We start from the raw sequence: 65,815 nt of genomic DNA, 5'->3' as shown, positions 1-65,815 counted from the left end.
CACTCAACACACCCTGTAACTCTTCTGAATTCAAATCTCATATACCCAAATACTTCTCAGCAGCTGCCACCACAACATCTATTTTCTGTGATTTACATTCCCTTTCTGCGGTACAGCTGATAACCATTGCTATGAACGCTGAGAAGGCAGCCTCACTGAAGCTCAAAACACTATGGCCTCTCCCTCTGTGCTGACACAGATCTACGACTCACTGGGCTCCTCTCAGGATTCCTCACCTTTGACCCATCCGCCTCTACTTTCTTCACTGCCTCGGAATACAACACCTTCTGCACTACTCTCTGGCCACTTCAACCTGCCACTCTCATCCTGGACACTTCCGATCCCCAGCAACATGGGCACCACTACAGTTGACACACACAACTTTACCAAAACTACACAATCCTCTGTCCAATGCCCTCCTGCACACTTCTCACAACTTGGAATCTCCCTCCTGCACACTGCTGCAACATGACCATAAACATTGTACCTGAAACAGAGCAGTGGATTCACCACAAACGCTCTAAGAGGATGATATATCCTAACATGACTTTGTCTGGTAAAGACTCTGACTCAAAACTCAAACTGTTTCACCACGCTCACCACCAGGTCTGTGTCGCGCCAAACGGCGGGCATCAAGAGCAAAGCATGAAGCAGATCTTGACCCAAGTTGCGTGACACGGAGCGCCTGCTTCCTTGGGTCAGAAGAAACATAAACAAAAAGAAAAAGTCCACTTCAGGTTACCTTCACGGATTCTACTGTAAACAACTCCTTTCCCACCCATCCTGAAAACACAAATGGATCTGCCAAAAGGCAAGGGTCCACTTTCTCCAAAAATGTCACTCCTATTGAACTAGATTATTTTGTATTTTGTTAAATGATGTCAAGCTCTTCACCACACCTTCCACCTCACATAACTCGCCCTCATACACTTCAATTTCTCCTCTAGAACTCAGTCTGGCTCATGGCTCACTCTGTTTGACATCAATAATTTTCAACAACCCATCTCCATTTTTATCTCCATCTTCCTCCAGATTCAAATCCAACCTCTGCTTTCCTCATTCTCTTCAACCACCTCTTCCTCTTTTTCCACCTCAGAAATCCACATTTCTGTGTCCCTGTCCCAATATTCCTGTTCTTGCTCCAGGATTCCTCTTCAGAACACCTTTCAAGTGAACCGTTCCAACCAGCCCGCTATGCTCCTTCTTCTTTGGGATTGGATTGGTGGATCGCATCCAACTTTTAAGGTGCATACACCACCACCTACTGTACTGGAGTGTAAGGCCAGTCACAGCCTACCAAAAAGTAATTATCTTCATTAGTCCTGTTCATCTAAGAAAGTGAAATACCACTTCCCTCCCATTTACTCCCCCCACTACACCACCCAAACCCCAACCCCGTCCAGCCTCTCGAACCGTTTCACACAATCTCTCTCTATGTACATTACCAGTCAAAAGTTTATACACACCTACTCAGTCAAGGGGTTTTCTTAATTTTTACTATTTTATACATTGTAGAATAATAGTGAAGACATCAAAACTACATGGAATCATGTATTAACCACAAAAGTAACCACAAATGTGTTAAACAACAAAACATATTTTAGATTGTAGATTCTTCAAAGTAGCCACCCTTTGCCTTGATGACAGCTTTGCACACTCTTGGCATTCTCTCAACCAGCTTCATGATGTAGTCAACTGGAATGCATTTCAATTAAAAGGTGTGCCTTGTTAAAAGTTAATTTGTAAAATGTCTTTCCTTCTTAATGCGTTTAAGCCAATCAGTTGTGTTTTGACAAGATACGGGTGGTATACAGAAGATGGCCCTATTTGGTAAAATCTTGCCATATTATGGCAAGAACAAGCTCCAATAAGCAAAGAGAAACAACATTCCATCATTAATTTAAGACATGAAGGTCAGCCAATCCGGAAAAGTTTCTTCAAGTGCAGTCGCAAAAAACGTCAAGCGCCATGATGAAACTGGCTCTCATGAGGACCGCCACAGGAAAGGAAGACCCAGAGTTACCTCTGTTGCAGAGGATAAGTTCATTAGAGTTACTAGCCTCAGAAATTGCAGCCAAAATAAATGCTTCACAGAGTTCAAGTAACAGACACATCTCCACATCAACTGTTCAGAGGAAACTGCATGAATCAGGACAGCAATAATAAGAAGAGACTTGCTTGGGCCAAGAAACACGAGCAATGGACATTAGACTTGTGGAAATCTGTCCTTTGGTCTGATGAGCCCAAATGTGAGATTTTTGGTTACAACGCAGAGTAGGTGAACGGATGATCTCTGCATGTGTGGTTTCCACTGTGAAGCATGGAGGAGGTGGTGTGATGGTGTGGGGGTGCTTTGCTTGTGACACTGTCTGTGATTTATTTAGAATTCAAGGCATATTTGACCAACATGGCTACCACAGTATTCTGCTATGATACGCCATCCCATCTGGTTTGCGCTTAGTGGGACTATCATTCGTTTTTCAACAGGACAATGACACAACACACCTACAGGCTGTGTAAGGACTATTAGACCAAGAAGGAGAGTGATGGAGTGCTGCATCAGATGACCTGGCCTCCACAATCCCCCGACCTCAACACAATTGAGATGATTTGGGAGGAGTTGGACCAAAAAGGAAAAACAGCCAACAAGTGCTCAGCATATGTGGGAACTCCTTCAAGACTGTTGGAATGGCATTTCAGGTGAAGCTGGTTGAGAGAATGCCAAGAGTGTGCAAAGCTGTCATCAAGGCAAAGGGCGGCTACTTTGAAGAATGTAAAATACACTGCTCAAAAAAATCTCCATGCTCTGGACACTACGCTGACAGACACAGCAAACCTTCTTGCCACAGCTTGCATTGATGTGCCATCCTGGATGAGCTGCACTACCTGAGCCACTTGTGTGGGTTGTAGACTCCGTCTCATGCTACCACTAGAGTGAAAGCACCGCCAGCATTCAAAAGTTACCAAAACATCAGCCAGGAAGCATAGGAACTGAGAAGTGGTCTGTGGTCACCACCTGCAGAACCACTCCTTTATTGGGAGTGTCTTGCTAATTGCCTATAATTTCCACCTGTTGTCTATTCCATTTGCACAACAGCATGTGAAATGTATTGTCAATCAGTGTTGCTTCCTAAGTTTGATTTCACAGAAGTGTGATTGACTTGGAGTTACATTGTGTTGTTTAAGTGTTCCCTTTATTTTTTTGAGCAGTGTATATATATATAATGTTTGTTTAACACTTATTTGGTTACTACATGATTCCATATGTGTTATTTCATATCTTTGATGTCTATTATTCTCTAATGTAAGAAAAACCCTGTAATGAGTAGGTGTGTCCAAACTTTTGACTGGTACTGTACGTCATACAGTTCACAAAATATGAAACATGCTCTGTTTCATCCACTTAACACTCATCACACAGACCTGTTTCATGTCTCCCTATCATCCACAACATGGCATTCAAACCTGTGTGCCCAAACCGTAGTCTACTCTACACACCTTCCTTTCTCCTACATCCCATTCTCCCCACCTCTTTATTTACTGACTGGTGGTCATCAATTCGGCCGCATACACTGACACATAATCAGTTAACCGCTTACGAAAACGAACATTGAAATCTGGGATATACACCCCTGCCCCCACCCTACCACTGACTGGATCCTTTGAACTAGCTTCATATATCATAAAAAAACTCTACACACCGTCTCACGTCACCCAATTCTCTCCTGCCCTCAATCATGTCCACATCTACACTTGGTTTAGGAAACAGCCATGGAGGAGCGTTCCCCAATGCAATTGCCAGCCCTTTCCCTCTCTCCCCCAGTCCATACTCTACCACGTTCTGCCCGATTGTCCACCAGTACGCCCTCTGCTTACCCAGTCCTCGCTCCCAGCATTCCCCAGGTGCTGTGACCGCAGGATGTCCTTCTGAACTCTCTTTCAACCTCGCCCAGTATGCTAATTACAAGTTTGTCCCTCATATCCACCTGCAATGCCTCAACAGGTGTCATTCTGAAGGCACCCACACACAATCTCAGGGCCCTTGACTGTATCCTATCCAGGCGCTGTAGTACCGTTTTGGCTTCCGATCCATATACAAAGCCCCCATAATCCACAGATGACCTGATCAGCGCCTGGTACAAATACAACAGTGTTTGTTTATTCAACCCCCAATCATATCCTGCCACTGCCCTCAATATACTGCCACTGCCCTCATGAGGTTCAGCACCTTCCTACACTTAATTTCAATATACTCAACATGTCTCTTCCACGTAAGCCTCTCATCAAACCACATACCTAAATACTTAAACTCAGACACCCTACACTCTTAGAAAAAAAGGTGCTATCTAGAACCTAAAGGGGTTCTTCGGCTGTCCCCATAGGATAACACTTTGAAGAACAATTCTTGGTTCCAGGTAGAACCCTTTTGGTTCAAGTCAGAACCCCCTTTGGGTTCCATACACAGTGCATTCGTAAAGTATTCAGACCCCTTGACCGTTCCACATTTTGTTACATTACAGCCTTATTCAAATATGCATTAAATTGTTCTTTTTTTCTCATCAATCCACACACAATACCCCATAATGACAAAGCAAAAACAGTTTTTTTCAATTTTTTTGCAAATGTATCAAAACTAAAAAACTGATATTACAACTACATAAGTATTCAGACCCTTTACTCACTACTTTGTTAAAGCATCTTTGGGATCTGGCTGTGCCACTCAAGGACATTCAGAGACTTGTCCCGAAGACACTCCTGCGTTGTCTTGGGTGTGTGCTTAGGGTCGTTATCATGTTGGAAGGTGAACCTTCGCCCCAGCCTGAGGTCCTGAGCACTCTGGAGCAGATTTTCATAAAGGATCTCTTTGTACTTTGCTCCATTCATCTTTCCCTTCGATCCTGACTAGTCTTCTCGTCCCTGCCGCTGAAAAACATCTCACAGCATGATGCTGCCACCACCATGCTTCACCGTAGGGAAGGTGCTAGGTTTGTCCAGACTTGATGCTTCGTATTCAGGACAAATAGCTCAATCTTGGTTTCATCAGACCAGAGAATCTTGTTTCTCATGGTCTGAGAGTCTTTTAGAGGCCTTTTCTCCTCCTTTTCCCGAGGAGTGGCTTCCGTCTGTCCACTACCATAAAGGCCTGATTGGTGGAGTGCTGCAGAGATGGTTGTCCTTCCGGAAGGTTCTCCCATCTCCACGGAGGAAATCTGGAGCTCTTTCAGAGTCACCATCAGGTTCTTAATCACCTCCCTGACCAACGCCCTTCTCCCCCAATTGCTCAGTTTGGCTGGGTGACAAGCTCTGGGAAGAGTATTGGTGATTCCAAACTTCTTCCATTTAAGAATGGTGCAGGCCACTGTGTTCTTGGGGATCTTCAATGCTGCAGACATTTTGGTACCCTTCCCCAGATCTGTGCCTCGACACAATCCTTTCTCAGAGGTCTACAGACAATTCCTTCGATCTCATGGATTGTTTTTTTCTCTGACATGCACTATCAACTGTGGGACCTTATATAGACAGGTGTGTGCCTTTCCATATCATGTCCAATCAATTGAATTTACCACAGGTGGACTCCAATCAAGTTGTAGAAACATCTCAAGGATGATCAATGGAAACAGGATGCACCTGAGCTCAATTTCAAGTCTCATAGCAAAGGGTCTGTCTACTTATGTAAATAAGTTATTTCTGTTTTTTAAACTTGCAAATACTTCTAAAAACATGTTTCCACTTTTTCATTATGGAGTATTGTGTGTAGATTGTTGAGAGGGAAAAACGTATTTAATATATTTAGAATAAGGCTGTAATGTAACAAAATCTGGAAAAAGTCAAGGGGTCTGAATACTTTCCAAATGCACTATAGAACCCATTCCACCGAGGGTTCTACATGGCACCCAAAAGGGTTCTACCTGGAACCAAAAAGGGTTATCCTATGGGAACAGCCGAATAACCCTTTTGGAACCCTTTTTTTAAAGAGTGTACCTATATCCTGACCATATATTTTCAGCCTTACGTTTTTAGCCTTCCTCCTAGAATATACCATAAACCCGGACTTGGCCACAGACATTCTAAACCCTCATGTTAGATACCAATCTTCCACTACTCCCACAACTTCCTGTAACTTCCTCATCACATATTTCACATTCCCACCTCTCTTCCACACAGCCCAATCATCGGCATACAAGGCCACACCCACTCCCTGTCTCAGCTCCTTAAATATGCCATCTATCATCAGGGTGAACAACACCAGACTAACCACACTTCCCTGAGGAGTACCATTGTCCACTTCAAACCCCATTGACAATTCTGACCCCACCCTCACCCGTATGACTCAATCGAACAGTGTTAGTCCATGATCCAGTTATACAGATGTCCCTCAATGCCCAATGCACGCAACTTGATCAACAACCCTTCCCTCCACATGGTATCATAAGCTTTCTCAATGTCAAAATACACAACACTCATCACCTCTTTAAGGTGATGAGTGTTCAGGGCATCCATGGCAGACCGCCCTCTCCTGAACCCACTCTGTGCTACGCTCATCAAACCCTTAACTTCCAAGAAATACATCATCCTACTCACTATGATCTTTTCCATTATTAACACATGTTGGATGACAGCGCAGTAGGCCTATAACTGCCCGCACAAGCGGGATCTTTACCTGGTTTTACAAAGGGCAACACCAGCTCACGTTTCCACCCAGCAGGTATCACCCCAGTCCGCCACACCTTATTATACAACCCTAACACTGCTTCCAACACACTGTCTGGTGCATGCTTAAACATCACATAACACACCCTATCTTCAGGAGCAGTCTGCCCACAGCCCTCCCAACAGCCTTGGCATCTCAAACATCCATAGCTGCTCCCGACTCCCCTTTTCTCTGTAAGACATGGCCATGCTCTTTAACTTTTCCCTACGTCTCCTCATACTCTCATCACACAGGTGCTCACATCTATGAACCGCTGCAAACACCTCCTAGACATTTACCTTTTCTTCACTTGATACAGCTGTGACGTTTCCTTCTACCAACACTGGAATTTCAGCAGTTTAACCCTTCCCAATTATTTTTTAATTTTTCTTCCAAACCTCACCAATTTTGGCCCCGATACCAATAGTGGAGCAAAATTCACACCATGCCTCCCCTTTCACTGTCTTAATCATTCTTCTGGCCATCGCTCTCTTTCTTTGATACTTCATGATACACACTGGAACAGTCACATCGGCAGCTGATATAATTACAGACATTACTGCCTCGGTGCACTCCTTCACAGACCCCTCCATTGATCACGTTTGTCCCACACGGTCACACAGGTACTAACATCTTCCAGTTAGCTTTCTCAAAGCACCACCTTATGTTATTTTTTTATTTTTACCCGGTAAGTTGACTGAGAATACATTCTCATTTACAGCAACAACCTGGGGAATAGTTACGAGAGAGGAGGGGGGATGAATGAGCCAATTGTAAGCTGGGGATGATTAGGTGACCATGATGGTATGAGAGCCAGATTGTGAATTTAGCCAAGACACCAGTGTTAACACATCTACTCTTACGATAAATGCCATGAGATCTTTTAGTGACCACAGAGAGTCAGGACAGCCATTTAACGTCCCATCCGAAAGACAGCACCATTCACAAGGCAATGGCCTTGAGGCATTGGGATATTTGTTGAGACCAGAGGAAAGGGTGCCTCCTACTGGCCCTCCAACACCACTTCCCGCACGCGCACACGCACGCATGCACACACACACACACGGAAAACGATAACTCCCTACCGTGGTTTCTCTCATCACTTCCCATTCATTCACACCTCCCTGCCACCGCTGCAGATACCAATGCCAAGTCCGAGCATTGACTCTCACCACATTGATTCTCGTCTCCCTCCCGTCGATAACACACACTAATCCCCTGTTATCCATACATTGTTCAAATGTACTCCCATTGTCGTCTTCATTATGGTTATTAAAATCACACCATATTAGCTTCTACCCCTACAGGTCCTATCAATCCCTTTAACTTTGCTAACCAGAGAGGTTTGCAGGGGTTATAGAAGTGAACTATTACAATATTACCCCTATTCCTGCATACAGTTGAAGTCGGAAGTTTACATGCATCTTAGCCAAATACATTTAAACTCAGTTTCACAATATCTGACATTTAATCCTAGTAAAAAGTTAGGATCATGATAAAATAATTCCACTCTGAACCCTTATAACTGTGTGAAATTGATTAGAATCATAAAATTATAATCTGATGATGTGTGTAGTTTTAGTCAGAATTAGGTTAAGCAATGTATCTGTATAGTGGAAAAACACAGACTGTCTGAGCAAGGCATAGTTTAGGATTTGAACTTGCGTGTGTGTGCCTAGTAAAATACCGAAGAACAATTAAAACGGTGTTTGAACTGACCTGGCTAGGCCTCTGAGAGACTTGGGAGAGGACAGGGAGTACTTCTCAAGGTCTCCCTAATCTCGGGGGAATGGAACTGTCGGTTAGGTAGTGATACACAGTGGTGAGAACTATGGAGAAGGATAAAACTCACCTACTGTTTGTGTGTATGTATGTGCATAGGATACCTACTGTTTGTGTGGAAGTACGTGCGCAGCTATAAAATGGATGTTTTTGTATTCTTGACTTTAGAACGTTCTCTGAATAAACGGTACTATCTTTTTGCATAAGCTGAGTCTTTGACTAATTATTATTAAACCCATAGTCTTACAGATCTCAGGATTGGTCAGAGCTATTGACTGATAGTTATTATCATTAGGATTGAAAACTCTCGTGACAGATCACCACTTTATTTTAAGAATGTGAAATGTCAGAATACTAGTCGAGAGAATGATTTATTTCAGCTTTTATTTCTTTCATCACATTCCCAGTGGGTCAGAAGTTTACATAAACGCAATTAGTATTTGGTAGCATTGCCTTTAAATTGTTTAACTTGGGTCAAACGTTTCAGGTAGCCTTCTACAAGCTTCCCATAATAAGTTGGGTGAATTTTGGCCCATTACTACTGACAGAGCTGGTGTAAATGAGTCAGGTTTCTAGGCCTCCTTGCTCGCATACGCTTTTTCAGTTCAGCCCACAAATTTTCTATGAGGTTAGGGCTTTGTGATGGCCACTCCAATACCTTGCATTTGTTGTCCTTGAGCCATTTTGCCACAACTTTGAAAGTATGCTTGGGGTCATTGTCCATTTGGAAGACGCATTTGCAACCAAGCTATAACTTCCTGACTGATGTCTTGAGATGTTGCTTCAATATATTCACATAATTTTCCTTCCACATGATGCCATCTGTTTTGTGAAGTGTACCAGTCCCTCCTGCAGCAAAGCACCCCCACAACATGATGCTGCCACCCCCGTGCTTCACGGTTGGGATGGTGTTCTTCGGCTTGCAAGCCTCCTCCTTTTTTCTACAAACATAACGATGGTCATTATGGCCAAACAGTTCTATTTTTGTTTCATCAGACTAGAGGACATTTCTCCAAAAGGTACAATCTTTGTCCCCATGTGCAGTTGAAAACCATAGTCTGGCTTTTTTTATGGCGGTTTTGGAGCAGTGGCTTCTTCCTTGCTGAGCAGCCTTTCAGGTTATGTCGATATAGGACTAATTTTACTGTGGATATAGATACTTTTGTACCTGTTTCCTCCAGCATCTTCACAAGGTCCTTTGCTGTTGTTCTGGGATTGATTTGCACTTTTCGCACCAAAGTACGTTCATCTCTAAGAGACAGAACTCGTCTCCTTCCTGAGTGGTATGACGGCTGTGTGGTCCCATGGTGTTTATACTTGCAAACTATTGTTTGTACAGATGAACATGGTACCTTCAGGCGTTTAGAAATTTCTCCCAAGGATGAACCAGACTTGTGGAGGTCTACAATGTTGTTTCTGAGGTCTTGGCTGATTTCTTTAGATTTTCCCATGATGTCAAGCAAAGAGGCACTAAGTTTGAAGGTAGGCCTTGAAATACATCCACAGGTACACCTCCAATTGACTCAAATGATGTCAATTAGCCTATCAGAAGCGTCTAAAGCCATGACATGATTTTTCTGGAATTTTCCAAGCTGTTAAAAGGCACAGTCAATTTAGTGTATGTAAACTGCTGACCCACTGGAATTGTGATACAGTGAATTAATTATAAATTCAATAATCTGTCTGTAAACAATTGTTGGAAAAATGAATTGTATCATGCATAAAGTCCTAACAGACTTGCCAAAACTAGAGTTTTAATGACAAAGTGTATGTAAACTTCCGACTTCAACTTTATTTCTATTCCTCCTACACATTCCAATTCCTGTATCTCCAATACTCTGTATGCCATCCTCTCTTTAACGAATGTAGCACAACCCCCACCCGCCCCACCACTCTGTCACACCTAAGAATCAAATCAATCAAATCAAATTTATTTATATAACCCTTCGTACATCAGCTGATATCTCAAAGTGCTGTACAGAAACCCAGCCTAAAACCCCAAACAGCAAGCAATGCAGGTGTAGAAGCACGGTGGCTAGGAAAAACTCCCTAGAAAGGCCAAAACCTAGGAAGAAACCTAGAGAGGAACCAGGCTATGTGGGGTGGCCAGTCCTCTTCTGGCTGTGCCGGGTGGAGATTATAACAAAACATGGTCAAGATGTTCAAATGTTCATAGATTTGAGAACCGAGTCCCGGAATCACCAGCCCAATCTCCTAAACCAACGATTTAAAACTTATGTAAATTGCCGACGAAGAACTACAACTCCCAGTAGAGCAGCCATAGTTTGCAAAATGACATGACCCAGTTAGGTCATCGGGCTAGCTCGGTCGTCGGTATGTGACTGTTCACTTTGCTTTAAACAGTGTTTACTTCCTAAACTTATCCCTATAGAATCTTACATTAAAACGAATGAATGGATTGTATTGGCAGGGCTACTCTTCAATGATGTCTACTCTGCTTCAAAGTTTGCTGTGGAGCGGTTCTGTGAGAGTCTAGCAGTACAAGCCATGAAGTTCAGTGTGAAGTGAGTCTACATTTAAGGAGATCCAGCCACATCACTTCAGATGAGTCATACATCAGTAACTAAACCAACATTCAGCAGTAAAAAGACTTTGCCCTAATCCCCCGACAGTGAACCCGCAGGTTATGTTTTCATGTAGATGATTAGCCTGAGATAGGGAATAGCTGATCGCACATGCATGTGCAAGCAGGAGGATTCCCTCAGTTAAACAGTGGTCTTTTATCTCTCCCTGCTCTGTCCTTCTCCCTGCTCTGTCCTTCTCCCCGCTCTGTCCATCTGTCCATCTCCATGCTCTGTCCATCTGTCCTTCTCCCTGCTCTGTCCATCTGTCCTTCTCCCGGCTCTGTCCATCTGTCCTTCTCCCTGCTCTGTCCATCTGTCCCTCTCCCTGCTCTGTCCATCTGTCCTTCTCCCTGCTCTGTCCATCTGTCCTTCTCCCGGCTCTGTCCATCTGTCCTTCTCCCTGCTCTGTCCATCTGTCCTTCTCCCTGCTCTGTCCATCTGTCCTTCTCCCTGCTCTGTCCATCTGTCCCTCTCCCTGCTCTGTCCATCTGTCCCTCTCCTTGCTCTGTCCATCTGTTTTTCTCCCTGCTCTGTCCATCTGTCCTTCCACTCTGAGGATGACTCTAGTGGAGCCTGGTCCGGTGGGGACAGAATTTGAGAGGAAGGTGTACGAGGACGCTGAGAAGATGGACCTCGCGGGGGCAGACGAGGAGACTGCTAGGATCTTCCGTGAGATCTACCTGCCCTACTCTAGGAAGGTGTTCAACTCTCTCACACAGACACCCGAGGAAATAGCAGAGGTAACACTCTGTTATGTCACTATCTTATATTTTGTGACTACTATCCTAGTATTATTTGGTATGCAGTCTCAACATCTCATCCTTTGGTGGCTAAATGGGACTAATCGCTCTACTCTACTCTCTTGCAGCAAACACTTCAACTGATGACAGCGAAGGAGCCTCCGTTTCGCCACCAGACCAACCGTGTGTACATGCCCATGACTGCCCTGAAGCACGCAGACCCTACCGGTCGTCTACCCCTGGACACCTTTTATAAGCTGCTATTCAAGCACGACAGTCTATTCACTGCCAGTCTGGGGCTGCTGCGCATGTTGCAGAAGAGGACGGGGAAGAGCTCCAATTGAGCAGAAGGTGGAGAGACAGAGTGATTAACCTAGTGAGGAGAGATAGGGGGATAGAGAGAGCAGAAGGTTGGAGAGACAGAGTGATTAACCTAGTGAGGAGAGATAGGGGGATAGAGAGAGCAGAAGGTTGGAGAGACAGAGTGATTAACCTAGTGAGGAGCGATAGGGGGATAGAGAGAGCAGAAGGTTGGAGAGACAGAGTGAATAACCTAGTGAGGAGAGATAGGGGGAAAGAGAGAGCTCAAGGTTGGTGAGACAGAGTGAATAACCTAGTGAGGAGCGATAGGGGGAAAGAGAGAGCTGAAGGTTGGAGAGACAGAGTGAATAACCTAGTGAGGAGCGATAGGGGGAAAGAGAGAGCTGAAGGTTGGTGAGACAGAGTGAATAACCTAGTGAGGAGAGATAGGGGGATAGAGAGAGCAGAAGGTTGGAGAGACAGAGTGAATAACCTAGTGAGGAGAGATAGGGGGAAAGAGAGAGCTGAAGGTTGGTGAGACAGAGTGAATAACCTAGTGAGGAGAGATAGGGGGATAGAGAGAGCAGAAGGTTGGAGAGACAGAGTGAATAACATAGTGAGGAGAGATAGGGGGAAAGAGAGAGCTGAAGGTTGGTGAGACAGAGTGAATAACCTAGTGAGGAGAGATAGGGGGAAAGAGAGAGCAGAAGGTTGGAGAGACAGAGTGAATAACCTAGTGAGGAGAGATAGGGGGATAGAGAGAGCAGAAGGTTGGAGAGACAGAGTGAATAACCTAGTGAGGAGAGATAGGGGGATAGAGAGAGCAGAAGGTTGGAGAGACAGAGTGAATAACCTAGTGAGGAGAGATAGGGGGATAGAGAGAGCAGAAGGCATGAGTCATTGAGTGACTCCAGTCTGCAGTGGACAAGCCCCCTTCTCTTCTCTGCTAGTCACCCCCCCCCCCCCCCCCCACACACCTTTATTTAACCAGGTAGGCTAGTTGAGAACAAGTTCTCATTTGCAACTGTGACCTGGCCAAGATAAAGCGTAGCAATTTGACACATACACCAACACAGAGTTACACATGGAATAAACAAAACATACAGTCAATAATACAGTAGAACAAAAGAAAACAAAAAGTCTATATACAGTGAGTGCAAATGAGGTAAGTTAAGGAAATAAATAGGCCATGGTGGCGAAGTAATTACAATATAGCAATTAAACACTGGAATGGTAGATCGGCAGAAGATGAATGTGCAGGTAGAGATACTGGGGTGCAAAGGAGCAAAATAAATAAATAAATACCAGTATGGGGATGAGGTAGGTAGATAGATGGGCTGTTTACAGATAGGCTAAGTACAGGTGCAGTGATCTGTAAACTGCTCTGACAGCTGGTGCTTAAAGCTAGTGAGGGAGATGTGAGTCTCCAGCTTCAGAGATTTTTGCAATTCGTTCCAGTCATGGGCAGCAGAGAACTGGAAGGAAAGACGACCAAAGGAGGAATTGGCTTTGGGGGTGACCAGTGAGATATACCTGCTGGAGCGCGTGCTACGAGTGGGTGCTGCTATGGTGACCAGTGAACTGAGATAAGGCTGGGCTTTACCTAGCGAAGACTTGTAGATAACCTGTAGCCAGTGGGTTTGGCGACGAGTATGAAGCGAGGGCCAACCAACGAGAGCGTACAGGTCGCAATGGTGGGTAGTGTATGGGGCTTTGGTGACAAAACGGATTGCACTGTGATAGACTGCATCCATTTTGTTGAGTAGAGTGTTGGGGGCTATTTTATAGATGACATCACCGAAGTCGAGGATTGGTAGGATGATCAGTTTTACGAGGGTATGTTTGGCAGCATGAGTGAAGGATGCTTTGTTGCGATATAGGAAGCAGATTCTAGATTGAATTTTGGATTGGAAATGCTTAATGTGAGTCTGGAAGGAGAGTTTACAGTCTAACCAGACACCCAGGTATTTGTAGTTGTCCACGTATTCTAAGTCAGAGCCGTCCAGAGTAGTGATGCTGGACGGGCGAGCAGGTGCGGGCAGTGATCGGTTGAATAGCATGCATTTAGTTTTACTTGCGTTTAAGAGCAGTTGGAGGCCACGGAAGGAGAGTTGTTTGGCATTGAAGCTCGTCTGGAGGTTAGTTAACACAGTGTCCAAGGAGGGGCCAGAAGTATACAGAATGGTGTCGTCTGCGTAGAGGTGGATCAGAGAATCACCAGCAGCAAGATCAACATCATTGATGTATACAGAGAAGAGAGTGTTTGTGTATAGACACAACAAAAGAGTACTGTTGAGACCTTCCTGATAAATCCTTAGTAAAAGACCCACGCCTCAGACCAGAAACCTTCCTTATGAACATTCATAACCACTTCTTAAACTATCAATGACTGTGCTCAACAAAGATGAGACTGAGATGAGACAAGTTAAGGACTGATGTTTGTGGGCCTCTAATCAAACCTGGTAACCTAGCCGTACGAACTAAGGGCTCAGTGTGTCTCAGACCAATCTGGACTCCTTCAACTGTTCCTCCAGCTTTTAGAGGATATTAGTGTGTTACTACTGTATTTTAACAGTGTAATGAAGGTTTACGGTAAGACTGGCAACACTTCAATAAAACGAGACAAAGCTTTTTTTCCCTTCAATTTATTAGCTTTAAAATGTTTCAACTTCAGTGGCTTTCCAAATATTTTCATAATTTGAAAGGTAATATTTGAATGCAAAGTGTGAGAGGTTCTGAACTTATACCACAGGCCTTATCTTCATTTCAATGGCGTTTAAAGAGTATTTATAACCTTTCCAATACATCCAGTTGATACCAATACCATAGATTGAGTCGCCCCACAGATATACCCCGTTGGGATTGATACTGTGGCATTCTCCATACCACCATCCTCCTAGATGTGATTTAGCACCGTTTGAAGCGTGAGTGCCCTGGTCTTTGTCGAAGATGGAGAACTTCTGCCCATTGTGTTCATCCATAGATTTTCCTGAAATGCAGAAGGGATTGTTCCGCATTTCCATTTACAGTATAACTTTCTTCAGACTGTATCGACCAAGTAGTCCTTTCAGATTTGTAATACTGTTGTTTCACGGGAAAGGAGGAGAAATGTAAATGTTCTTTAGGCTCCATCTTTGAAGCCACTTAAATGCAGCTTGTATCCTTCATGCTCTTAGTGGACAGAGAAGGAGGAGTACTGCACGTGGGCTTTAGCCCCTTCAAAGTCCTCCGGGTCCACCTTCAACTCATACTTCTTCCTCTGAGTGAGGAGATGGGTGTTTTCTAGGCCTGAGGGAGAGCACAAGGTGTTGGTGGAGAACATAACACAAGGTGAGTACTAAAGATAGTAATAATAGACATGAATAGACATTTAATGCATTTCGTATCTCAGCATAGACATTTCAAATGTGTCCAGTGAGTCATGCTCTTACCTAACCAGTACTCTCCAGATGACTGCCCAAACCCACTCCTGTATTGGTCCCATCCATGGTAAAAGTTCACTGTCCCATCCTTTCTCTCCTGGATCACCTGGAATAGAGGGGCATTTTGAGATTTTCCACAGAAATATGAGATGTTCCACAGAAGGGGAATTTTTATCCATCTCTCCTGGTTGATAACATTCTCTACTTCAAAGGATAATTGAGCAAACAACAACATGGATTGAGCCCTGAGGTAGTGGTAGTGAAACAAACTGTGATGAAGCTCAAAAGACTATAAACAAAAGGTCTAGTCACTGTACACACGGTCCATTTCCCCCCCTCAGGTTGGTCCTCACAGCTTGTTCCTGCAGGGTAGATGGTGTACACATGGTCCATTTCCCCCCCTCAGGTTGGTCCTCACAGCTTGTTCCTGCAGGGTAGATGGTGTACACACGGTCCATTTCCCCCCCTCAGGTTGGTCCTCACAGCTTGTTCCTGCAGGGTAGATGGTGTACACATGGTCCATTTCCCCCCCTCAGGTTGGTCCTCACAGCTTGATCCTGCAGGGTAGATGGTGTACACATGGTCCATTTCCCCCCCTCAGGTTGGTCCTCACAGCTTGTTCCTGCAGGGTAGATGGTGTACACATGGTCCATTTCCCCCCCTCAGGTTGGTCCACACAGCTTGTTCCTGCAGGGTAGATGGTGTACACACTGTCCATTTCCCCCCCTCGGGTTGGTCCTCACAGCTTGTTCCTGCAGGGTAGATGGTGTACACACTGTCCATTTCCCCCCCTCGGGTTGGTCCTCACAGCTTGTTCCTGCAGGGTAGATGGTGTACACATGGTCCATTTCCCCCCTCAAGTTGGTCCTCACAGCTTGTTCCTGCAGGGTAGATGGTGTACACACGGTCCATTTCCCCCCCTCAGGTTGGTCCTCACAGTTTGTTCCGGCAGGGTAGATGGTGTACACACGGTCCATTTCCCCCCCTCAGGTTGGTCCTCACAGCTTGTTCCTGCAGGGTAGATGGTGTACACACTGTCCATTTCCCCCCTCAGGTTGGTCCTCACAGCTTGTTCCTGCAGGGTAGATGGTGTACACACGGTCCATTTCCCCCCCTCAGGTTGGTCCTCACAGCTTGTTCCTGCAGGGTAGATGGTGTACACACAGTCCATTTCCCCCCCCTCAGGTTGGTCCTCACAGCTTGTTCCTGCAGGGTAGATGGTGTACACACCACTGTGTCCAAAGCCCCTTCTATACACATCAACACAATACACTGGCATGATATCATATGGTAGAGTATTGATTGCCACTGGGAGTAGTAGAATGAGCACATCCAAAGCCTGCAATAAATGTCAACTTTAACTTAAAGACATTATTATAGAATAATAAATCCCCACCCCCTATTCAAGGTAAACAATCTCACCTTCATTATTTCTCTGATAGGATAAAATGACCTTAGGGAAGTTGTCCAAAGTTGTGATCCTTCCTCGCTTCGAGAGTAACGTTGAAATGGAGGATAATTATGAATAGCAAGGTCTTTGGAAGTTCAGGTTTATACCATTTAAAGAACATGCCTGTCCCTTGTAGACTCATTTACTTTTGTGCAATTGTGACAGAGTGGAAATCCACTGCAAATGTGACAAGAGTGGAAATTCCACCCGGCATGGGCACGAACTCACAACTCTCAGCGCCGTAACAACGTACTCAAGAGGTACTGTCAATACTACCCACCCAGAAATGCTAAGGCATTTCTAAACCCAGGGAGACAGTACTTCTAGGTCTCAGGAAGGCTGTAAAGGCCACTAAAACGGCAATCAACATCATATTCTACATTTGAAACGATTTGCTCTATTCACATGCAATACTTAATAATTAGTACATTATTATAAGTCAAATATAAATGTGTGAAAATACGATGAATGCAAAAAGATACACAGAAATGTAGTTCCCTATAGTTTTTATTAGAAGTGACTTATTTTACAACTTTTGTCTGTAGAAAGAAACATTGTGGAACAGTTTTTTTTATGTACAATGATTTTTAAACTACTTTTAAACAAGTATAGGAATTAATAATAATGATAGAAAATATCTATGACTTCTAATAATACAAGACCAATAAAATATCAGTCACATCCTCAATTTTCACAATAATCCTAAAAGGAAGTACATTTTCTTTTTGTCCTTTTTAGTACATAATCATTTTTTAGAAACACAAGATGCATCATAAACAAGTAGATCTACACAGGACAAACATTATTTACAGACAGAAGTTGGGATATTGGAAATGTACAGACAGAGCATAGTAGTGTCGCCAGGAAAGGAAATCAAAGGACAACAAATAAACACTTCACTAAATGAACCCTGAACTGGAATCTGAACCTAGTATCAGTCCAACCCAGAAACCTCCCAGGTCTGACTGTACTGTAGTAGCTGGTTATAGTGAACAGACTTGGACCAGTGAAGGAAACATAGTAATGAAATCGAACAGGGGAGGAGGATCTGATTGGCTTTCCCAGTAGTAAGTATCCTATCCAGGGAGCAGCAGTGGTCTTGTGAGGGTTAGTTGGATCCCTGGGGAGTGACATCCATAGTAAAGAGCTACAGTAGGGGGGTGCAGCACTACATAGTAGTGTTCTCTCCTTCTACGTCTTCTAACAAGTCATATGTAACTGTCCTCTCCGTGGCTAGTGGGGTGCAAGCTGCTAAAGATGCAGGGGAACGCTCCTCTGCATGCTGTAGTATAGCACCCCCCTGAGGAGTGACAGAGCACAAACAGTCCCAACCCACCAGCCAGGCCCTCAGACTGACTGACTGACTGACTACGACTGGAGCGCACCAGAGTTAGAATCAGTCCACAGTCTTATCCGTAACTGAACCGCAGGAGAACATACCAACACCTCCATTACCAATGGAACCGCAAGAGAATGTGCTTCTATTGGACAACGCGACATCTAGCCTGAGTCCCAGATCTATGTGTGCGGTCTTACACGCATAACAATGACAGCAACGGAGTCGGCAAGAGAGCACAAATAGATGTGGGACTCAGGCTACACAAAAACAGGACCAGGGGTCAAAGAACTAGAATAGAAGCAGTCAAAAACATGCTATCACACTGACAGGCAACATGCAAGGAATGTGTGCAGGGGAGTGGTAAAGGAATAGCAGCTGATAAACATAGCTTAGTACACCGAGAAGATGTTCAAAAAAGTAACCAAGGTGTCAACACATATACAGTATGTAAAAAAACAAACACATAACTGAGTTAAAACCAAAACTAAAGGGCAGTGACAGGCTGATTTTAGAATTGGCATAATAATGCCCTCATCTGAATGAATGTTCAGAATGAGTGAAAACAAGCTGCATGACTGAAGTAGTAATGGCAGACTGGGGGGGGCAAGCCCTGTAGACCAGGACCAATGAGACTAATGACTAGGATGACTCGAGCCATGCCTGGGACTGACACGCAGACGGCCTGGGACTGACGCGCAGACGGCCTGGGACTGACATGCAGACGGCCTGGGACTGACACGCAGACGGCCTGGGACTGACACGCAGACGGCCTGGGGCTGACACGCAGACGGCCTGGGACTGACATGCAGACGGCCTGGGACTGACACGCAGACGGCCTGGGACTGACACGCAGACGGCCTGGGACTGACACGCAGACGGCCTGGGACTGACACGCAGACGGCCTGGGACTGACACGCAGACGGCCTGGGACTGACATGCAGACGGCCTGGGACTGACACGCAGACGGCCCTGGGGCCTGGGACACATGCAGACGGCCTGGGGCTGACACGCAGACGGCCTGGGACTGACACGCAGACGGCCTGACATGCAGACGGCCTGACACATGCAGACGGCCTGGACTGACATGCAGACACGCAGACGGCCTGGGGCTGACACACAGACGGCCTGGGGCTGACACACAGACGGCCTGGGACTGACACGCAGACGGCTGGGGCTGGCAGACGGCCTGGGGCTGACACGCAGACGGCCTGGGGCTGACACGCAGACGGCCTGGGGCTGACAGACGGCCTGGCAGACGGCCTGGGGCTGACACGCAGACGGCCTGGGACTGACACGCAGACGGCCCTGACACGCAGACGGCCTGGGGCTGACACGCAGACGGCCTGGGACTGACACGCAGACGGCCTGGGGCTGACACACAGACGGCCTGGGACTGACACGCAGACGGCCTGGGACTGACACGCAGACGGCCTGGGACTGACACGCAGACGGCCTGGGGCTGACACGCAGACGGCCTGGGGCTGACACGCAGACGGCCTGGGGGGAGAACGTGTCTTAAGTCAATGGGAAGTTGAAACTTGAACACGTCACTGTTTCTGTTTAGTTGTCTGTCTGACTGAACACTGGCCAATGTACGGACTGTAATGAATGTTTAAATGCCTTCCTGGCTGTTGTGTGTGGATAAGCAGAGTGCCTCATTGCAGTGTCAGAACCCCACCTCACGATCACCCTCCCTCCCATCGCTTTGTCCCGTCAAGTGCTTCAGAGACGCCCATCATTCTACATTCTTACACATAATACTTCTACGGAATGTAGTCAGTCCTTTTTTCCTAGTTCGTCAAATCAGAACATAATATCACTAATGACAGCCAACTTAAAAGAGTACATATTTGTTCCCAAGCCAATCTGATCGTTTTACCTGTTGGCCTAAATAAATAACATCAGTCAAGAGAGGTGAGACCTCTTCCTCTTTCTATCTGAACCCCATGTTGATCTGCTTACAGAGTGTTAGACACCGGTGGTGTGCTGGGTGGAGAGAGACTGAATCACTAGTCGTTTTCCTTGTAACACCACTGGACTCAGGTGAGCCCAAGACATGTAACGGGTGAGTGTGAAACACTGTGTGAGAGGACAGGACAGAAAGAGGCTGAGAAAACACCTGAAAAGGCAGTTCTGAGAAACACAAAAAAACAATAAATAAAAATAAAGGAATTCCCTTCAACATTGTTGCTTTTTTCTTTCTTTTATCTACTTTTTTAAGAGTTTGTTAGTTTTTCAGGAGAGCATCCCTAAGTCTTTGAAATGAAAGACTTCGTTTTCTTCATATACTTTTTATAATAATAAAAAAACAAGTCCATCTGTGACAGAATAAGTCTTACTTCATTAAATTGTCTGATCTTTTATATCCAGACAACACATTTCCCTTTACTCTTTCTCTGCAAACAACACTAGCAGACGGTCCTCGTGATAAAACACAGTCAATCCAAATCCAATGGAAATCTTGGAACCAGGCTGACGCATAAACTCCAGACACACAGGCCTTTACAGCCAGTCGTCTCCTCTCTCCTCTCCCCCAGGCAGGTCTCTGTTAACCAGGTGCCTTGGGGGTTCATGCAAACACCTGCATCTTGCCGTTGGACTCCTGGACATGTGGGATCTGGGTTTGGGCAGGACCGGCCACCGCCGGGCTGGGGGTGGAGTCTGACCAATCAGACACACAGTGGGGGGAGGGGCTGGACCAGGGCTCGGGCGACTCTGGGGAGGGGGTCAGGTAGGGATGCTCGCTGGACAGGCGGAGATAATGCTTGGGAGTGGCATCCAGGGTGGAGGAGTAGCTGTGCTGGGAGGGCGGGGTGGGGTAGTCCTCCAAGCCTGCAGTGCTGCCACTGGCCTGGGGAGGAGGGGCCTGGGAGGCCTGTGGAGAGGTGGGCTGAGGGGCTGGCTGGGACTGAGGAGGCTGCTGCTGCTGCTGCTGGAAGAAGGTTGGAGGGGGCTGTGTCGTCTGGGGGGTGGATGGGGAGGAGGTGCCCATGCGGAGGCTCTGCTGGCTGGTCATGGAGTGGTTGTGGAGCTGCTGCTCTGCGATGGATGGCAGCTTGACGGGGCTGAGGGAGATGGGCGTGCTGGCAATGACAGGCGTGGGCTGCAGCATGGCCTGCTGGGCGCTGCGGTACAGGTGCTGCTGATGCTGCTGGTGCTGTTGCATCATGAGGCTGTTCTGCTGCTGCTGCATGGGGCTCTGAGGGTGCATGCCCGCCTGGCTGCTGTGGACCAGATTCACCACCTGTCCCCCGCACTGGGAGGAGGAGGGCATGCGGCTGTGCCAGTCGAAGGGCACGCTGACAGGGCTCACCAGGCCCATGTTGAGCCCCAGCTGGCCGGCGTTGAGCACGTAGCCGTGGGGGCCCTGGTTGACCTGGCTGGCCATGGACACGCGGCCCTGCATGGACATGCCTCCATCTCCCAGGTCGTTGAGCTGGGCCAGAGACACAGCGAAGGGGCCAGAGCCGTCCATCATGCTGCTGTGCACCATGGGAGTGCTGGGCACTGACATGGAGGAGTGGAAGAGCCCCGAGGAGGGCATGGCGACCGGGGAGCAGGGGTTGGTGATGTAGCCGGCGTTGTTGGCCCCTCCGCGGGGGGAGTCCAGGGAGTCGACGGGGGACAGGGTGACAGAGCTCTCCAGCAGGGCGCTCTGCATGTCCAGGGTCAGCTTCTTGTTGCGGGCCTTAGCTGAATCCTTCAGGTTCTGGGCATGCTGCCCTCCCAGACCTGAACCCTTTGCCCCGGGGCGGCGACTCTTCTTCCCCTGGGGGGTGTTCTTCAGGCCGGGCATGAAGGCACTGGGGGGGCACATGAGGGGGGACAGGGTGTGTCCCCCGGCCAGGTGGTGTGGGGCCCCTCCGTGGCCTTGGGGGCTCCTCACTGTGTTGTACTCATCCAGCAGCTGAACGATGTCATGGTGCATTCTCTCCTGGGCAATGTCCCGAGGCAGACGGTCCATATGGTCGGTTATCTCCCTGTTGGCGAAGTGGGCCAGGAGGACCTTGACCGCCTCACAACTACCCTCACGCGCCGCCAGGAAGAGAGGCGTCTCCTCCTAATATACAGAGAGAGAGAGAGAGAGATAGACATGTTGGCTCCTCAATATCTCTATATATTCCAGACTGTATGACTGTGGGGAGCTGACAGTTGTAGATATAGGTGGAGGGCTGTGTGTACCTTGAGGTCCTGCATGTCTTTGTTGGCTCCGTTCTTCAGCAGGGCCATGGTGGCCTCCACGTTGTTGACAGCAGCTGCCCAGTGCAGAGCAGATTTACCTGGGATGGGAGGAACACACACGGTTGTTACTCATCCTACCGCTTACCACGAAACACAGCATCACCATTCAACTGCATCAACTCTCTCTTCAACACACACACACTCACACACTAGTTTAGCCAATCACGTACCCAGTTCGTCGACAGCGTTGATGTCTGCGTGGCAGGTGATGAGTTCCTCCACCATGCCCTCTACGGCCAGGCGGGCAGCCAGGATCAGGGCGGTGGAGCCGTCGTACATACGAGAGTCCAGGTCTGTAGCCCGGGTTCGGATCAGAATCTAACCAGGACAGACAGGGAGAAATACCATGTCAGTCTGGCAGATGACACAACAGTCTACTCAGCAAGTGGGAAACCGTAAGCAGTAGCCAAGTCAAGTCTTACATGTGTAATGCTGCGTATAGAAAGACAGAGGAATACATTGAGTAGGTGTGAAGATATAACTTAAACATTAAGCATCTGAACAGTGTGTGTTTACCTGGAAGACCCCCTGGGCATCGGCGGCCACGGCGGCGTGTAGCGGCGTGCGCCCTGTGTTGTCCTGCGCGTTGGCGTCGGCCCCGGCGTCCAACAGCCGCTTGGCGGCGTCAGCGCGGGCGTAGCGGGCAGCCAGGTGAAGGGCGGTCTCTCCAGTGCGGTCCGTCTGGGCGGCCAATGTGGCACCCTGGTAGATGAGGTCAGAGATGATGTTGGCGGAACACTCCTCTGACTCCTCCTCCTCGGGGAGCTCGGGCTCCAGACCGCCTCCGCAGAACGACGCCAGCATCAGAGGGGTGAAACCGTCTGGAGGGGAGAAGGACGGGAGAGGCGAAGGGTCAGTCAATGTGTCAATCAAAACACAACGGACAGGAACAGATCCGAGATCAAACGTAGCAACTAACAATAAACACCGGGAATACGAATCAGGAGGAGCGGTTTTTAAAGGATATACTACAGCCTCAAGGATTCCAGTCCAGACACATACAACACTGCACATGACACAACAACGCTCCATGTGGTTCATTTCAATACTGACCAGGTCCTCGGACGTTGACGTCCATGCAGTCCTGGTCGAACTCTCCCTGGGGCGGGGTGAGGGCCATGGAGGGGGGCATGCGGATGTCTGCAGCCGCTAGGTGGTGCTGGGTCCACTGTCTACAGTCTACAGTGTCTTCACTGTCTGACAGGATACTGGGCTCCTCAACCTTCAGTCTCTTGGCCTCGGGGCAGTCTGTGTCGATCCACGAGTCACTGTGGTCGCCAAGCAGAGACTCCTCCACCGTCTTGGGCATGTATCTGGAGAGAGACCGGTAACACACAGTCACAATACCATAGTGGAGCAGATACATTGATTTGGAATCACCATAGGAGTGCTGTAAGTGAGGACACAACAGTGTGGTTACTCACTTCATGCCCAGTGCGTCCTGGCCTAAGGGTTCCCTGCGGTTCTTGTTGCTGCTGGGTTCCTTCTTGGGGAAGAAGCCCTCGGGGAACCACAGGGTGCTGTGTTCTCTCTTTCTGCGGCCGATCAGCACGCCCACCACCAGGATGACCAATAGGAACAGGGCTGCCACGCCCACCAGCATCAGCTTGCCCCACTCTGGCATGTCTACAGATTCTTGGATCTTCTCACCTACATGTTATTACAAGGACTTGTAAGGACTAGTATACGAGCTGTGGTTACAGTATTTGATGGAGAAATGACATATATATATATAAATGTTTGTAACGTTATTCTGTATCCTGGTATAGTGTCCGTGGGTTTCTACTCACCGCGGACTTCTTTGATGGGGTAGGGGAAGTGGAGCATCTCCACGGCTGACAGAGCTCCCAGGTAGTCTGCTGCACTGTCTGCCGATGGGAAACAGTCGTCAGACCGCTGGGAACACAGACGGTTGTCTATCTCCAGGTACACTATGGACCCAATCACCTCCTGGTGGGGCTGCAGCTCTCGTTTGAGGCGCGCCTCTCGGCGGGTGTAGGGTCGGATCATGGGCTCTCCGTTGTGGTCCAGGCGGAAGCGCAGGGTGGTTCTCAGGATGGCGCTGAGCTTCTGCAGGAAGGCAGGGGCCGTATTCACGAGTTCGTCCGGGGGTAGCAGGACCACCAGGACCAGCACCCCGTCAGCCAGGTTCTCTGGAACCTTCCCTGCACAGTCCAGACCGTCCCAGCCACACTCCTCTGAGTTACAGCCCTGGTCACAGCGGCCGTCAGCGTAGTGGTCGATGCAGTATGCCTCGTAGATGGGACTGGTGGAGACAGAGAGTTACAGAGATCAGCTTAGAGGGTCTAAGGTGAAAGAATGAGAGTCCAGAACAGAATGCTGGCGGTGGAGTACTTACTTGCAGATTTTCTCCTTGCTCTTGCAGTCAAAGTTGTCGTAGAGACAGTCGGCGTTGTTGCACGACTCGTCACACTGGCTGTTGTTGAAAACACGCCAGCAGCGCGGGTCGGTGCAGCGCGCCCACGGGTTCACCGCCAGCGAGCAGTCGCTCCCGTCCCAGCGGCAGGGGAATGTGTTGCACTCCTTGTCGCAGACACCGTCGTTGGCCTTGCCGTGGCAGTCGGCCAGGGGGCAGGCGGGCGGCAGAAGGGTCTCTATCAGCCTGGTGCTGCCCTGCTCGCAGCGCTTGCCCGTCCAGCCTTGGGCACACTGGCAGAGGAAGAAGGGGAAGCTGGTCTCCTCAGTGCAGATGCCTCCGTTGCGGCACGGCTGGGAGGAGCAGCCCTCGTTACTACGGTGCTGGCACTGGGGCCCGGCATAGCCTGTCAGGCAGGTACAGCGGGCGCCCCGCGTGGTCAGAGCACAACTACCTCCATTATAGCAAGACAACTCCCGACACAACATGCTCCTCTCACAGTTGTTCCCAGCATAGCCCTGAGGAGGGAGAACAATCACATACAACAGTGTGTCAGTGTGGGTAAGAAACAGATTTGGTCAACTACAGGACGTTAGCATTGTAATAAATCCAGGGGGCTTTGACATATGGTTCTAGGTTATGCTCTGTGAGCAGGGAAGTTCAGGGAGACAGAGATGGTTGTAGAAATATCAGCTGTTTCCACAGGCGGACTAGACACGGGGTAAAAGTGTGCCACAGTGACATGTTGATACTTACCAGCTGACAGGTACAGGCGTATCCAAGTGCTGAGGTGCTGGAGACAGAACAGGCCCCTCCGTTCTGACAGGGCTGAGACTCACACACACTGAACCTGCTCTGGCACCGCCGACCTGCACACAATAACACACACACACGTTAGAGTGGCGCAAACAGATACAAACACACACATTTATTACACAGCAATACGACTATACACACACGCGCACCCTCCTTACCTGTGAAGCTGGGCTTGCAGACACACTGGTAGTCGTTGGGGAGCTGGATGCAGTCCAGACTGTTGGCGGGGCTGCAGGGGTTGGAGTGACACTCGTTGATGTCCCCCTCACACCTCTCTCCAGTAAAGCCAGGGGGACAGTTACAGCGGTAGCCCCCCACTCTGTCCACACAGGTACCGTTGTTCAGACACTTAGGAGGAGTCCCGCGCAGCCGCAGAGGAGGAGCACAGTCATCCTCGTTGATCTCACACAGAACACCTGTAGGAGAGATGGACAGGTATCAACATTGTGTATGTTTACATGCACATTAGTAATGAAATATCAAACTGAGTATGGCATTAGTAATGTAAACACCTTACTCTTCTTATCTTAATCAGTGTAAGGTTATAATGGTAGTAAGCATATGCCGATTAAAACACCTGGTTGTCTGAGCAATCTTCTCTAATTATTAGGACATGTTAACGGCTTAATCTGACTTCCAGCGGTGTATTTGATCTGTACATGTACCAGGCAGCACCAGCAGTATATTTGATCTGTACATGTACCAGGCAGCACCAGCCGTGTATTTGATCTGTACATGTACCAGGCAGCACCAGCCGTGTATTTGATCTGCACATGTACCAGGCAGCACCAGCGGTGTATTTGATCTGTACATGTACCAGGCAGCACCAGCGGTGTATTTGATCTGTACATGTACCAGGCAGCACCAGCGGTGTATTTGATCTGTACATGTACCAGGCAGCACCAGCCGTGTATTTGATCTGTACATGTACCAGGCAGAACCAGCGGTGTATTTGATCTGTACATGTACCAGGCAGCACCAGCGGTGTATTTGATCTGTACATGTACCAGGCAGCACCAGCCATCTGTACATGTACCAGGCAGCACCAGCAGTACATGTAATTGATCTGTACATGTACCAGGCAGCACCGGTGTAGCTGTACATGTGCCATCTGTACATGTGCACCAGCGGTGTATTTGATCTGTACATGTACCAGGCATCTGCACCAGCCGTGTATTTGATCTGTACATGTACCAGGCAGCGCCAGCAGTGTATCTGTACATGTACCAGGCAGCACCAGCCTCTGTACATGTACCAGGCAGCACCAGCAGTGTAATTGATCTGTACATGTACCAGGCAGCACCAGCAGTGTATTTGATCTGTACATGTACCAGGCAGCACCAGCAGTGTAATTGATCTGTACATGTACCAGGCAGCACCAGCAGTGTATTTGATATGTACATGTACCAGGCAGCACCAGCAGTGTAATTGATCTGTACATGTACCAGGTAGCACCAGCAGTGTATTTGATCTGTACATGTACCAGGTAGCACCAGCAGTGTATTTGATCTGTACATGTACCAGGTAGCACCAGCAGTGTATTTTATTTGTACATGTACCAGGCAGCACCAGCAGTATATTTGATCTGTACATGTACCAGGCAGCACCAGCAGTGTATTTTATTTGTACATGTACCAGGCAGCACCAGCAGTATATTTGATCTGTACATGTACCAGGCAGCACCAGCAGTATATTTGATCTGTACATGTACCAGGCAGCACCATCAGTGTATTTGATCTGTACATGTACCAGGCAGCACCAGCAGTATATTTGATCTGTACATGTACCAGGTAGCACCAGCAGTGTATTTTATTTGTACATGTACCAGGCAGCACCAGCAGTGTATTTGATCTGTACATGTACCAGGCAGCACCAGCAGTGTATTTTATTTGTACATGTACCAGGCAGCACCAGCAGTGTAATTGATCTGTACATGTACCAGGCAGCACCAGCAGTGTATTTGATATGTACATGTACCAGGCAGCACCAGCAGTGTAATTGATCTGTACATGTACCAGGTAGCACCAGCAGTGTATTTTATTTGTACATGTACCAGGCAGCACCAGCAGTATATTTGATCTGTACATGTACCAGGCAGCACCAGCAGTGTATTTGACCTGTACATGTACCAGGCAGCACCAGCAGTGTAATTGATCTGTACATGTACCAGGCAGCACCAGCAGTGTAATTGATCTGTACATGTACCAGGCACCAGCATCTATACATGTACCAGGCAGTACCATCAGTGTAATTGATCTGTACATGTACCAGGCAGCACCAGCAGTGTATTTGATCTGTACATGTACCAGGCAGCACCAGCAGTATATTTGATCTGTACATGTACCAGGCAGCACCAGCAGTGTATTTGATCTGTACATGTACCAGGCCTCCCAAAATCAAATAGGCCTCCCAAAAATAACAGAAGAGGACATGGGTGAGTATTGAAGAGGACATGTTGTGAGTATGGAAGAGGACATGTTATGAGTATGGAAGAGGACATGTTGTGAGTACGGAGGAGGACATGGGTGAGTACAGAGGACATACCCAAGGTGCCAGGTGGGCAGGAGCAGATGTAGTGTCCCACCAGGTCAATGCAGGTGCCACCGTTCTGACACGGGTGAGACTGGCACTCGTTGACCTCCATCTCACAGTTCTCTCCGGTGTAGCCCGGCATACACTGCAGGGCCATAGACACATAACATTAACATCATATCTAGAACCATATTACAACAACATTAAGACAATCACTTTAGAGTTATTAGACAAACTGTAGTTTATACAGAATTCTGACTTGACTAATCCGACTCACTTCACACTGGTATCCTCCCACGTAGCCCCTGCAGGTGGCGCCGTTGCGACAGTGTTTGTCCTCACAGTGGTCCACCTGGCTCTCACAGTAGCTGTCTGTGTAGTCTGTGGGACACTTACAGTAGTGGGTGTTGCCTGTGTTGACACAGTGACCTCCGTGATGACACAGCTCGTCTGTCTGGAGGCCTGGGAGCAGACAAGAGACCATGGTATAAATACAAACACATACTGCATACATGCCCTAAACCAGGGGTGTCAAACATAGGGCCTGTGGGTGGTTTGAGTAAAACAAAATATATGTGTGATAGGTGAGATTGATAGGTGAGAATTGTCTGTTAATTGAATGATTAGAATATTCCGCCCTGAAACATATAATTGTATGGAATTGATTAGAATGTATAAAATCATAATTAATAAATGTGTAGTCCAAGTCAGAATTAGTGTAGAACAATATGTCTTTATGGTATTTTAAACACAGACTGTCTGAGCTTGGTGCCGACCTGACTAGAGATTTGGAAGAGAACGGGGAGTACGTCTCAAGGACAAGGTCGCTATCTCTGTCGGCTGGGTAGAGAGACAGACAGTGTGTGCGTAGCAGGACGTGTGTGTGTGTGTATGTGTGTGTTTGAGAAGTCAGTATAAAATGAATTGTTTTGTATTCTTGACTTTAGAACGTTCTCTGAATAAACTATATTAACCTTTTGTATAAGCTGAGTCTTTGACTAATTATTATTAAACCCATAGTCTTACAAACCTCGGGGATTGGTCAGAGCTATTGATTGATTGTTATTATCATTGGGATTGGAAATTCTCTTATCAATATGTACGAACTCAATATACTTTAAAATGACTAAAACCAAATGGAAACAGTGTAGTAATGATAATGGACCTACATTCATACAGTTTGTTGACTGTTTCCAGCTCTCTAATAATCACCAAAATGAAGCTAGACTGTCAGGGAGCATCAGAAAATCTCACAACTATGGATAGAGGACAATTCTTTGCTAACTGATGGAGAGGAAATATAAATATTTTTGTGTGCGGCCCTCTGGACCTGGTTGAAGACCGAATGCGGCCCCCGGGGTAAAATGAGTTTAACACTGCTGCGCTAAACACTTACAGTAAACACACACACACACACACACACACACACACACAAAAATAACAAGAACAGAGCATGCCTCCGTACCTCTCTTGAGTGCGGCAACCTCACAGGAAACCCCAGGGATGTCACAGTAGCGTCCAGACCAGCCTCCCAGACACTCACAGGAGAAGGAGGCGTCCTTCTGACGACAGCGCCCTCCGTTCTGACAGGGAGACGAGCGTCTGCACCAGTCCACTGGCATCTGGAGAGACAGAACCAGCTTAACACCACAGTATCTGAACATATGTTTGTGTTAATGCTTTCTGGATTGGTATAGAATAGAATAGTATAGAAAATAATAGAATAGTATAGAATAGTATAGCATAAAAAATAATAGAATAGTATAGAATATAAAAGTATAGAATGTAATAGTATAGAATATAATAGTATAGAAAATAATAGTATAGAATAGAAAAGAATAGTATGGAATATAATAGCATTGTGTAGCAAAAAAATAGTATAGAATATAATACTATTGTGTAGCAAAAAATAGTATAGAATCGTATAGAATAGTATAAAATAGTATAGAAAATATTGTATAGAATATAATTGTATAGTCTATAATAGTATAGTGTTGTATATGCTGTGTGTGTACCTGGCAGCGGTTGCCTGTGTATCCCTTGGGACAGGAACAGCGGAAGGACTCCAGAGCGTCCTGGCAGACCCCTCCGTTGAGGCAGGGCTGGGAGTCACACTCATTCACCTCATACTGGCAGTGGGAGCCTGTGAAGCCTGAGCGACAGGTACAGGAGTAGTCGTTGATCTTGTCTGTACAGGTACCTCCGTTGAAGCATGAGCTGTGGGTGTAGGGTAAAAGATAGTTCAATCATCACTGCTGATCCATTCTGCACACATCAGAACAAGCACCGTTTCAAAGGTCACAAAGGGCACACGTGCACGCACACAAACACAGCGGACTATGAGACTCACCTTTCAGTGCAGTCTGGGATGTTGGTCTCACAGTTAATGCCAGTGAAGCCAGGTCTGCAGGTGCAGGTGTAGCTGTTGACGTAGTCTGTGCAGGTGCCTCCGTTCTTACAGGGGGCGCTCTGACACTCGTTGACCTCCACGGCACAGCGAGGCCCCGTGAAGCCTGGCAGACAGCTGCAGTGGAACGAGTTCACACCGTCCGTACAGGAACCCCCACTCAGACACGGGTCTGCAGGAAGACAGAGATAGAGCGAGAGAGAGAGAGAGAGGGGTTCTATGGATAGTTCTATGGATAATGTGATAAACTGGAGTTGGAGGAAGTAGAAGCAGATATGGAGGCCAGTATTGTACAGCAGCAGCAGAGACTGTGGTTCTATGGATAATGAAGTACAGTAATAGAATATTGCTAGTCTCTCATTGGTCACTCACTAGGGGCACAGTCATTGATGTCCGTCTCACAGTTGGGCCCGGTGAAGCCGCCGCGGCAGGAGCACACGAACCCTCCCAGTGTGTTGGTGCAGGTACCACGGTTCTTACACGGGTTGGCGATGCACTCGTTCACGTCAATGTTGCACAGCTGACCTTGCCATCCTTGCTGGCAGTTGCACTGGTAGCCCAGGTAGTCAGGTGTGTTGGTGCACAGGGCATGGTTGGCGCAGGGGTTGGGGGAGCAGGGGGTGAGCACGTCGGCACAGGTGGGCCCGCTGTAGGGCAGCTCACACAGACAGGTGAAACTGGCCACGCCGTCCACACACGTGCCCTGGTTCAGACACGGACTGGACGAACACTCGTTGATGTTGACCTGGCACAGGTTACCTAGGCAATGCAGGACAGAGCGAACACAAGGGAGATGTGTTAGATTACGATACAGAGTAGAGTCATTGAGTAGGTTAATTTAACATGGGGACAAACCTTGTCTGTCAACCGCTGCAGTTCTTTTAGATATACACTAGGGGGCGTTATGAGCCAATATATTAGATGGGACCCTTTATGGATGATCTGGAAACCAAACAAGGCCTCTTGAGTTGTGTGAAGCATCAGTTGGCACTAGAACAACGTACCGAAGGCTTCGGGATAGAGATAGGTTTTGGGGTAGAGTCAGGGTTCAGGATAGAGATAGGGTTTGGGGTAGAGTCAGGGTTCGGGATAGAGATAGGGTTTGGGGTAGAGTCAGGGTTCTGGATAGAGATAGGGTTTGGGGTAGAGTCAGGCTTCGGGATAGAGATAGGGTTTGGGGTAGAGTCAGGGTTCGGGATAGAGATAGGGTTTGGGGTAGAGTCAGGGTTCGGGATAAAGATAGGGTTTGGGGTAGAGTCAGGGTTAAGGATAGGGTCAGGGTTTGGATAGAGATAGGGTTAGGGATAGAGATAGGGTTAGGGATAGAGATAGGGTCAGGGTTGGGATAGAGATATGGTTAGGGATAGAGATAGGGTTAGGGATAGGGTCAGGGTTCAGGATAGAGATAGGGTTAGGGTTGGGATAGAGATAGGGTTAGGGATAGAGATAGGGTCAGGGTTAGGGTTGGGATAGAGATAGGGTTAGGGATAGGGTCAGGGTAAGGGTTGGGATAGAGATAGGGTTAGGGTTGGGATAGAGATAGGGTTAGGGATAGGACAGCAGGCTCACCTCTGAAGCCCTGGCGACACTTGCAGGTGAATCCGTTTAGCTGATCGATGCAGGTGCCAGCGTTCTGACAGGGGCTGGGCAGACAGTCATTACGGTCTAGGTCACAGTTCTTCCCCACCCAGCCGGGCTCACAGTCACAGCGGTAGCCGTTGATGTCGTCTCTGCAGGCGCCGTGCACACAGGGGTTGCTGCCACACTCGTCCACCTGGGAGTAACAGTAGGGAGGCTGGAAGCCCTCGGGACACTGGCAGTGGAAGCCGTTCTCCTCGTCCACACACGTCCCTCCATTCCTGCAGGGTCCGGACGAGCACTCGTCCATCTCCACGTTGCACAGAGGGCCGGTGAAGCCTGGTTTGCACACGCAGTCGTAGCGGTTGATGCCGTCCTTGCAGATGCCATAGTCACATGGTTTGCTGGCGCAGTCATCAAAGTTAATCTCACAGTTGGTACCTGTGTGTACAAGAGAGAGAACACCAATCAAACAGCAGTACTAAGACAGAGACCCCAGCAGAAACTCTGTGTCCATAATCAGAATAAAGTAGAAGATATTTAGTGTTATGAATCTCTGTTGGTACTGCTCTCTCACCTGAGGTACCGTGCTGACACTGGCAGATGTACTTGTTGACCAGGTCCACACACTTGCCCCCATTCTGGCAGGGGTTACTGTGACACTCGTTCAGCTGGTTCTCACAGCGGTAACCCGTGTAGCCCGCCTCACAGTTACACGTGTAGCTGGCGATGCCGTCCACGCAGGTGCCGTGGTGGCACGGGTCGGGCTGGCAGTTGTTGGTGTTGCTCTCACACAGTGTGCCCTCGTACCCTTGGGGAAGAGACAACAGGAATTAGAACAGGCCTCCTGGGGTTTCTTTGCGTCTCACTCTTCATCTTTTAGATAGTTATTTATCTTTAAATCTGCCTGCCACCCAGCCACCTCTCCTCATCCAAACCCCTCCTACCATTTCCCCTCTCCCATTCACTTCTCTCCATCTCCACTTCCCTCTTTATCCCTCTCTATTTCCTCCCCCTATTTCCCACTCTTTCTCTCTCTATGAAAGCTTCTACAGTTTGGAGTTCTGGGCCCCATGGTTTCCATGCCGACGGTGGTGTGTGTGAGACTGAGCAGTGTTAGTTGGTTCGTTAGTGTGCAGAGCCGTGTGGTGTGGTGGTGCAGAGAGAGTTGAGTGCTGCTGTGCCGGGAGCTAGGTAGGCCCCGTCGTGCTGTGGGCCAGGGGACAGGGCCTTGCGGTGTAGAAGGAGTTGGGCCCTTGACAAGGCTCACAGGCCTGGCTTTGTTCCCACCGGGGACAATGGACCGCACCACGTCTAACAGGGCCACTTCACTCAACAACGGGAGGAGGGGGGGGGGACAGGGAATACCAAGCAGCTGGTCACCGCTAAACAATGCAACAGACTCCCCCATACACACACATACACAGAGCCTCCGACAAACACACAAACATACACTAGACCTACTAACACAAACACACCTGCTCAAGAAACAGCTAAAAACACTGTAGCTGAGCTGTTCACAGTCTTACACATAGATGTTAATATGAATGGGAATGACCTTGAGTGAGCTAAGATATACCATAAGGCCAGTGCAGCGTGTTGGGGTGTGCGGGGGTATGTATTGTGGGGTACAGAGGAACAGATGTCGGATGGGATGACCAGCCCTAACCCCCCGCCCCCCCCCCCCAGCAGCTGCTGGCCCTGGGTGACCCTGTGTGTGATCCTGGGGTCCGAGGGACCGGCTGGGGAGAAAAGGGAATTTGGGGCCTCAGCCCAGTCTCAACCCCAGCCCAGTCTCAACCCCAGCCCTGTCTCTATCCCAGCCCAGTCTCAACCCCAGCCCAGTCTCAACCCCAGTCCAGTCTCAACCTCAGCCCAGTCTCAACCCCAGCCCAGTCTCAACCCCAGCCCAGTCTCAATCCAAGCCCAGTCTCAACTCCAGCCCAGTCTCAACCTCAGCCCAGTCTCAATCCTTGCCCAGCCTCAACCCCAGACAAGTCTCAACCCCAGCGCAGTCTCAACCCCAGTCCAGTCTCAATCCAAGCCCAGTCTCAACCCCAGTCCAGTCTCAACCCCAATCCAGTCTCAACCCCAGCCCAGTCTCAACCCCAGCCCAGTCTCAACCCCAGCCCAGTCTCAATCCAAGCCCAGTCTCAACTCCAGGCCAGTCTCAACCTCAGCCCAGTCTCAATCCTTGCCCAGCCTCAACCCCAGCCAAGTCTCAACCCCAGCCCAGTCTCAACCCCAGTCCAGTCTCAATCCAAGCCCAGTCTCAACTCCCAGTCCAGTCTCAACCCCAGTCCAGTCTCAATCCAAGCCCAGTCTCAACCCCAGTCCAGTCTCAACCCCAGCCCAGTCTCAACCCCAGCCCAGTCTCAATCCAAGCCCAGTCTCAACCCCAGCCCAGTCTCAACCCCAGCCCAGTCTCAATCCCAGCCCAGTCTCAACCCAAGCCCAGTCTCAACCCCAGTCCAGTCTCAACCCCAGCCCAGTCTCAACCCCAGCCCAGTCTCAACCCCAGTCCAGTCTCAACCCCAGCCCAGTCTCAACCCAAGCTCAGCCTCAGTCCATCTCCAGCAACAGTCTCCCAGGTCCAGTCCAACCAGCAGTCTGAGGCCGCAACAGACACACAACCAGGGAGTCTTCTGACCCGACTATCACTCCCTCTCACTGAGACCATCACCATAGTCTGAGGTGAGGGGACACACTAGGGGCTGACTGTCAGTCTAGGATAGTCTAGGACCACTCATGTATGTACACACTGACACACACAAACACAGAACACACACGTGGACATAAAGAAACTGACATTATTATTGCTCCTTACCTTCAGCACAGCGGCACTCGTATCCGTTGGGCCGGTCGTAACACTTGGCTCCGTTCTGGCAGGGCGTGCTGGCGCACTCATCAATGTCGATCTGACACATGGTGCCAGTAAACCCTGGGACAGGCAAATACAGAGGTGAAGGGTCAGAGAAAAGCTCCGGTAGACGGGTCCACAGTGAGGTCAGCCAGAGGTCTCCAGGCTAGGTTAGGTGTGGGACGTCCGTACAGAGGGATGGTAAGGCTCTAAAGTGTCTGGGTGATCCATGGACTTGAAATGTCTACTGTGATCCACAGTGTAGGACCTAAACATGGTTCTGGAGGGGGTTAGGCTCTGCAATGTCTGGAATCTGCAGTGTTCTGTTACGTCTGGACTATGATGCATTCTGGGATGTGTGGTGAATTTGAGAATGTCTGGACTCTTAAGGACTATGTTGTGTTCTGGAAGGTCTGCTAATGTCAAGTCACGGTTCCAACTTCCAACACGTCTGCCAATCGCTTAACCCAGCAACATTTTATCTCCCACATGCTTACCGTTTAAATGGATTTCTTGCCCCGACATTAATGTAAATGTCAAACCAGAATAGTGAATATGGTTGATGCCTTGGTCAACTAGCTGAGCCATATCATCTGGTACACGTTCTTCTACAGTGTCTGAAACCGCTCGTTCTCAATTTGTTGAGATGGAAACACCAAAGTAGGCTTTAAATGAACTTGTATTCAATGTCTAAGAAAAAGCAACAGAAATCAATGGGGAAGGGGCCCATGGAGGAGTCAATTGGTGCGGTCGGTTTAGGAATACCTAGTGGTGATTAACAGTGTGAGGAGGATGGACCTGGTCTATGTGTCTGTGTTGCTGCTTGGGGCAGGAGGTTAGAGGGGGAGAGACAGTGGGATTGTTTTCTCTCTCAGGGACACCCCCCCCCCCCCCCCCCGCCTGCATCAGCTACAGGCTCAATAGCTAGATGGGGGGTGAGGGGGGATGTCTGCCCCAGATGTAAATTGCCAACCTGAAAAAGAATCTCATTAGTAGGACTGCTGTCCCTTCCACATTCCACCATAGATGAGGAGAGGAAGGGGCGGGGGGGGGTCACAATAGTGTCTTTGTTCAGTGGAAAGGATAGGCAGGCTGCCTCTGGGGCCTGCATGGCTTTTATGACTGGGCTTGGTTGCTCTAAACTCCCATCAGACAAAACCAGCAAGAGGAGCACTGATTCACAGGGACATTTAACTCTCATTTATCTCACACCTGTTTGGTTCACACTGACCAACACCGGCACAGGTCAGCTATTTTCATTCATGAAAGGCCGGAGAGGTTCTTTGCTGTACCTCAACAGCTCAGAGAGACATGATTCGGGTCTTACCTGGCTGGCAGGTGCACGTGAAGCCGTTGACCATGTCCCGACAGATACCGTCGTTCACACAAGGGTTGCTCTCACACTCATCCACATCCACCTCACAATATGTCCCCATGTAGCCTGGAAAGTAAATACGCATATATATATATATATATATACATATATATATATATATATATATATATATATATATATATATATATATATATATATATATATATATATATTGTAACATATATTTATTGGATTTTCAAACGGGACAATCAGCATAATTATTAAAGAACACCCCCTGCATATACATTATTAAAACAAATATCAAAGATCATAGTTATTCATAAAATACAAAAATGTGAAGTGAAAAACGATTCATATGGGCCCTTCTATGTCCAGGAGACGTGACTATACAGTTTCCCTATCTATCGAGGGGACTTCTAGCAGTGGAAAGAGTTAACAGTCTCAGGGGGCCACAGAAGGTTTTCAATCAACACTGCTCTTGTCAGTCCCAAACCACAGGGGGAACGTTAGCTTTTACTCCCAGGATGGGAAACCATCACAAATACACCTAATTGAAGTGCTGTCTGGGCTAAATCTGTGACCTGTATCACCAAACCCCACCGTGGTTCCACACGGTATTACCACTCCCTGTCCCTGGGTCATCTTCCCCTTAACAACGGTCCTATATTCAGTGGAACCGTGCTATAGAGTGTTGCAGTGTCCCCTCCATTGAGGTGAAGCTGAGTGTGGAGTGGGCCACGGCGGCTCTGAAGAGACAGAGGCGGCGTGGAATCAGGAAGAATCGGCCACTCCACATGGCGCTCCACCAGGCTAGCCGATGATGAGGAGGGTGGAGAGAGAGGAAGGGGGCTGCCTGTGGAAAATGAACGGGGAGGTGGAGGGGAAGGGGGAGGGTAGAAGCTCTGGGAAAAAGCCTCTCTCCCTTCTCTTCTCTGTATGTGTATGAGGGGTGTAAAGTGGAGCACAGAGGGGCCCTATTGTCCTGCTCCATTCCCACCACTCCACCACTCATTATTATTCACAGCACACTCCTCCCCCTCGCATCGCTTCTCTCTCTCCCTCTCTCTCTCATCATCCAGCCCTATAGACCACGACTCCCATCCCTAATTTGCATAGTCCCCCAAACCAAACCCCCAGCCAGCATGCATAAACTGAGGACGGTGCCGTGCGTGAGAGTTTCAATGTGTCTGTGAAGGAGGGTCGGGAGCCTTAACTCTGTACCATTCTAACTAACACACTGGCTGGCTGTCTTACTGGGACCACCGGTGTCAAGGTTATGAGCACCTCTCTAGCCCACCACCAGCAGCAGCAGCAGTGAGAACGTGTTACATAATAAGATCTAGTGCTGAGGGTTGATGGAGGGTTAGAGCTGTGGGTACTGCTACTCTGGGAAAGTCAAGTGTAAAGCCATCATCGTGTCTGGGGCTCAGAGGGTCTATAGTAAACAAGAGGGATGGGAGAGCAGTGAGAGATGAAGTTCCATAGCCGTAGTTCCCTGGCTATAGTTCCCTGGCTGTAGTTCCCTGGCTATAGTTCCCTGGCTATAGTTCCCTGGCTGTAGTTCCCTGGCTGTAGTTCCCTGGCTGTAGTTCCCTGGCTGAAGTTCCATAGCCGTAGTTCCCTGGCTGTAGTTCCCTGGCTGTAGTTCCCTGGCTGCAGTTCCCTGGCTGAAGTTCCATAGCCATAGTTCCCTGACTGTAGTTCCCTGGCTGAAGTTCCCTGGCTGTAGTTCCCTGGCTGAAGTTCCATAGCAGTAGTTCCCTGGCTGAAGTTCCCTGGCTGTAGTTCCCTGGCTGTAGTTCCATAGCTGTAGTTCCCTGACTGTAGTTCCCTGGCTGTAGTTCCCTGGCTAAAGTTCCATAGCTGTAGTTCACTGGCTGAAGTTCCATAGCTGTAGTTCCCTGGCTGAAGTTCCATAGCTGTAGTTCCCTGGCTGTAGTTCCATAGCTGCAATTCCCTGTAGTTCCCTAGCTACACTTCTCTGTAGTTCTCTGGCTGTCGTTCCGAAGCTGTAATTCCCTGTAGTTCCCTAGCTGTATTTCTCTGTAGTTCAGTAGCCGTAGTTCCCTGTAGTTCCCTGGCTGAAGTTCCATAGCCGTAGTTCCCTGGCTGTAGTTCCCTGGCTGAAGTTCCATAGCAGTAGTTCCCTGGCTGTAGTTCCCTGGCTGAAGTTCCCTGGCTGTAGTTCCATAGCTGTAGTTCCCTGACTGTAGTTCCCTGGCTGTAGTTCCCTGGCTGTAGTTCCCTGGCTAAAGTTCCATAGCTGTAGTTCCCTGGCTGAAGTTCCATAGCTGTAGTTCCCTGGCTGAAGTTCCAGAGTTGTAGATCCCTGGCTGTAGTTCCCTGCTGTAGTTCCATAGCTGCAATTCCCTGTAGTTCCCTGTAGTTCCCTAGCTACACTTCTCTGTAGTTCTCTGGCTGTAGTTCCGAAGCTCTAATTCCCTGTAGTTCCCTAGCTGTATTTCTCTGTAGTTCAGTAGCCGTAGTTCCCTGTAGTTCCCTGGCTGAAGTTCCATAGCCGTAGTTCCCTGGCTGTAGTTCCCTGGCTGAAGTTCCCTGCCTGAAGTTCCCTGGCTGAAGTTCCATAGCAGTAGTTCCCTGGCTGTAGTTCCCTGGCTGAAGTTCCCTGGCTGTAGTTCCCTGTCTGTAGTTCCATAGCTGTAGTTCCTTGACTGTAGTTCCCTGGCTGTAGTTCCCTGTCTGTAGTTCCATAGCTGTAGTTCGATGACTGTAGTTCCCTGGCAGTAGTTCCCTGGCTAAAGTTCCATAGTTATAGTTCCCTGGCTGAAGTTCCATAGCTGTAGTTCCCTGGCTGTAGTTCCCTGGCTGAAGTTCCATAGCTGTAGTTCCCTGGCTGTAGTTCCATAGCTGTAATTCCCTGTAGTTCCCTAGCTACACTTCTCTGTAGTTCTCTGGCTGTAGTTCCGAAGCTGTAATTCCCTGTATTTCTCTGTAGTTCAGTAGCCGTAGTTCCCTGTAGTTCCCTGGCTGTAGTTCTGTGCTGTGAGGTGTCTCCAGGTGGTTGGGTTGTGGTCCTACCTGGCATGCAGATGCAGGTGAACTCTCCGATGCGGTCCAGACAGGTGGCATCGTTCTGGCAGGGCATGGACAGACACTCGTTGATGTCGATCTCACAGCGGGGGCCGGCGTAGCCTCGGCCACACTGGCACTGGAAGGACCCCTCCGTGTTCACACACTTCCCAAAGTGTTCACAGGGGTTGGCACCTGTAGGCAGAGGGAACAGGGGTCAGTGCACCCGCTCACACACAGTACATATAGGGCGGGGCCAGGTGAGATAGGACCAACACAAAGCAGAGGGCGGTGCTAAATAATATGCCCTCTTACCAATGGAACACTCGTCCATGTCCTGGTTGCAGGCTCCGCCCACGAAGCCGGCGGGACAGGTGCAGATGGCGCGCCCGTTCAGGGGGTTGGTGTCACATACGGCGCCCTCGTTACACGGGTTGCTGACACACGCGTCGTCCAGGTGACAGAGCAGACCTGAGGGAGGGGACACAGGGACAAACAGGGCCATGTCAGGAACACTGTCCTCCTGTGAGTAAACAAACAAGACCCTAACTAACATACAGCTGACTGGTTTTCCAGACCGGGATTTCAGGAAAACCAGGAAATTTGGGGAAAGTTCCTGGAATCCCCTAACAGGGACACAGAGAAACAGTGGACTCACCGGTTTTCCCCACGGGACATTCGCAGAAGAAGGAAGCCACGCGGTCGTGGCAGGTGGCGCCGTTGAAGCACACGGCGGTGGCACAGTCGTCGATGTTCTCGCTGCAGTCGTCTCCCGTCCAGCCGTTGACGCACACGCAGGTGTGCCCCCCGATGGTGTTGAAGCAGGTGCCTCCGTTATGGCAGGCGTTGGGCTGCATAAGGCACTCATTGACATCCTCTGCACAGTACTGACCTGTCCACTCAGGTGAGCACTGGCAATTATAGGTGTTGACTCCATCCACACACAGGCCTCCATTCATACACCTATGCCCTGGGCAGTCGTCCACGTTCGTCTCACAGTTGTGTCCCTCAAACCCTGACGGAGAGAGAGCAGAGAGCAGGGAAAGAGAGAGAGAGAGAGAGAGAGAGAGAGAGAGAGAGAGAGAGGTGAGCCAAGAAGCTAAGTCTCAGGGATAATAAGCACACAAATTTGAGTTAAGTGCTCACTAACACATCCAATGCCTCCCCACTTCCATTCATATGGTCTTCCTAAACATTCCACTCTGCTTCCCACAGCCGTGGAGGTGAAGGGCAGAGAGGGGCAGTAAAAGTGTTTACATGTTCTCATGGCGTGGTGTTTCCCACAGTAGGTTGCAGCAGCACCAGGGTGGCCCCTGACACCACCGGGCTGACACACAGCGCTGTGCTGCGCTACAGAGGTCCACTACTCCCTGCCATGTTTGCTTGTTTTATAATCTCTCACAGTTTCAATGACTTCCTCTCCGGCCCAGAGACATTTCCTGTCAGCTCCCAGGAGGGAAGCCAGAAGGGCCATGAAGTAAATTCCTCCTGAAGGGAGCAGTTTGGAGTAGAGCAGCGGCCCACTCTCCTCTCCCAACCCCCGTTTGTCCCCCCCATCCCATCAACAAGCTATTAATAGAGAGTGAGAGAGAATAATAGAGAGAGAAAGGCATGGGAACCTGGGAAAGACAGGGGAGTAGATCCACATCCCACCAGACAGCACTAGCAGCTACGTCAGACAGCCTGCCTGGGGAACCTGGGAAAGACAGGGGAGTAGATCCACATCCCACCAGACAGCACTAGCAGCTACGTCAGACAGCCTGCCTGGGGAACCTGGGAAAGACAGGGGAGTAGATCCACATCCCACCAGACAGCACTAGCAGCTACGTCAGACAGCCTGCCTGGGGAACCTGGGAAAGACAGGGGAGTAGATCCACATCCCACCAGACAGCACTAGCAGCTACGTCAGACAGCCTGCCTGGGGAACCCGGGAAAGACAGGGGAGTAGATCCACATCCCACCAGACAGCACTAGCAGCTACGTCAGACAGCCTGCCTGGGGAACCTGGGAAAGACCTGGGGTTTATAGTGGCTGGCGGGGCTCTGGGGTCTGTGTTGAGGCAATGTGTGTGTGTGTGTGTGTGTGTGTGTGTGTGTGTGTGTGTGTGTGTGTGTGTGGTCCGGTTTATGAGCAGTTTACCTGGCAGGCAAGCACAGTCGTAGGTGTGATCTCCGGTCGGGCGGCAGGTGCCCCCGTTGATGCACTGGGAGGGGGCGCAGGGCAGGGAGGACACTTCGCAGGTGCGCCCGCTGTACCCAGGTGGGCACTGGCAGCGGAAGGAACCATGGGTGTTCATGCAGAGGCCTGCGTTGAGACAGGCGCCAGACTTGCGGCACTCGTCGATATCGTTGCGACAGTTCTTCCCCTGGAACCCGGGCGGGCAGGAACAATTATAGTGGTTATTCCAACTGGCACAGCGGGCACCATTGGCACAGGGGCTGGTGGCACAGGCGTCTATGAGGGAGCAGTCTTGACCTGAGGATAGATAAGGGATGCAATGTCTCATTATGAACATTTTAGTTAACACCTAAACCTAATATATGCTTTATAACTTGTTATAAGCATGCATGAGCCTTCAACTGCCTCTCATCATTGTACTTACATTCTTACATAAACGTGCACAGATCAGCTTTTTCCCACACCACTCTCTCAGGAAACACTGATCCACACGGACAGACAGACAGACGTACCTCTGAACCCTCTCTGGCACACACAGGTGAATTGTGGCATTCCGTTGGCCACCTGGCTCTTGCAGGCGGCTCCGTTGAGGCATGGCGACCGGTGACAGGGGTCCAGGCTTTGGCACAGAGGCCCGATGTACCCCGGCCGACATCTGGACAGAAATACGGAACACAGCATGTTAGACCCTAGGTTAGACTGACCGACAGTCTGACAGCAGAGCAGCAGGCCTCAGAGCTGAGCAAGTTGGGAGAGAAGTGAAACTAACTAGAACTACATCAGTGTGATTTTCCAGCCAAAAGCCAGGCAGGCAACCCCGTTCCCAGCTCCCTCCCTGTTCCTGCTGCACCCCCTGACAGACACCTTGGCAGGCGCCCCTGACTCTGACTCAGACCCTGGAAGGAGTCAGTCCCCTTGGCCCTGGGCTGGGTGGGTTCCATTCAGTCTGAATATTTATACTGCAAGCACACACACACACACATACACATTACATACACTATTTCTAATTCGGAAACAGATGTAAGCTATCAGTCATTGTCTTTCTCTCTTGTCTGTAAAAGACAAGACATGCACTCTTCTCCATTTCCCTCTCCCTCTGTTGTTCCCAGCTGGAAAGCATCACTCGCTCCATGCCAGTTCACATTCTTCCACCATTACTCCTTTTCCGCACTTCAGCTCTCACTTTTCCCCTCGTACGTTGAAACAAGCACGCCCAAAACCAGCAGCTTAGACCACCTGTGACATAGCTGACCTATGACAGATGCAGACATTAGGAACCAGGACTCCACTAACACAACATTTCACTGACTGAGAGCTGCTTTGGAACGATTCTAAAGTCTAGGTGAGAAATAAATGTCTCTGCTTCCTGGGCCTCTTCCTAGCTGTTGTTTTCCAGTAACGCATCACACCATCTTGATGGACGACTAAAGCCTGAACTAAAAGTGTGCAGGTAGGGTGAGATAAACAACAGGTTTCCTGTGGCCTACTCCAGGGGCCCCAGGGGAGGGAGAGCTCGGTGAAGCAGTACCTATTGGGGTCTGTTTGAGAGGGAGGCCAGTGTGATAGGTAGATAACCCTACATCCACCCAGGGACAGGGAGCCCCGGTCCGGTGAAAGGGAATTGTCTCCACTTCAAACAGGTCGTTATAAGCTGATGACATGGAAGTGATGGCTGGGACCTGGCCCTCCCTCCGGGCCCGCTCTCCTATTTCACTGTAATATAACCCCCAGGCAGAAAACAACAATGGCTTTTCCTCTTCTTGTTTGCAGGAGGGGGTAGATCATCTCTGTTACTTTTTGTGCATCTTTTGTGACCTACTCTCTCTCTCCTCCTGCAATCTGCTTTTCTGACTCTGCTCTCTGACTGGGGGCCTGAGGCTAGTGCAGGGGGAGGAGGAGCTGTTCCTGACCCGTAGGGGCCACTCTTCTTGTGGGTTACCAGGCCCTGTGTGCTGAATACTGAGCCGGCCTGCTCTCTGTCTCTCTAATACACTGTGTTCCACTGGCTGCTCTGCTCCACTTCCTAAAAACAAGACTGCTCAGTGTTCTGTGGCCTTTCTTTCTACCTGCCATGACAATGGCGAGACCGAGAAGCCACAGGGCTCAGCATGGAGAGGCAGGCACACCCACATGAATGTGCAGCCGTAGAGACACACACACACCGGACCTAAAATCCAGAGAAACCCAGGAAAGTCCCCTCTACACTTTCAATGACATGCTGAGAAGAATTACCAGATTATTCAAGTACGCCGCTCTGATTCATTAGACAACCATTTTGAACAAAACTGCCATTACAGCAAAAACATAATGGTTCTTGGCAGTTGGGACAGTGTTGGGGCCTGGGAGAGTTATGCTCCTCTACATGGAAGAAGAGCTAGAGCAGCAATATGGAGAGAGAGAGGAGTGAGAGAGGGAGAGAGAGAGAGAGAAAGAGGGGGGAGAGGTCCCTCTGGCTCGCTTAGTTTCCACGGCTACTCCTCCGTGTCCCAAAGCTCCTGCAGCATAGGTCTGGTTTTCCCTATGAACCCACTCACACGCTGGGAGGTCAGATGTCAAAGGTCACCAGTCTGATTGTAATGATAATGTCAGTCAGGCTGTGGAAAGGAGGGGGCGTAGCTGGCTGGGGGATGTGGGTGGTTGTGGGAAGGGAAGGCGGGGGTTGGGGGGATTCTGTTGGAGAGAGAATGTCTTTGGGAGGGTATGGGTGGGGTATAGAGGGGGGTCTGGTCCAGAGAGAATGTCTTTGGGAGGGTATGGGTGGGGTATAGAGGGGGGTCTGGTCCAGAGAGAATGTCATGTCATATTTCCTGTAATCCCTCGTCCCCTGCTCTGAAAACACTCTCTCTGAATCCCATATCCCTGTTGCCCTGGCAACCTCACAGACCAACGAGCAAGCCTCACCTCCCACCCTCGCCCCCTCCCTCCCAAGCCTTCGTCCCCTTTGCTATTTGTCATGGCTTGGCTGAGTTTATTTAGAAGCAAATTAACTATGTCTGGAATCTAGGGTGTCACCCAGGAAGAAAATGAAACGCGGACAGCGCTGCGTCGGCACAAAGAGAGGTTTGGACGGACTGAGGAGGGGAAGGGGAACCGCTTGGAGGTTTTAAAACTAACAACACAGACTGACACTCAAACTCTTCTGAGGCCATTCTGTGCTGTGGCCATTTAAAACACTGAAGAAAGAATGGCTGAACAGCCATCTTTTACGGCCTGTTGTTCTGTTCTAAAGGCCTTCACAACTCTCCTGGACAGACAGACAGACAGGGAATAACTTACAGCTACTTCTAGAAACTAGCGGATGTGAGACTGTATGTGTGTGTGTTATTTGAGGCACAGTGAATGAGACCCGGGCAGTCACACTCAAATCTTTTTGACTTCTATTCTGTTGATACGGCAGTTAAAAGTTTAAGGGAGAGAGGAGAATCTCAACCGACGACTGTGGAGAGAGCTGCATAATGTGTGGATAATACTGACTGAGAGATGTTACAATTCAGGAAGTAAGGGTGAAAGAGACTGGATGACTGGATTGTGAGAATAAATTAAGTGTGTGTGTGTGTGTGTGTGTGTGTGTGTGTGTCTGTGATTGAGCAGCAGCAGCGGTAGAGCAGGAGGGAATGCAGTGGAGAGATTGTTTGCTTTCCTTTAAAAAGGCACACAGAGTCCAGCAGCCAAAACACACATTATTTTGTGTAGGGCCTTGGCCATTGTCAACATGCTACTCCCGGAACACATAACTAAACCAGGGTTCTGTCAGTCTCGTTGCTGTGGAGGACGCTATTTTGTCCTGCACCTGTGGTTCAGTCATGCAGCCTTATCAGAATCTGGGAGTTCAGTTCAGATTTTACAGCCATCTGGATTCCACCACTGTTGTGAAAGTGCTTGTCCACTGAGACGGCTGTAGTGTAGCCTAGCAGAGCAGTAGCTGTTGGACCTTCGACCAGAGCCAGGGGGTGTTAAGTGTTTAGTGGTGGGATGTGGAGAGAGCAGGTGTGTGTGTGTGTGTGTGTGTGTGTGTGGGGGGGGGGGGGGGGGGCGCGCAACCTCTGTCAAGATTTACTGAGGGCTGACTCCTGACCTTTGAGGAAGAGAGTGCGCCAGAGCCAGACGAGGGGGAGGTCTGTGGGGTGCAGCGGGGCCCGGGGCCAGAAAAGCCAATCTCCTCACGTCACAACAGACCTGAGGGTTAACGCCAGCTGCAGCCCCACTCAGCCCCAGCCAGCACCATGCATCTGTCCACATCTGTCAGAGAGACTCAGGCTGTCTGGTGTTGGTCCACTCTGCCAGGGCTTTACTTTACTCTTGCTAGAACAATGGAGCTATTCTGCCTGGCTGGTAGACAAGGCACGAACACCAACACACACACACACGACATTCCTTCACAAACACTCACATGCAATGGAGGTACTTTTTACACCTTCAACCAAAAGGGCACCAACGACAACAAAAACAATGCAAATATTCACATGGTATAATGTGCACACACATGCAAAGAAACACCACAGTACACATCCAAACACAGGCAGGAACTTACAACCACTATAGCTGCTGGAAGAGGAGGGAGGCAGTATGGTGAGCCCATCACAGGGCTGGGGATCCACTGGGAAATGACAAAACAGGTGACAATGAGATTGAGCTACTCCAACATTCTACACTTTATGGGGGAGACTTCTGAACAACATCAAGGGACCGGGACAGACCTACCGCAAAGACCCATTAGTAACTCCTATGTTTAACAGACGTTTGGTGATTTCCCCTGTGTTCAGGCTGAGCATGTGTTCCTCTCCAGATAAAGGAGATGTGATTTATGTGAGTAAATCAGGACACCTCCGTTCAGCCCGTGTGAGTGGCAGTAACCCAGAGACACTTTTTCTGCTCTGTGGGTCATTGTGCAAGGTAACCTGAGCCCACCCTCTCAGACACAATACATCACCCAGCCTGACACAGGGGTCGCAGGCCAGCTCACCTGTGGACGTCACACAGTAATCTGTGACACGGTTCGACACACCACGGTCACGGCTTACAGAGCAACAAGTATGGATGGTATTGTGAACCAACCAAAAGCCCATACAAGACAGATGGACAATAACAATAACAGGATAGAAAGCACAGCAGGGCCACCATCTTGTCATCCCCTTCAGCAGGAAGGAAGTAATCTCCAACCTCTACACTTCTGAGAACTGTCATGGAAGTTTTTTCCTTCCCTTGTTTGCGAGCTTTGGGAGGAATTTATGAAGGTATGGGAATTTGGTAACCTCCAACAAAAGTCCCTCTTAGGCAGTGTTCTGCCCACAGCAAAGCACAGCCCCCGTCAGGCAAACTCCCACCACCACCACCACCACCACCACCACCATCACCACCGTCACCACCAACATCATCACCACTGTCACCACCAACATCATCACCACCATCACCACTGGCACCACCACCATCACCACCACCATCACCACCACCACCACCACCGTCACCACCACCATCATCACCACCACCATCATAACCACCATCACCACCACCACCCCCATCACTACCACCATCATCACCACCAACATCATAACCACCATCACCACCACCACCCCCATCACTACCACCACCACCACAACCATCATCACCACCACCACCGTCACCACCACCATCATCACCACCATCACCACCACCATCCCCATCACTACCACCACCACCACCACAACCACCATCACCACCACCATCACCACCACCAGGAACCAGCAGTTCCATTTCTTATTTCTTTGTGAGAGTCCATACTGACACCACACTGCCAACAAGAAGAGATCCTCCTCCCCCAACACCCCCTCTCCTCTCTCTCTCCCTGCTCTCCTCTTTCTCAGAGAGGAGCCAACAGGTTGGGGGTAGGGGAGAGTCCTGTGGGCCAAATAAAAGAGCTAAAGTAGTCAGAACTCCATTGTGTGAGGAGGGGGGGGGGGGGGGGCTGGAGCGGAGTGGAGGGAGGAGGGGCAGTGACCCAAACAGACAGTCTTTCAGGCCTGAGCTTACACGGACCAACAGATCTCAGCTGTAGCCTGGCAACAGTAACCCATGGTTGTGGAGAGGGTGAGAGGTGAGGGGGGCATTTGGGAGAGACACAGGGTTCTGTGAAGACAGTTTGTAAAGTTCTGGAGAACATACAGTATGTACAGGTAACTTAGAGTGCAGTTAGTGACCAGATCAAACAGAATGACCATGATCAACTATAAAAGGATGTATGTACCAGAGTTTCCCAGTTTAAAGTCCAACGTTTTATTGAACAATGGTGCTTGGCGACAGACAATGGAGGTATTGAAACGAGCAGAGGGAGGTTTGTGGAGCACCCCCATGGCATGAATATTAACCATGTGAACATTAAGACAATTAACCTCCTCTTAGAGAAAAGCAAATATGAATCTGAGCAGAAAAAAGCTGTCACTAAACGCTCTTAACCCTCGAGAGGACAAGAACACATGGGCCTATCAGTGCACTTCAAACTCCTGTGGCTTTGCTCGTCTCAATGCTCTTTGTAACTCCTTGTTTTCTCTGGTCAGAAGACGACATGGTGCATTTTTGTACCTTGGCGTGACACATGTCTGCAATTGTGTAAATAAGGGCTCAGTAATGCAGTAAACACACACATTTACCTCACATTAAACTGAAATGAAGACACTAATTCTTTAGGAGACAATGCAACACTAAAGTCGATATCTTAAGAAATACCTCAAATGTCAACACCTTTTCTTCTGGAAAAAAAACTCCCTGAAATAGTTTGAATAGCAAAGCAGACGTCCATAACCGCATCACATGCATCCCAGGGTCGAGGTCTTCCAAAGCATTCTTCTCAACGTGCTCCACCACAGAACCCCACCCCACCACCTAAACTGAACCAGACTGCTGCAAAGCCTGAGAAAATAAAAGGGAATTTTTCCAGCACAAAAGGCAACTTCAAAAATCAACTTCCTCACAGAGTTTCTCAACAAATGATTCCACATCATGAAATGACAGAACTTCCCTTCCAATATCTTGCCTGTTTCTCACTGTGCTGGTTCCAAGTTAATTCAGGAATAATGTATAGCCAGGCCTAAATGTGACTAATGATGATGAGACAGCATTTGTTCCAATCCAAAGACCAAGTTCATTTATCATAGTTGGCTATTCTACTCCTCGGTGAACATTTATTTCACAATGACTTTGGGAGAGAGCAATGAATGGCTTCCAATATATTCAAACAAAAGCTTTTATGAAGACAGGTTGATGGATTAGAATGTGGAGTCAAAACCAAACAGACCAGCACAGAGCAGACCGTTTTACAGGAGAACCGCTGTGTGAGAATCAGAGTCATTGGAGGTATGTTTACAAGGCAGGGACTATCTTCCACCGTGATAAGAAACCTGGGGGAGAACGCTAGGAAAAGGGCCAAAGAATGTCCGTTATCTCAAGCACTCTCACCAACAAACCGCTGGAGAACTTTAAGATGAAGGGTGAGGTCCTCACTTCTATCTCCTCCAACATCTCATAAACACCAAAACAAACACTCGACAACGTGGGATTCGACTTGTATCTTTCTGTAACCGTGTCTGGTTTCTATCTACTTTAAAGATGGACGATGCAGAAATCGCTCCACCATTTCCTGGTTGCTAAAATTCGAATAGTTCGCCAACATTTCAGTTTATGTGACAAAACAAGCAAGTATAGTGTAGAGAATCATTGTACCATCTAAACAACTGTGAAATATCCTTTCTATAACCAAAAATATTGTCTTTTCAGCTGTTTGAAGCTGGTGTGCAAAATCGAAAGTAAAACTAGATTTAAGAGTGGGAAGCATAGAAAGAGCACACATTGAACAGATCTACTGCGTATTTGACTTGCTTTCAATGAGAATGACAGATCTATAACTGATCGCCCAGATCGCCCAAAAAGTTTGATATTGCAGCTTTAATGCACCCTGCTGCTCGGAGGCTACATTAACACATTTCTGTGTTGTGGAAAGTGTGCTTGCCTTTCCTCTGGTTGTCTGAGGGAAGAACCCATCCCTTCCTCTCCTCAGCTAGTCTGGGTCTGAGAGGAGAGGGAGGGGAACACGGGGAGGAATCTCAATCGGCTGGGCTCAACCTCAGCTATTCCAATTACATGTCTCTTTAGAAGCCGTTGTCTCCCAGCAGAAAGAGAAACAAGCAGGGGATGAGACATCAGAGGAAGGCCTGTCCCTATCTAAGCACCAGATTTAGGCATATAGGGACTGAAGCATAATGTAGTAATAATATAGGACTTCATTGCATATTTTCTTCCTCTTTGGACCACACAATAATGGACAGTCTGACAATGATTATCTCAGTTGAGTGTCTGTGTCTCTGTGTCTGTCTCTGTGTCCCTGTGTCTGAGTGCTGTGTGCATGTGAGTCAGTGTTTGTTCTTTCCAAATTCCAAATACAAAACATGAAGGGTTCACATGAGAAAAACAAGCAGGCAAGTTGTACCACAATCCCTGATGATGAGTTGTGGCAGTAACATGATTGCGTAGGGGACGTTGTTGGTGGTATTGTGGTCAGTGTGGATGGAGGGGTCAAGGAGGAGGGCAGAGAGCAGTGAGGAAGCTGCTTTAAGCTGCACAGACAGACAGGATGTGCGTATGACAGCGGGTCAGAAGGCACCACTTCCTCTGATAGGGCCTGGGAACCACAGCCCCCAGTTCTCCTCCAGCCCCCATGACCCAGAAGCAGTGGGGACAAACCCCCTTCTACCCACTACCTCCTCTCTCTGCTCAGACCCAACCACCACTGTCACAGATAAATACAGGTCATCTCCCCTTAGATATACAACCACCTCGAATCTTATCTACAGGTCCAACAAGCTGAATCCACAGGTTCCTTGGGAGTGAATCTCAATTGTGTTTACTTGACTCCATGGATCCTCTCTCATGGATGCGTTTTGAGGAGGTGAGGGAAGAGGATGCAAGGAATCAAGAAACACAATTGAGATTCACCCATGGAGTCAGTGGTCTCCTCCCGACATGACAGACTGGGGATGGCTCAATCTGCCTGTCAACCAGACAGGAGTGATCTGTGGATCCCTCCCGCTGCATATTGGCGTGAGAGAACCTAATTGTCTGTCTATCCCACCAGTCATTCCAAACAGGGCATTTTAAATGAGAGCCTGTGGTCATGGTTTTTGTAGCATTCCTGAGATGAGTGCAGGGGTGAATGGGCTGGAGGTGAGCAGGACAATACACTGAGATGAGTGCAGGGGTGAACGGGCTGGAGGTGAGCAGGACAATACACTGAGATGAGTGCAGGGGTGAACGGGCTGGAGGTGAGCAGGACAATACACTGAGATGAGTGCAGGGGTGAATGGGCTGGAGGTGAGCAGGACAATACACTGAGATGAGTGCAGGGGTGAACGGGCTGGAGGTGAGCAGGACAATACACTGAGATGACTGCAGGGGTGAACGGGCTGGAGGTGAGCAGGACAATAAACTGAGATGAGTGCAGGGGTGAACGGGCTGGAGGTGAGCAGGACAATACACTGAGATGACTGCAGGGGTGAACGGGCTGGAGGTGAGCAGGACAATACACTGAGAGGACTGCAGGGGTGAACGGGCTGGAGGTGAGCAGGACAATACACTGCAGGGGTGAACGGGCTGGAGGTGAGCAGGACAATACACTGAGATGACTGCAGGGGTGAACGGGCTGGAGGTGAGCAGGACAATACACTGAGAGGACTGCAGGGGTGAACGGGCTGGAGGTGAGCAGGACAATACACTGAGATGAGTGCAGGGGTGAACGGGCTGGAGGTGAGCAGGACAATACACTGAGAGGACTGCAGGGGTGAACGGGCTGGAGGTGAGCAGGACAATACACTGAGATGACTGCAGGGGTGAACGGGCTGGAGGTGAGCAGGACAATACACTGAGATGAGTGCAGGGGTGAACAAGCTGGAGGTGAGCAGGACAATACACTGAGATGAGTGCAGGGGTGAACGGGCTGGAGGTGAGCAGGACACTACACTGAGAGGACTGCAGGGGTGAACGGGCTGGAGGTGAGCAGGACAATACACTGAGATGACTGCAGGGGTGAACGGGCAGGAGGTGAGCAGGACAATACACTGAGAGGACTGCAGGGGTGAACGGGCAGGAGGTGAGCAGGACAATACACTGAGAGGAGCAGCAGAGGGGAAAGGAGGAATCTCACTAAAGCATTCCTCTCTAATCCAGTGTGAAGACGCCAGAGAAAACACTACCAGCCCCAAGGTGTTTCGGGCAAAGCAAACAGTAATAACTAACTAACTGTGTTGTCTGCCTGCTTCGCTCTGCCTGTCACCGTGTGACTGCACACTGGGGTTTTTGTTGTTGTTGTTGAATCAACATTGTTTCCACGTCATTGCAGCAAAACAAAATCAGTGTGATGACGTTTAATCAACGTGGAAAACTGATTGGATTTGCAAAAAGTCATAATTTTAAGGGAATTTGCTGGTTTTTTGGACCTAAATCCAATGACATGGTGATTTTTTTTGTTGATTTCATGTTGAATTCATGTTAGTTGACAACTCAACCAAATGTACATCAAAACTGTTGTTGAAATGAAATCTGTGCCCAGTGAGTGGGGAATGTGTGTACATCTCTCTTTCAAGGTGAACTGGCTCTGTTCAGGGGTACTGTACAGGATTACATGTCAGGGATGGGCAACTTCAATGGGGGCGGGGGTCACAAAACGCTGAACTCGTCATGGGGGGGGGCGGGGGTCTGCATACCTGCATCCATACCCACACATGCAACCTTTTGGGGGCACTAAGCGAAATTTGAAGTTTTAGAGTTAATTTCCTGCAATTCTACTCATTTTGCCATGGGGCGGAGAGAAATGTTTGCAGTTTTTAATATGATATCTGACTGAGATTGACTAACAAAATCAATTGGGTCCGCCCGGTCGGTAATTCCACCGTGATTACTACAAGTTTAGATAGCTGGCCGCAAGACTAACTTACAATCTAAAATATGTTTGCTGACCAGGGCTAATTGAGTGACCGCCAGTTACCCATCCAAATCAAATCAAATCTCTGGTCTATCTGGTTTGGATCCAAATGACAATAATCACATTCAACAGAACCTGATGCATTTTTCATGAGGATACTCGGAATTCTGCTCAGGTCTTTCTTTCCCCATGACAACTGAAAATAAAGCAAACATTAACACATAACACCCTACTACACAGAGACCCTACTACACAGAGACCCTACTACACAGAGACTCTAGGACACAGAGACCCTACTACACAGAGACCCTACTACACAGAGACCCTACTACACAGAGACCCTACTACACAGAGACCCTACTACACAGAGACTCTAGGACACAGAGACACTACTACACAGAGACCCTACTACACAGAGACTCTACTACACAGATATCCTAGGACACAGAGACCCTACTACACAGAGACCCTACTACACAGAGACCCTACTACACAGAGACTCTAGGACACAGAGACACTACTACACAGAGACCCTACTACACAGATACTCTACTACACAGATATCCTAGGACACAGAGACCATACTACACAAAGACCCTCGGACACAGAGACACTACTACACAGAGCTCCTAGGATGCAGAGACCCTACTACACAGAGACTATACACACACACACACACACACACACACACACACACACACAGGCTGAAGTGGCTGTTCCCTATGAAACTGAAAAACTGTCCCTCGTTCATCATGTTCTAAGAGTCCGGGAGCTTCAATTGAGGTCATTAAAACACAACACTTACAATTTATAGACCTCACTCTGCTACTGAGGTCACATCACAGCTATTAATAACACACAGAGCCACTGTTTCCATCCCTCTATCCGCCTGGCCTCACAGACAGAGGGGAGAGAGAGAGAGAGAGAGAGAGAGAGAGAGAGAGAGAGAGAGAGAGAGAGAAGAACATATCTTTCAGATCCATCCATCCCTGCCAGAGGATCTGAAGCCATTGTGCAATCTGCGGTGGGGTCCACCACTGTGGGCTTTGAGAGACACAACACACAGAGGATAGATAAACCGTTGGAGGAGCTGGGGAAAAACACACAGAGACAAAGAGCGTTCATCCCCAATAGCAGTGAGAGAGAAAGGGAGCATGTTCAGAGAAGAGGAGGCCTGTGGGCTGGTCCGCCGGCCGGCTCCATTCCTCCACGCACGAGCCCGTCTCTCCCAGCATGCGGCCAGCAGGCCGCTCAATGGCAGCACCTGGCCCTTCGCTTCTCCCCCTTTGTCAAAGATCTGACTTCACTGGATTACCATCACAACATCCACCAGCTGTCTCCCCCCACCCAATTCTTCCAGCTGGATCCACTCTGAATGTCACCCTCTCAATCTGCCTAATTATCTCTGACACTCCAGCGTTGCACATTCCATCTACACACAGACATACAGGGGCAGGGCAGAGCAGAGGGGACCCGTGGCCCTTCAACTGACTGCTCACCTAGAGGGCCACTCTCCCTGTGATAGTCAACCTCTTCACCATCAAGTGCACCACACGTCTGTCTGTCTGTCTCTGGGCTTTGTGCTCCCTTGGTCTTGTGTTCAATTATGGGATTCAGAGACAGAATGAGTGACAGAGAGAACAACAACATTCTGTCCAATGATGTGTGTATGTTTTGTACTTTCCCCAACCATCCAGGATGCTGATGTAAGCAGGTGCATCAAGAGAAGAGAAAAGATTAGCTAAGACTCAAACTATGACTCAACAGGGAGTATCATTCCCTGAAGCCAATGTACTGGATCCAATAGACAGACAGGGCCACAGCAGTGAACCATGAGGGGGCCACACAGACAGGGCCACAGCAGTGAACCATGAGGGGGCCAGACAGGGCCAAAGCAGTGAACCATGAGAGGGCCACACAGACAGGGCCACAGCAATGAACCATGAGAGGGCCACACAGACAGGGCCACAGCAGTGAACCATGAGAGGGCCACACAGACAGGGCCACAGCAGTGAACCGTGAGAGGGCCACACAGACAGGGCCACAGCAGTGAACCATGAGAGGGCCACACAGACAGGGCCACAACAGTGAACCATGAGAGGGCCACACAGACAGTGCCACAGCAGTGAACCATGAGGGGGCCACACAGACAGTGCCACAGCAGTGAACCATGAGGGGGCCACACAGACAGGGCCACAGCAGTGAACCAAGAGGGGGCCAGACAGACAGGGCCACAGCAGTGAACCATGAGGGGGCCACACAGACAGGCCACAGCAGTGAACCATGAGGGGGCCAGACAGACAGGGCTAACAGGGAGGGAGCAAAGCTTCATGGTTCTGGCATGCCTAGAGGAGAGTTTAGTATCATGTCTTTATGTTTGCCAACCAGACAGAGGATACATTGGTATCTGGGACAGTAACAATGACAATAAAAAAAAGATAGAACATTACTGTCACCTGAGAACAGAGGAAAATAATACCCATGCTGCACAACTTCAGAGAAGGACCTGATCAACAGCTTCTGCTCTGAAACATCAGGTAGGAAAATCCACAGGTTGATTTCAAACAGAGAGCTAATGGCTAGTTTGCCCTCTGTGATTTTCAGGTAAAATCTCACGTGTCTCACCAGCGCTCTACAATTTCTTCCTAAAGCTACCACTTTTATCTCTATCTTCTATTTCTCTCTCTCTCTCCATTCCTCACTCTCCTGTGCCCTTTCCATTTCTCACCCTCTCCCCAGCTCTCAGCTCTCCTGATGGTGTACGGTTGCAGTCGGGTATCTGGGGGAAGAAAGGATCTTTTCTGCTGTTGTGGTTCTCCAGTTACACTGGGATCCCAGGGGATGGGGTGAGGTGGGTCCTCCAGTCGCCTCTGTCTAGGACTGGTTTGACCACTCCGCTCCCCCGTTGGCCGGGCTGAGGCGTCGCTGCCTGTCCCGGTCATGGCCCTGCTGTGGGCGTGTTACCATTTTGTGTGGTACGGCATTTAGATTTCCTATTGGGAATCTCTTCTATGTCTCGCTGTTGACACTGACCCAGAGGGGTGATTACGCATGAATGGATAGCCCTCCACGCCCCATACATATAGACACAGAGCGCCAAAAAAAGCTGAGGAACACAAATCATGAACACACTACACACTCTCTGAGAAGTGAACACTAACCCAGAGACGTCACGCCATTAGAGTTGTGAGACGAATGAACACGCTCGGTCCAAGTTCAAGGGTTTAACTATGTACAATGATACAGTCATGACCCGTGGAAGGTTGAAGCATAGGCTAGTTGGTAGCAGAGTTATGTGAAGACACACAAGTCTTTAGCTCCAGAAAGTCTAAGCAGTTTGAAAACAGAAGAGAGCTCCTCTCACAAAGAACAGCTCGAGGAGCTATTAACACATTTACCCACCGCTTCCACTGCTTTAGGTAATGATTTGAGAACCATATTGTCATTTGTTGGTGACTGGCTTCACGTGCGTTTACACAGACACTACCTGACACTTTTATACCTTTATGTGGTGTCTGTGGCTGATCTTTTACAATGGCCATGTTTTCAGACAGGTCAGAACTGGGATGTAAGTAATGAGATGGCAGTGTGGAATGTTCCAGGCAAGCAGCAACTATAGTATTGACTACTGTGGTGGAATCAGTGGTCAATCACTAGCCTACATGGGGAGCTACTATATAGCCTGGTTGAGAAACTCTACTGAGCATCGGAATGATGCTTGGTGATGTCAAATAGCCTTTGGCTCAACTGTAGCATGAAGGTGAGGGTCTTGTCACCAACCAAGTCCTAAAAACTACTGTAGTGGAGGGAAGCTGCCTGTCAGCCAATCTCATCGGACAAAAGTAAAAACCAAAGGAACCAAGTGTTATTGTTCCATCCAATTCTCAGCTCTTGTCCAACTTCAAACACTAATGCATTATAGGCTTTGGTTTTCCCAATGGTAAAAAGCCTAATGGCCCCCTTGCCATCATCACACTGTATTTATCCTAACTACTGAGATTGTTTCCCACGTAGCCCCCTCGCCTATTGGAAAAACAAAGAGCCCTAATCACTGTGAATGAGTGTGAGAGCTCACACAGAACATGTCCAAATCAGGCGGGAAAGTAAAAACAGCAGCCCCGGGCTCTCTCATGATAACAATCGCGTTGCTTCACCGATATAGAAACCGTGGGAAACTCTCAAAATGAATTCTGCTGGTTACGAAACAATCCATGGAATTGCTTATAAGGAACACCTTAGTCATGCTATGACCAGTTTAATACTGTAGTTTATGGTCCACAAAGCTCTTCATCTTCAACAGGTGCAACTCCAAGTGAACGTGTGTCACAAGCCAAACAAGTCCAGGCTGGAACACTCCAATCAACCTGTCTGTATGTATCCATGTGTTGTTCATTACACACATTACACCCCAAGTAGTGGTTCGACTGCAGACTGAAACGTTTCAGTAAGCATGTCAAATGTTCACCTTAAACACGTGCCATTGTCCACATAGTATCGATAACCACCCAGCACTTGGCTGAGTTCCAGCCCATTGTGAGCGCGGTGCAGCTCGAGTTGTTTGCAATGCAATGATTTACTAACCAACGCTAAATAACACAAGTTCTGCTTACTGATACAAATGACTAAACTATGTCTACTTGAACCGTTTCTACCCCATCAGTCCTCAACTAATCCTGAGAGCCTACTCATAGGCCTGGGCCTATACTGTTTTCAGAGTTCCTCCTCATCATGTCACGATTTAGATCAATGTAGGCCTGCAGTGATTTCGTACATGTGTGATCCATAAAACATGATGTTGCACTTACATGCATCGCGGGGGTGAGTCTATGCACGTTCCTCCATTGTCACAAGGTCTGTATTTATCCACGCAGCGGAATCCTGTGGAGAGGAAGGAGAGATGAAGGGAGTCCGACCCATGGTGATCAGGCCCTTTTCTCAGGGCAGGTTTGAAATATTAATTTAATCCAGACATTTGATGGAGCAGCCTAAATTATTTGTGGGAGGAGAAGTGGCCATCTAAAAAAAATATATATGTATATATATATAATCAAATGACATTTCTCCTCCGTTCAGAATCAATCATTCCAACATACCGGTAAGCCATGTGCTGGATTTCAAACATGTTGCTCTTGGCTAGACAGTTCCATTTTCCCACTCGTTAAAATGACACTTTATGGACACACCCGCTGACATGGGTACGCTTATGTTTACTTTCTTGGCAAGAGCTGATAGCGTTATCTGCGACTGAATGCAGATGCATGCTGAGATGGGTGTAGACAGAGAAACGAGATAGGATTCCATTTCTTTTTCATAGATTCAAAATCATTTTTAGTAATAATAGGTTTGATATGGTAATTATTGACTATGTGGGATAACTATACGAGTATCTGCCAACCCGTTTCGTTGAGGGTAGGCATAGCATATAAGCCAATGAATGGTTTCCATAATTTGTTTAATTACAGTGTAATGTAGCCGACTCAAGTTGATTAATGTTCAGGGTTATTGCAAGATAATTCATTTATTCAGAGTTCAACTATGAGCTTCCATGTATACAACCAATCAAATTTTGCTACCATAAACTTTTATCTTACAGGATGTCAACAAAATAGACCTATAGGTTACTTTCTCAACAGTAGGCCTAGTTCAAAGGATTTTCGTGCACAAACAGATCTGGAACTCACAACCCCATCAAACATCCATCCAAAAGGTTTGTGAGCCATATGTGGATGCTTATTACACAGCATAGACTGATGCATGACCTTTTCTTAATCATGTTAAATGATATTCTAGCACTCATCCCATCCCCCACAACAACAAAGTTAAATTGTTAAAAGCTCTTTGTTCAGATAAGGGGGGGGGGGGGGGGGGTAAAGTTGCCTCATCACCCCCCTTCACTCACAAACAAATCTCACCCTATACCCCCACGAACGAAGATAATAGACTTGAATGAAAGAGGGAAAATACTTATCTCCTACAAGACATACATATGGAATTCCGTTGTTATGTGAGTGAACCGTGCTTCTAGCCTACAACTTGTGGACGAATGCCCGAAGTAACTTTCTTTCAATTGTTCCATTCCGCGTTACGTTCTTGGGGGCTTACTTGCACAGCGCTGCCAGCGGCACTCCATACTATCGCTTGTAATTAAGTTCTCACCGTGGCGATCAGCCTCGCAAAGTTACCCACAGAGACGCATACCAATCCCGCAGAGACAAGCGGATTCTTTGCTGTTATCGGATGCAATCTGTAAACAAAAATCTCACCCACACAATAGAACATGCAACATTTGTATCAACCTCCACAAAACACCTCCCAACTTCCTTCCATTGAACACATTGGGCTTTGTTACTCAAACACTGCTAGAAGTTAGAATAACTTCAGGGGGCAAATATTCCAGGATAGAATCCTCCTTGTTCACTACCAGTCTACAAAGAACATTATGCAAATACAACGTTTCGTAGCCTATTACTGTAGGCTATACAACAACGAATGCTTGTTATCCAGTTATTAACCCGTTATAATAGCCTTCGTATGTGTTAGAAATCGAACTTTGAACGGCACTAACAACCAACCATGCTTTTGTAAATGAAATGCTTAAAATAAATATTTGTAGCCAAGACTAGAGATCAGCTAGCATGTTGTCTGGCATGTGCTTCAATATGATGCCATTTAAATTGCGCAGCGCACAGGTGACAAAATGTAACGTTAACAATTTGTGAAGGGGAAAAAAAAACAGAAAAAGCTAGAATATGTCCAGACTTGTCTGCTAGCCAAATTTAGAAAAAAGCTCACATACACATTAATTGAAATTTATGTGACTGTCAAATAAATTAATTGTCCTTACCTTCGCAATTATGGACCAAGAATAACATTGCTAAAAATATCCAAACTTTATAATTCCCCCCCATCTCGGTGGAAATTTGTCCCAACTCTTCTCTTTGAAGTGTTAACTTAGCTGTAATACATCCTTTGAGTTCACCGAGAGATAAAAGTTCCAAGAGGCAGTGTCTGGGATCTTCAAAAAGTTCATTAATCAATTAAAAGTAAAAACAGCGTATAAATCGTACAGGTCCTATCCCGTATTAGCATTCGCAGCTCGGACGCGGCTGCTGTGCGTCTCCTCCTGGAACTTTTGAAAAACTATTTTTTCTTCTCAGCTTGAAGTCTGGGAAACAACTTGGTATCACTCCGCCCTCCTTTCCTCCCCTTTCCACTTGCAGTAAGGGGTTACACTCCGCTCAAGACAAATAGTCCGCAAGCCACCCCTTAATGGACCGGGTAAAGTGTTTTTTATATGTCATTAGCAACATTTAGGGAGAGACCAGTCTTGTTGCCTTTCAAGAGTATCACATATAACGGTACCATTGAGGTATCTCTCACTTTAAAATAATTTCAAAGAAACAGTAAATTATCTAATTAATATGACAGCACGTTAAGACATAAATGTAGACAGTCAGTTTATACTGGCACTTTATATTGAGTTTTTTCAGCATTGTAATGGATCTGTAATAGCCAATCTAGAGTAGACTTACATTAAAAAGTTGTGATCTCAATGCAACAAATCCATGAATTAATGTTGACCCACTGTTAGCTATCTAATTTCGGAATTATGTAATTTTTTTAGTAGCCTACATTTTCCATGGGTCATGTTGAGTGTCAATCAAGTCCATTTTGAAATATCAAAGGCATATATAGAAATGTCAACTTCTACCATAGAAAATCTTTGCCATTACTACTTGATATGATCTGTTATTATCAACTTGATAATAACAGATAACAATCTTTGTAGAATCACAACATGTTTACAGTTTAGTGTGATGGACTACTATTTTCCTGACAATGCACCTCTTGTTATCCTGACATGAGTGTGTCTGGGTGCTACTTGTTTGTTTGTTTGTGTGTTTACACTTGATGCTTTGCAGATAAGACTGTGAATCATGTTTACATGATGGAAATGAGAGCAGACATCCCTGTTACCACCCTTTATACTGCTACTGTCAGGGCTACAGGCCTCTCTTTCTCTCAGCCTGCCTCTCCAGAGTCCACAGCCCTACGTCAGTGGACTCATTTTATGCAGTCGCTGTATAGGGCCTCGGTTGTTCTGTGTGCTCAGAACGGAGCCGGTCGCTTACAGAGACAATAAGCGTGATTTGAATGAGAAAAGGAGTCCGCCATTATGACACAGTTTCTCTCCGCGGGGGACTGAGGTGAAGGGGGGCAGTAGCACACTGACATTCTGCTCCTGGCCTTGAATAAATTAGCAAGCGCTAGATAGGGGGTGTGAATGTAGCAGAGCTCGTTTGGAGTTCGTTACAGCCAGTGACGTCACTCTATAGGGGTAATTGAAAAGAGCTTGTTAGGGCCCACCAGACACCTGCCTCTTTTGGCACCGACCCTCTAAAACGTGTTCTGCTGTAACCATCCCAGTCAATAGCCGGATTCAGCAGCGAATACAATGGTTGATGATGTACACATGGTGGGTGGATGAGTTCATTTCTTCACCAGCACCACCAAATCATTTTGATGTTGTCACACAGATATAGCCACGGGGTGCAAACTGACTCTCAACCCAGACTCTCTGACTATGTGTGAGTGTCTCCATATGTTTGCGAAAGACAGATGTAGAGAAGAAGAGAGGTTGCAAGTGTGTGTGATCGGGTGAGTTTGTGTGTCTCACCTGGCTGGCTACAGTTTTGTCTTGCTGCCGCAGGGCTTGTGGTGTAACCTCTCCATATGGGTCATGGCAGGCTCCCATCTGTGTTGAGAGTCCTTTCCAGCTGGAGGACTTCCCAGAGAGGGTTTTCTCCCTGTGTGCTGTAAGACAGAGAGTCTGTTAGGATAGTCTACAATCACCAAGGAACTCCATGTCTGACTGTGACCGCCTTATCATCCCTCATCCTTCCCTGATGACCTTCACAATAGAGGTCAAAATGGGCAGTTGACCAATCCCTGCTGCAACCTTGTCATACGCTCATATATCTCAGTAGAGATTTCTGTTGAATATGTTATATTTGGGGGTAATGGACCACTGAGAGGGGCATTCCCCAGTACCACAAAGTAGTTTGGGGACACTTTTGTTTGTGTGTGTGTTCTGGTATTTCCGATTTATGTACGGCACGGGTCCGACACGCCCTGCACCTATATCTCTGTCATATCACTGAGTGAAAAAGTGTGTGAATGTGTGTGTGTGTGTGTTTCCCTGTGCTTACAGCTAGCAGGCTGTTTGGCTCTGTTCCATAGAGGTTGTTCTACTCTGACAGTGCTTTGACAACAGAGGTGTTACCGATCAGTCACATCACTAAATGTGACAGAGTAATGGTGGCACAGGATTGGAAACCTGTAAACTCGCACTATTCATTGTTTTACTGCTGTAAATACAGTGTAACAATACAGTGTAACAATTTACAATATTATTGTAACACTGTACTTACTGTAAAACAATAATTACACTGTTATAACAGCCCCCCCCCCTTGGGTTGTGACGTGGCGGAGATCTTTGTGGGCTATACTCAGCCTTGTCTCAGGATGGTAAGTTGGTGGTTGAAGATATCCCTCTAGTGGTGTGGGGGCTGTGCTTTGGCAAAGTGGGTGGGGTTATATCCTTCCTGTTTGGCCCTGTCCGGGGGTGTCCTCGGATGGGGCCACAGTGTCTCCTGACCCCTCCTGTCTCAGCCTCCAGTATTTATGCTGCAGTAGTTTATGTGTCGGGGGGCTAGGGTCAGTTTGTTATATCTGGAGTACTTCTCCTGTCCTATTCGGTGTCCTGTGTGAATTTAAGTGTGCTCTCTCTAATTCTCTCTTTCTCTCTTTCTTTCTCTCTCTCAGAGGACCTGAGCCCTAGGACCATGCCTCAGGACTACCTGACATGATGACTCCTTGCTGTCCCCAGTCCACCTAGCCGTGCTGCTGCTCCAGTTTCAACTGTTCTGCCTTATTATTATTGGACCATGCTGGTCATTTATTGGACCATGCTGGCACTATTTATATGCTTCCCGTTCTTAACTTTCGGTTTTGTACACCAGCTTCAAACAGCTGAAAATACAATATTTTTGGTTATGGAAAATATATTTCACAGTGGTTTAGATGGTACAATGATTCTCTACACTATATTTGCTTGTTTGGTCACATAAAATGAAATTAGGAGAACTATTAGATTTAGCAACCAGGAAATGGTGGAGTGATATCTGCATTTTGCATCTTTATGGATAATGGATCACAGCCCAGTTAGTTGGATTTTGGAGCACACAGTGGGACCAGAGTGGGAGAGCAGACGGAGTAGCGTGATCAAAAGGATAGTTATTTAGAGTGTTGTAGGCCTACAATGCAAAAGTGATGTTGAGGATATTTACAAATGTACAGTCCAGGATTTTTTTTTTAAAGGATTGTCGTAGTAGGTTTTAAGTTGTCAAAAAAAAGATAGGTTAAAAGGATCCGAAGAAGGCTAGGCCTACTTACTGCAACAACCAAACACTGTAACAACAGCACGTTGTCTATACACCACCAACATTAGGTGAAAAAGCACAAATGGCTTAAGTAGCCTGAAAGCGTAAATGGTCATAGTTTGACCTAATGACAGGTGGATCCATTTATGATTTGTAAAAATAAATAAACACCTCAACGAGATTCAATAAACATGTATTTTACATCAATACATACAGTGGTCATTGGAAATAGTATAAGCCATTTTAATTAGCACAACATTTTATATTATGTCACTGACAATTCAGAATGAGTTATCCCAAACAATGTGCGTGTACTACACAGGTAAAGTAGTGCATGAGAAGGGAATGCACGCTCTCTAGAACTCCCAACATGGAGACAGATATTGGCAGGAACGGAGTGGGGAAAGGGTGGCGAGTAGTGTGGTCAAAATGGAAGAACTGGAAAGAAGGTTGGAGAAGCAACAGCTGTGCTGGAATGTGAATAATATGGGTGACCGTTCTGATAACATGGAGCGGGAGGATGAGGGTCAAGGATCTGAATGGTCTGTAGTGGAAAGACATAGGAAAAAGAGAGCTCAAATGATCACAATCGCCATAGCCGATGTAAGTAAGACCTTAAAACAGGTCAACATTCACAAGGCCGCAGGGCCAGACGGATTACCAGAACGGGTACTCCGAGCATGCGCTGACCAGCTGGCAAATGTCTTCACTGACTCTGTAATATCTGGCAAATGTCTTGACTGACTCTGTGATATCTACATGCTTCAAGCAGACTACCATACCTCTGACCCATAGCACTCACATCTGTATGCATACGGTGCTCTGAAAGGCTGGTCATGGCTCACATCAACACCATCATCCCAGAAACCCTGGAACCACTCCAATTTGCATATCACCCCAAACAGATCCACAGATGACGCAATCTCTTCTGCACTCAACACTGCCCTTTCCCACCTGGACAAAAGGAACACCTACGTGTGAATGCTGTTCATTGACTACAGCTCAGCGTTCAACACCATAGTGCCCTCAAATCTCATCACTAAGCTAAGGACCCTGGGACTAAACATCTCCCTCTGCAACTGGATCCTGGACTTCCTGACGACCGCCCCCAGGTGGTTAGGTTAGGCAACATCACATCTGCTACGCTGATCCTCAACATGGGGGCCCCTCAGGGGTGCATGCTTAGTCCCCTCCTGTACTCCCTTTTCACCCATGCCTGCATGGCCAAGCACGACTCCAACACCATCATAAGTTTGCCAATGACACAACGATAGTAGGCCTGATCACTGACAACGATGAGACAGCCTATAGGGAGGAGGTCAGAGACCTGGAAGTGTGGTGACAAGACAACAGCCTCTCTCTCAACGTGACCAAGACAAATGAGATGATTGTGGACTACAGGAAAAGGAAGGCCGAGCACCTCCCCCATTCTCATCGACGGGGCTGTAGTGGAGCAGGTTGAGAGCTTCAAGTTCCTTGGTGTCCACATCCCCAACAAACTATCATGGTCCAAACACACCTAGACAGTCGTGAAGAGGGCACGACAACACCTATTCCCCCCCAGGAGATTTGGCATGGTTCCTCAGATCCTCAAAAAATTATTTAGCTGCACCATCGAGAACTGGTTGCATCACCGCTTGGTATGGCAACTACTTGGCCTCCGACCGCAAGGCGCTAAGGCGCTATAGAGGGTAGTGCGTACGGCCGAGTACATCACTGGGGCCAAGCTTCCTGCCATCCAGGACCTCTATACCAGGTGGTGTCAGAGGAAGGCCCGAAAAATTGCCAAAGACTCCAGCCACCCTAGTCATAGACTGCTCTCTCTGCTACCGCACGGCAAGTGGTACCGGAGCGCCAAGTCTAGGTCCAAAAGTCTTCTTAACAGCTTCTACCCCCAAGCCATAAGACTGCTGAACATCTAACAAAATGTCTACCAAGACTATTTGCACCCCCCCCCACACACACACAGCAAGGGAAGATTCTGCAAATGGAAAAGCTTAATGGGAAGAAGATTAAAAGCCATGTGCTTTATGCTAGGTTAAGGGGAGTCACCACTGGGGTCCCAATAGCTATGTCCACAGATAATGCTATTAGTGTAAAGGAAAGAAAATATGTGGTAAGTGTGGAGGGGAACATGATTACGTTGAATGTGGAAGCAATGTGGAGGTTAAGTGTTGTAATTGTGGGGGAGGACACAGTGCAGCATTTAGTGGATGCCAGGTGCAGAGAGAGGCTCAGAGAGGCTGAGAGATATACAGTAGGATCAGTCATGATATGCAGAGGCTGTAAGACAGATTGGTAGAACTATAGTGCGGACTGATGGAGTTTACATGGATGTACCTGTAGTAAGTGGACCTGCTGTCAGACTGATGGAGTTTACATGGATGTACCTGTAGTAAGTGGACCTGCTGTCAGACTGATGGAGTTTACATGGATGTACCTGTAGTAAGTGGACAACTGTCAGACTGATGGAGTTTACATGGATGTACCTGTAGTAAGTGGACCTGCTGTCAGACTGATGGATCTTACATGGATGTACCTGTAGTAAGTGGACCTACTGTCAGACTGATGGATCTGACATGGATGTACCTGTAGTAAGTGGACCTGCTGTCAGACTGATGGATCTGACATGGATGTACCTGTAGTAAGTGGACCTACTGTCAGACTGATGGATCTTACATGGATGTACCTGTAGTAAGTGGACAACTGTCAGACTGATGGATCTGACATGGATGTACCTGTAGTAAGTGGACCTACTGTCAGACT

At 48.1% G+C, this 65,815-nt stretch overlaps 3 protein-coding genes and 1 long non-coding RNA gene across 4 annotated transcripts; 1 reads left to right on the top strand and 3 right to left on the bottom strand.

Moving 5' to 3' along the window:
• Positions 1–10,770: 10,770 nt before the first annotated feature.
• Positions 10,771–12,225, top strand: LOC139422537 (retinol dehydrogenase 8-like). The gene is made up of 5 exons (XM_071173694.1): positions 10,771–10,807; positions 10,905–10,998; positions 11,615–11,798; positions 11,927–12,149; positions 12,209–12,225. The coding sequence occupies exons 1-4, from the start codon at positions 10,771–10,773 to the stop codon at positions 12,140–12,142; spliced, it is 531 nt and encodes a 176-aa protein (XP_071029795.1). The 3' UTR covers positions 12,143–12,149; positions 12,209–12,225.
• A 2,572-nt stretch (positions 12,226–14,797) lies between these two features.
• LOC139421304 (uncharacterized) lies at positions 14,798–17,042 on the bottom strand. Its single transcript, XR_011635608.1, has 3 exons — positions 16,943–17,042; positions 15,530–15,626; positions 14,798–15,386 (listed from the first exon to the last, which is right to left on the bottom strand). It is a non-coding gene; the product is annotated as an uncharacterized lncRNA (long non-coding RNA).
• A 1,906-nt stretch (positions 17,043–18,948) lies between these two features.
• Positions 18,949–20,010, bottom strand: LOC139422536 (keratin-associated protein 10-3-like). The gene is made up of 2 exons (XM_071173693.1): positions 19,993–20,010; positions 18,949–19,806 (listed from the first exon to the last, which is right to left on the bottom strand). The coding sequence occupies exons 1-2, from the start codon at positions 20,008–20,010 to the stop codon at positions 18,949–18,951; spliced, it is 876 nt and encodes a 291-aa protein (XP_071029794.1).
• LOC139421290 (neurogenic locus notch homolog protein 3-like) lies at positions 19,660–59,723 on the bottom strand. The gene is made up of 27 exons (XM_071172023.1): positions 59,452–59,723; positions 57,413–57,485; positions 42,178–42,320; positions 41,627–41,962; positions 40,146–40,502; positions 39,803–39,958; positions 39,497–39,682; positions 36,449–36,562; positions 35,089–35,202; positions 32,839–33,072; positions 32,253–32,702; positions 31,056–31,442; positions 30,627–30,855; positions 30,292–30,493; positions 29,742–29,898; positions 28,554–28,738; positions 28,289–28,421; positions 25,903–26,160; positions 25,685–25,797; positions 24,911–25,446; positions 24,342–24,817; positions 23,976–24,201; positions 23,605–23,864; positions 23,068–23,372; positions 22,722–22,869; positions 22,492–22,589; positions 19,660–22,369 (listed from the first exon to the last, which is right to left on the bottom strand). The coding sequence occupies exons 1-27, from the start codon at positions 59,513–59,515 to the stop codon at positions 20,879–20,881; spliced, it is 7,431 nt and encodes a 2,476-aa protein (XP_071028124.1). The 5' UTR covers positions 59,516–59,723; the 3' UTR covers positions 19,660–20,878.
• Positions 59,724–65,815: the final 6,092 nt, after the last annotated feature.

The sequence above is a fragment of the Oncorhynchus clarkii genome, chromosome 12 (assembly GCF_045791955.1).
Source record: "Oncorhynchus clarkii lewisi isolate Uvic-CL-2024 chromosome 12, UVic_Ocla_1.0, whole genome shotgun sequence".
Lineage (NCBI taxonomy): Eukaryota > Metazoa > Chordata > Actinopteri > Salmoniformes > Salmonidae > Oncorhynchus > Oncorhynchus clarkii.
This window is presented reverse-complemented; position numbering and strand designations above follow the sequence as displayed.

Bases quoted from the DNA above. Each gene is read 5' to 3' on its own strand.
- LOC139421290 (XM_071172023.1), bottom strand. From the start codon at position 59,515: ATGGGGGGGAATTATAAAGTTTGGATATTTTTAGCAATGTTATTCTTG. The intron at 31,443-32,252 runs GTGAGCCTGCTG...TGCATTGCCTAG, and splicing joins GTGTCGCCAGGGCTTCAGAG to GTAACCTGTGCCAGGTCAAC. The intron at 23,373-23,604 runs GTCAGTATTGAA...TCTCCCCTCCAG, and splicing joins CGTCAACGTCCGAGGACCTG to ACGGTTTCACCCCTCTGATG.
- LOC139422537 (XM_071173694.1), top strand. From the start codon at position 10,771: ATGACCCAGTTAGGTCATCGGGCTAGCTCGGTCGTCG. The intron at 10,808-10,904 runs GTATGTGACTGT...TTGTATTGGCAG, and splicing joins TCGGGCTAGCTCGGTCGTCG to GGCTACTCTTCAATGATGTC. The intron at 10,999-11,614 runs GTGAGTCTACAT...TTCCACTCTGAG, and splicing joins GCCATGAAGTTCAGTGTGAA to GATGACTCTAGTGGAGCCTG.